This window comes from Protopterus annectens, chromosome 6.part0, assembly GCF_019279795.1.
Source record: "Protopterus annectens isolate FY-2018-M chromosome 6.part0, PAN1.0, whole genome shotgun sequence".
NCBI lineage: Eukaryota > Metazoa > Chordata > Ceratodontiformes > Protopteridae > Protopterus > Protopterus annectens.
Genome location: NC_056737.1, coordinates 1665523226 through 1665595314, shown reverse-complemented (window position 1 = coordinate 1665595314; position 72089 = coordinate 1665523226).

Below are 72089 nucleotides of genomic sequence, written 5' to 3'. Positions count from 1 at the left end.
AGAGGCGAAATAGATTTATTTACCGGACACCCCTGACATTGCTTTAGAGCTCATCTAAAATGGAAAGTGGATACAGACAGTGGCCTGCCCATCTACAGGGCACATCCACATATCAACGATGTTAGCAGTCCAGTTTGCAAGCTTGCATCAGGGAGAGTTACTTCCTTCCTTCTTTCATGTTGACTGCTCACAACACACAACTGTCATGTGCAGTGTGGTACATCAACAAACAAGGGTCACATTCCTCTATGCAGGCAGCAAATGATTTTATGGGAGATTGGCACAGCAAACCAACTAACTCCTTCAGGCAAGGTTTCTGCCGAGCGGGATGGCCTTAGCAGATGTATTAAGCAGACAAATCATGGATCCCCACATCCACTGAAACTTCATCATGTAAAGCAGAAAACAGAAGTAAGCCATGGGGAACTCAGATCATAGATCTGTCTGCTAAACCACTAAACCACCAGCTGCCAAAGTTTTGCACAAATCAGTTTCATCACACAGCTTGGAAAGTGGATGCTCTGTTAAAACCTTGGAAAAAACACCTTTATGCCTCTGCCCTTCCACCTGCCTCTTCTTAAAAAGCAAAGCACAAAGGGTCCCAAAGACAAGCTTGATGATGTTTTATTATTTCCAGATTGGCCCTCCTCGCGCCACTGGTAGTCCACTACTAAGGAGTCTGGTAAGGAAGCCCTCATGGCCTCTTTACCTTTTATCCTGTAAGGTTATCTCAGGCAATGTCAGCTTCTGCCTCTTTCCTCTACAGCCTCTCTTCATCCAACAGCAAAGCACAGCCTGTGTTGAAACAACAGCCAAGTCAAAAAATGAAATTAGTTTTAAAAGACTATTGGAAGCAGTAAAAAATAGTACAAGGAAAGGTAATGAGAATTTTTTTTTACAGCTATTTTGCAGCAAGCAGAAGATTGAGATTTCTGATTTAATTTGCAATGAATATCAATATCTTACTGGATATTGGACAAAGGTTTGTCCTCTTCCATTAAGATTCATGCTGACCAGCTCATATAGCCTTACTCATGATTGTGGACCCATTGTTGTTTTCAGAATTGTTGTTCAAGCAGTTTCTAGGAGGGGCAAAGAAGATAAGAAACCCCCAATGTGAGCCCTACTCCTGCTTTGGATCTACTTTTTGTAAGATACAATTACTCTACAGCTTTTGAGTACTGCTAAATTGAAATTGAAATACTTGTCATGGTTTTGGCTGTGGCTCACTTCTATTACTCTAGTGATTGGGTCTGAGTTGCAGGCCCTATGGCAGTAGGTTTGATTTATCTATATGATGGGGTTAAGCATTACGCACTCCTCCCCTTATTACCTGGTAAGGTTTGTTCTAGTGGTTTAAACCAAACTATTCATTTGCCTTTTTTAGATCCATCCCCCAAAATAAAGGAAAAAATTTTTGCACTTTAGATGTCCACAGGCACCATGCTGTTATTAGCAGGAGCAGGAGTTTTTTAGGCAGTAGCAGTTGTTTGTTTGTTTTTTTCTTGAGCTTTGCAAGCCGCGAGGGCAAGCCTGTGAGTCTAGTTGGATTTGGTTTTGGATTGCCTTTGTATTGCATTTTTCATCCCATCATTGCATTAGGAGATTCCAGGGGGAGGCCTCTCATTCCCACTAGGCTACTGCCTTTCAACAGCATTTCTAGGGGGTGCAAACCAAGGATTTGCAGCTACTTGGAGTTTGGAGTTCAGTGCATAATTCTAGGCATTATCACCTTCCTATTTTTACTCCAGTCTAGGGTGGTTTGGTACAGCTGTTTTTTGCAAGGCATGTTGTCAGTTATTTGAGTTGGTTGCAAATTTGGTGATCTTGTGGTAGCAGGATTCGAGTTTGGATCTTAGGCCGAGATGGAGACTGGTGAACAGAGAAGCACCATACATAAGGGCGGGGGGAGTAGGAAGGTGGATGCAAGAGTTTGGAGGGTAAAGGGGCTGAGGAAGCAATTGTGCCTATAGAGGAGACCTATCTTCTCATGGGTTTTCTTGATTGTGGATTGGATGTGGGTATCAAATTTTAGTTCTTCATCAATGATGATGCCGAGAAGCTTGGTGTTGGGAACAATTTCAAAAGGGGTGTTGTTTTGGCTCTGTATGGAGAATGAAGTTTTATCAATACTGGAGTTTTTGGTGGGGGAGAAAATCATTAGTTTGGTTTTATTTGCATTTAGAGCTAGATGGTTGGACTGCATCCAAGTTTCTGTTTTGGAGAAAGCTAGTTGGGTTTTTGTTAGGAACTCGGAGGGGGAGAAGGCTGAGCAGATGATAGTCGAGTCATTTGCATATTGAATGACAGATGATTCTGGGATGGAGTGGTGAAAGTTGTTAATAGATAGGTTAAAGAGTAGAGGGCCATGAACTGAACCTTGTGGGACACCTATGGGTGTACAAAGGAAGGGGGAGGTTGAAGTTTTCCACTGGACAGCTTGTTGGCGCTTAGACAAGTAGCTGAAAAACCAGGCTATTGTGCTGGGAGAGAGTTGTAGGGTGGAGAGTTGGTATATAAGTAGGGTGTGGGAGAGGGTGTCAATGGCCTTAGACAGATCTAGGAATAGTGTGGATATGAATTTGCCTTGGTCACATTCAAGGTTGATGGTTTCAAGAAAGGAAAGAAGGGTAGTCATGGTGCTGTGGCCAGGCCAGAAGCCATGTTGGGTAGGGGAAAAGAGATTGTTTCGGGTTTGGTATGGCATGAGTTGTGCTTGGATGGATTTCTCATGTATTTTAGAAAGAGGGGAAAGGATGTCAATAGGCCTAAAGTTGGTGGTATCAGTATTTTTGCCTCCTTTGTGTAGGGGGATGATGTAAGCATGTTGCCAGATAGAAGAGATGTATGATTCTTGTATGTATCTATTTATAAGAATAGAGATGGGACAGGCTATGCTGCCTGCAGATTGAGGAAGGTGGGTGGAAGGTTGTCGGGTGCATTGCGACAGGGTTTGAGTTTTAGGAGAAGTCTTTTTATAGTAGTTGTGGGAATGGGAGTAAGGCAGAAGGATGTGGAGGAGGATAGTTGATTGGGGTGGTGGTAGGGGCAGGAGGGGGTGGAGCTGGAGGAGGCGGTGGGAAGGAGGTTGATAGTTTAGCTATGCATTCTATGAAGAATGAATTGAACTGCCTGGCAGTTTCAAGGTTGGAGAGGTTGGAGTTTGGGCAAGGATTTTCCATGTTGGTAGGGTGCAGCATTGATGAGATGGAGTCCCAGAATTTCTTTGGATTTGTTGAGTGCAAGAACTGGGATTAGAGTGGTGGGCTTTGGGGTCTTTTGTTATTAGCTTTTTTTGTGGAGTTTCTTAGCTGCTTAAAGTCTAGGAGGGTGTTGGGTTTTTTATGTTTTTGATATTATTTCCATTTTTTGTCTCTTTGTTGCATGGCTAGTTTAGTTTCTTTTGATAACCATGGGCAAGGATTGGTTTTGATGGATTTGGTTCTTGGGGAGGCTTGCTGGTTGAGGCGGGTTAGGAATGAGTGGTTAAAATAGGATATGGCATCATCTAGAGGAAGGGTTTTTAGAGGGGACCAATCAGAATGTTTTAGGCATTCTGAGAAGGTTTGAGGGTTGAAAGAGGAGAGGTTGCAGGTTTGGATGTAATGATGTTGTTTTTGAAGGAGAGATGGGAGATGGTTGGCGGAGGCTGGTAGGTGATTGCTGAGAGGATCAGGTAATGTTGCGGCTTTGGAGATAAGGTTTGGGTGAGTTGTTAGGATCCAGTCAATGATGGATCCAGAGGTACCATCTTTATTTAGTCTAGTTGGAGAATGTATTAGTTGGGAGAAGTTGTAAAGGTTGATTGTTTGGGAAGGGGCTTCAGAGTTAATAGTGGTCCAGTTGATGTTGGTATCACCAAGTATATAGGTTTCATTTTTTATGTTGGAGGAGAACCAGGATAGTATATTTTCAAGTGTTTTGATGTTATCACCAGGTGGAATATATAGGGCAGCAATACATATGGACTTGTGGTTGTTAATTTTTAATAAACCTATTATAATTTCAGTATTGGCAAAGGTTGGTATATTATTGGAGTAGGGAGTTATGGTAAGGTAGGAGGGGAAGATTATAACTACTCCACCTCCTTTTTTGTGGGGTCTGTCACTGTGAATGATTTAGAAATCTGGTGGAAGGATTTTGCTATCTTTTATATAGGATTTGAGCCAGGTTTCAGAAATGGCAGTTATGTCAGAGTGGTGTGTGAGAGCCAGGCATAGAGGTTAGGGATTTTGTTTTTAAGGCTCTGTGCATTAAGTGTGATGAGGTGAATGGTCTTTGATTTTGCGGGTTGTGTGGAGGGTTTGGTGAGATTAATGCTTGAGATAGGTCTGGGGTTGGGGTGGATTTCGCCGGCAAGTGAAAGAGATATGGTGTAGTAGAAGGGTGAGGTAGTGTGTTGGGTAAGAGTAGCTAGGGTTGTGTGAGACTGGTGATTTTCTGGAATGAAATTTAAGAGAGGTGTACGGGGGTGGGTTGGGATGAGTTTAGGTTTGAATAGATAGGTTGGGTTAGAGGCAAAGAGTTCATGAGAGATGGATGAGTAGGATGAGAAGTGAGGTTGATGGAATGATGCATTGGAGTCTGTGTGAGAGTTATGGCAAGGGTGGGAAAAAGTGTGAGCTAGGTCAGACTGGAGAGAGAGATTAGAAGGGCAAATGGGGCTATAGAGAGAAAGAGAAAAATTTTAGAACAGTGCAGGAGCTGTGGATGTTTGGGGTGATATAGATTTACTGGTGGGTGGGGTTTGGTATGTGTAATTTGACTGGAGTGGACTTGGGTGGGGAGGAGTCAGGGGATGTATAAAAGTACAGATAGTGGGGGTGGGTAGGATTGGGGGCAGGGTAGGCGGAGTGTAGTGAGCCCAAAGGGCGAACAGAGTGGGTAGACACTGCAGCAGAGGACAGTGCCAAAAACGTATCAGTGAGTGCAGGTGAGTGCAGGACACTGCTTGATTATGAAGGCTGCAGTTTGTCAGTAATTTAAGTAAATAGAATAGCCAAAAAAGTGGGATAGAAGCCACTGAAATTATAATGTTTTTGTATGTGTACTTAAATGGAGGGAATGCTAGATATGGGAAAGGGCAATGGAAGGATAGTGGGCAGCAGGATACCTTGAGTAGGCTTAGGATCTGGATAAGGATGTGATTTATGGGGCTTTCCTGCCACCTACTGGGGACGTTATGGAATTACAGCAGATCGGGAGATAGAGGTTATCCCTGTGAGTGTGCACACTGTTGGGGGGATCTATTATATAAAAAAACAGAAAGCTATGAATTTGTGATTAAGTTGGACATATATAAGTTTCAGAATCCCACAGACAGGAGCTTACATGCACTTTTAATGGTAGAGACACACTTTTCTCCTGGGGAGAGTAGGTCCTCCCGATTATAGGTTTTACTCCAGGTCAGTTGGTTTACTGGGCAGGAGGGAGATTAGAATGTGCAGGATGCACTTTTAATAGTAGAGACACACTTTTCTCCTGAGGAGAGTAGGTCCACCCGATTGCAGGTTTTACTCCAGATCAGTTGTTTTCTTGGGTAGGAGAGAAATTAGAACTTGCGGGATGGACTTTTAGTGGTAGGGACACATTTTTCTCCTAGGGAGAGTAGGTGCACCCGATTGCAGGTCTTACTCCGGGTCAGTTGGTTTCCTGGGCAGGAGGGAGATTAGAATGTGTGGACAGCATGCACACAATGTGTTGATTGAAAGTCTGATTCCACAGGGAGAATTGCCTATTAATGCTGTAGAATGAGAGTAGAGCTTAACAGTGTTGAAAGGTGCGTTATAAAACTTTTTAGTGCATGGGATGCCATGAGTACACTAGGAAACTGGAAAAATAGATCGACTTGTTAAGCATGCTCCTAGTGTGAGACCCATTATTAACAGTGGTTAGGGGTGCTTAACTAAAGCTTTCTGTTATTGGAGAAAGTGTTATAGAGAGGCCTAAGCAGTTTGTCTCTCCTCATTTAGGAACTATGTGTATTTATCATAGCCCGAGTACCCCATGCAGAAGTATCACAGGCAAGTGTAAATGGCAAGTCTTGTCCTCATGTACCAGTACTTTTGTATGTTGTGTTTGAATGTGTACTTATTCTTTATGCCTTCTAAATGCATTATGTTCCTGGCATTTCCACTGTCAGAGAGTCTGTACAAAGGTGCCAGTCATGTGTTCTCATTGGCTACAAATTTCTTTAATAGCTTACCACACCAAAGAATAGTTGCAATTCATAAGTTGAAGTTTGGGAGGGAAACATTATAAATTGCTATAGGGTCATAGGTTCATAGATTAGTACTAAGCTAACTGCCCTTGCGAGCCATTTTAAGCCTAGCCAATTATCCCTTGTGAGACTCAAACCCTGCACTTTGTGTTTGGAAGGCAAACACCTTAACCATTAGGCCACCCTCCCAACCGCTTTGTGGAATGACAGAATCCCTTTTTTATGAAATACATACCAAATTATTCAGTTTTTGATTTATTAAACTCATTTACTTTTCATGAGTTTTCAGACTACACCACTGCAGTCTGTGTAGTACTGTTTACAATCTATTGATGTGCTCAGTCTCTAACACACTGCTGAGAAACACCATCATGTTTACATCTTCTCACAAAGTCTCTATAATTTGGAACATGGAAGGTGCAGGACCTATTCAAAACAGCAAAAGCTTGTGTGAATTTTTGGCTATGTATTTCTTATAATTATTATCAAACAATACTGTTGATAAGCAGATGGAAAATCAGTTTCTGAGAACACAATTCAACTATTCATTGTAGCCACTAACTTTTTCATTACTCCCAATGGGTATATTTGTATAGTAACAACTTGGTTTACAGTTAACTTATACTCACCAAACATACCAGTTGAAGTGTCACTGTTTACTACTGGAACAGCAAGCACAGCCTATTCACTGGGGGCATTCATAAAGGCATGGTGCTCTAACATGAAGACATGCAGCACTGTGTAGGGCTGTCTCCTCCTTTGTGCAGTATGCTAATGAGGCAGTCTGCGGGAGGGGCATATGCTAATTAGACACATTCTCTCTCTCTCTCTCTCTCTCTCTCTCTCTCTCTCTCTCTTAGAACTGCCTCCAGAAAGACATCTGCACACTCAGCAATTCAGAAAATCGCTCAGATGTATGGATCAGGATGGCTGGCCCCACCATACCTCAGCTAAAAGGCCATGTTTATCTGCCAACAATTAAAGTGGCATGGGAATCAGTGGGTGCAGGCAAACATTAGCAACCAAGGATGCTACACTTGTGCCATTATGGCACTTATACTACATTGACTCTTGTGCCTTAATGGTATTTACACTAGTACAGGGGATCAGAGATGGGGGAAGCACTAGCCACCAGGGAGTACAGTAAACTACTGTACCTTAACAGCATTTACATTTATACTAGGGTACTGGGACGGGGGGGGGGGGGGCAACTCAGGAACAGGTGTAAGGACTGTGGTTTGTGTGTGTGTGTGTGTGTGTGTGTGTGTGTGTGTACGTTCGTGTGTATGTATATTTGTGTTTGAATGTGTGCTTGTTTGAGTGGGAGAGTGACTGATGGGAGAATGCCTAAGGCTATACAATGCATCTGCAGCAGACACCTATCATGATATACAGATCAGCAATGATCTGCACTTTGCAGTAGTAAGTGTGATTCAGAGACATGTAAATTAGCCAATAATGAGGCCTTTCCTCATCACAGTTACTGTATCACTAAATAGCAAAGTACTGCACTGAGGAAGAAGAGCCTTTTTAGAGCAAGCCATATGGCTCACATTAGGCCCTTTCATGAATCCCAAGGACTAAGTTCCATATGAATGATAATCACCGGGATTCATGAAGCTCGGCACAAGGCCAGTGTTAGGCTTGCACCGACCGTGCGGCATGAAGATGGTGCAGTAGTGCCAAATGCATATTAATGAAGGCACGCTGCCGCCACAACCACGTGCATAGGAAAGGAGCGCGAGTGCATAGGGCGTGTCGAAGTGCCGCAAGGAGGCGTGGAAATGTCAGCTGTCAATGTGCAACCTAAAATGCTTGCATATAACAATTTGCAAGCAATAGTAATCACATCTGTCAGTGTCCGTGGATACTGAAACGTATGCAAAGCATGCAAGACAGTTCCTGCGAACACAAAATGAAGAAGCAAACACAAATGCACGGTAGGGAATAAAGGGTCCCTATCCCGTGAACAAATGACATTGAAAACCGTGTGCCATTAGTCCAACGCAGTGTAGATAGTTATACCAAGTGGAAGTGAAATGCATCATATGTTAGCGCGCCGCCAATAGGTACGTCCAGCCCAATGGTCAGGGTCACCAGCTGACCCATATTGTGAGGGAGGGGACACAGCTGGGCAGATGTGTCCATAACAAAAAACACAATAAATGTGCATATCTAGCGACTGTATGACCGAATTATATCCCACAATGCATGTAATAGTCACATACAATAGGTATGTCCGTATTTCACATACCAAATGTGACAGGAAATAGAATAAGCATGTAAACGAAACAGAAGGAGCATATAAATTGCTACAACAATAAGGCAACATGTAGGCTGAAAGGAACAGTATTATCTGTACCATTGACCGTGGGTATGTGTTGTCCAGTACATTCAGATATGTGTCCGGAATATATCCCATCCTGGACATAGGAAAAGGTGGCATCTTACCAATGATTAGAACAGTCGGCCAAATTCCGCACATCAGCGGTCCAAGCCAAACTTGTCAGGATGTGTCACAGTTGAACGGGTATTACCTGGGTATACCAACCATGTCATGAAAGTTAAGTATGGGCGTGTACCTATGTGCGGGAGGTATAGCATGTGGAAAGTCAAACATGGCACGGTAGTCCACACAACCATACAGGTACCTGACATATGTAGGGTATGCAATGTGTTACCTTGACCGTGTCATGGGCCATCAACCAAAGCAGTGATGATGGAGTGTCAGGAATATGTGTGTGTGTGGGGGATGGGTAATGGTATAATCCTCCAAGGCGACACTGTGTCGTATGCAGAATAGGTGAACCGGAGGTGTATGAGGGAGCACCAGGTGAAGCAGAAAGAAACACAAAAACATGTATACACATCTGCAATACAACCAGACAGGCCATACTGTAGAACACAATCCCACAAACATATGAATATTAAAATGTGCGATACAAATGTATAGACATGTCACCTGCACATACCCACAGATTGGTCCTGATGGAACTGGCCATATCAAATGCAACACACCTGGATGCATAATGGACTACCCAGCATCCCCTCCACAGCACACAACCCGCTCCCATACCTGAAGGTCCACCAAATCCAGCCATACTTGGCCTACTGATTTGGTGCAGCCACATCTACACATAGTGACCACTACGCATATGTAGTAGTTAGTGTCACCCTAGGCAGTCTCTGGATTGCAAACTATGTATCCCTTGCATGTAAAACCCCCAGCACATTTTTGTAACGCCAGAAGAATGTTCGGTATTTGTCTTGTTTTGGTCTTGTTCAATTTTTGGGATATTCCTCATGGGATAAGTAACCTGTGTAAACATTAGAATGGGTATGAAGACACGAAGTCCAGTCCTGTAGATATCTGGACACAAGTTGGAATGTGCAGTAGTGGTGCACGAGACTGTCCAGCCCTAGATGGTCATGCAGAACCTACTACCCAGGATCAAACACCTGCCCATGACGCACGTGTCCCGACACGAATAAGCGAGAGAATATATTGCACACATTCGCATAGTGGCACATGGTATAAGGGTGATGAAGGCACTGACGTAAACAGGATACCCCCTGATCCACTGTGTGAGGGACAATTACTGTGTGTGTAGGCGTGACCTGACCAACAATGATACAATGCCAAATGTCCTGTGATTGTAGGAAATAACTATGTACCATACTGCATGTAACAGTTGCCTAAAACGGTCATGTCACGATAGAATAAATGTATTCGTAGAAGAAACAGGCAAACAACAAAAGTGCCAAAGGTATAAGGCTCACAGCTAGGAAACAAATGAATGTTTTAAACCTGCACTGACCGTGGCTATATGTTGGCCCAAACAATCTGGTATCCGCAGTAGGGTTACCATCTGTCCCGCTTTGCGAGGGACAGTCCCTCTTTGGACAGTTGTGTCCTGACAAAATACATTACAAATGGCAAATGTCCTGGGATTATAGGACATAGTTATGCCCCATATGTTATGTAATAGTTGCAGAAAATAATTATTTCAGTATCTAAAATACCTAAATGTTACAAGAAACAGAATAAGCAACTAAACCGCTACAAGAATAGGCTTTTATGTAGGCAAATAAGTAAAGTTCTACCCTTTGTACTGACCATGGGTATGTGTCGGCTTGTAAAATCTGATGTGTGTTCCGAAAATGTCCTATCTTGGCCATTTGAAAAGGTGGCAACCCTAGTCCCCAGAATACATCCCAACCTGTACATATGACAATGTCAATGCTACCAATGGTCAGAGCATTTGCAAAATAACTGGCCAGCCTCTTAACCACTCATAAAGCCAGTGACCTTTGGGGGAAAGGTGTTGAATGAGAATGACTACTTACAACAATTAAGAGTAATAGATGCATTTAACTGCAGAAAATTAGTAGTATTACGAATCTGTCAACACGTTCCAAGTTAATAGTACTAATATGGTAGAAGTGTCCGTGATTGTCCCTGAGTTGTCATAGCCTTGTCCCTGTCACTGTAGAAATGAGTCCCCAAGTATCACAGAGGTCTGTACACATAAGTACACCAACCAGCTGTCACATCTGTTGACAGGACTATTGCATACCTGTAGTGAATTTATAACAGATGTCCAGAATAATATTCATTTTATCTATAAATGAATGAAATAGTCAAATGAGAAGGGAAACATGTGGAAACCACCCCCCCAACCTGCATTATGTAGTGGAACCACTTCCTGCCCTAAATTATGTAGCGCCAACCCAATAATGTGGTCAGAGGTGCCCAAACACCTGCGTCTGTAAACACAGGTAGAAATTTAAAATCTGGACTAACTCTGGCCATGTGCTATGTCTGATCTTTGAACAGTATCAGGGCAGTTTTAATCACCAGTCAGCCGAGCCTATACCCAGACCAGCACATGAACACCCTGACAATCAAACACGCGTATGTGCGAGGACTATAAGCGTAGGAGTTCTGAATATCCTTGGAGGGAGTAGACTTGCAGCATGGGTCCAGAGCAGTAGGAAACAGGGAATGTCCTAATTGTAGTACTGCGGTTTTCCCAGCAGGAGAATGGATGCCTGCTGTGTAAGGGAAGCGGTGAGGCGTATGTCAGAGTAGCTATGAACCATGGGTATACATATAAATGAGCCAGAACACCAATAGTGTAGTGGTTACAGCATCCGCCCAACGTAAAGGCATTCCCAGTTCAAGTACAACTATAGCACATATTAATTGTGTAATGAATGCCTCTGATATGTAAGGAACGCCGAAAGATGAAAGCAAACATAAGGGTTTTGAAGGGAATCCAGAGCAAATAAGGAATTATGAAGTTCTCGCAGCGTATGCCACATAAAGCTACACAAGTGTGAGTAGAGCACCGCTCTTCACACCAGAGGCAGGGTTATACCAGTGGCCATAACATCGTTGAAGTGCTATGTCAACATTGCAAGCAGATGGAATGTAGTACATGTTGCGACCACCTACATTTGTAATCCGCAAATCGTTCGTAATCCATAACACCAGGAAAGGCATGTATGTGCAAATATGAATGGATGGTGAGCCTGTGAATACACGAGGTGGTACAAAATGTGTGTAGGGCCTCAACGCTCATGAGAGGGCAATGTGTAAAGGTGTGTCATGGCTGCGATATCATGTGTATAATGGCTGTTATGTGTGGAAACTCAACACGGGTGTGCAGGAGAAACTATGGATATGCGATTATGGACACAGGAGTGCTAGGGTATGTTGCACCGGGTGCAATGGAGTGGCCCGTGGAGGTCAGCTAGTACGTAGGTGCGATTCCCAGATAGAGCGTCATTTGCATGGAGACATGCGTGAATGGGCGTATCATTGTCGGATGTTGTGCATCAGGGCTGGCAGCCCGGCACGTAAAACCTATACACCACCCATGAGCGGAACGGAGTTCTGCTGTGACAACCCCAAACCGGGAAAAGCAGAAAGACACAACTACATGAAGACAACAATATGTTGACGTACAGTCACAGTAACACAAACAGACATCCTATCAACAGTAATAATATGAATGTGCACAGAAACAAACACAGTAGCAGAAATAATAGGCTGCGCATACGAGTAATAGGTCAAATGACACTGTATCACATCTCAGTTAGCAGCAGCACCCCAGACATGAAAACGTGCGACATCTGTCCGCTGTATAACGTGAAATATACTGAGCACAAGTTCACCGGAGTGAAGTGTTGGTGTCATAATGACTAAGGCAATAGTATGCTGTTGAAGCAGAGATAAAACCCAATACACATGTGTAAGTGTCCATGTTCAGGAAATGTATAGGTTAATGAACACACAGATGTATATATAGATAAAAACGTATATATACATATATCAATATTAATTTACATACACATATATATATTCATACGGATATATATATATATATATATATATATATATATATATATATATATATATATATATATATACACACACACACACACACACACACACACAAGGATATACTACGGATATATATAGATAGCTATATATACACAAACAACAGGTACTGATATATACACATACACACAAAACAAAATATATATGTCAGTGTAGATATACACATGTACATAAATAGATTATTTCACAGCAATTAGGGGTAACATATTTACAGCCCGGGCATATGTGACTCGGAGGTCCAATAAATAAACGTTGTACCCCCCCCCCCACATCACCCAGCTAGGCCGGACAGACATACAGACAGGAAATACAGATCAATACACTGTCGCTGTCCAAAACACCAGTAGGAAAGTACCAGTGGGAGAGTTCTGCAAGGTCTACACTTTAAGCATGGATAACGGTGTCCCTTGCGGGACCCCAAAAATTCAGGGTACGTGTGAATCTGCTGACATTAATACGAGCAGGATGTAGGTGTACATGGAACAGTAGGTTGTGCAAGTGTGATAATACATGGGTTGACAAAACGTACAACATGTGTCCCGAGATGGGGAGAGTGGGCTGCACTCGCAGTAAGTATTTGTCACGACTGCTGTAGAGGGGTGCCAGGTAGGTGGACCATGGGTATGCATTAATGGGCTTAAGTGTGCAGGTGCTGGTTTGCAGAGATGTAGTAGGCCCACCCAGTGGAAGTCATTAATATTCCTATGTGGGCATAGCATAGGCCGACACCTCCCAAACCTGAAGAGCACATCTACCGGATAGTCTGTAAACCATCGGGAGAATACATAGAGACCAAATCAGTGCCATGTACCCGATTAGCATGGACGTCCATAGTTATGTATCTGAATGTAACAAAGTCCAACTAAACACTTCCAAAACTAGTGATATTAGGTGAACAGGTGGTGGAATACAGGTAATGACAGATGACAACATGTATGAGTCATAAACAGCATGTACCTCGACAAACGTGAATGAATACATATGCTCTGTGACTGTGAATGTGTCTGGTTAATAGCACCAATTGTCTAAATGTGTCCCACAAGGTGTTATGCATTGTCCCTGATACAGTGTTCATTCACACCCATTGGTATGTGAGTTCTGCTAGTGACAGAAAGTGCATAATTTGCTGACCACCTTAGGTAGATGATAGCATAATAGAAGAGGTTCAACACCCATAAGCCTGCGAGGGACACACCCGTCTGGGCAGTTGTGTCCTGCAAAATGACAGTTATGGCACATGGCCTGTGAGTTTGGGAATGGAGGCTATATAGTATGTGTAGTGGTGTCAGACATCAATTTGTTGTATCAGTAACAGCTACATGTAATAGGAAACAGTATTATCAATTATAATGCTACATGAATAACCTTAATGTATGCAAACCATGAAAGTCGTCCGTTTACTACTGGCTGTGGGTATGTGTTGCTTTGACACATGTGATAGCTCTACATATAGGGTCTATAGGGCTGCCACCATTCTGAATGGCCAAAGTGGAACTTGCTCTATAGAAATGTCAGACGTACCAGGGCAGAACATACCTACAGCCATGCATAGTACAGAAATATACATATGGGAACAAATCAAAGCGTAGTCTAGCAGCAGTAAAGTTGCTTATGCTACTACATATGACATATCGACGTGTCAGGTATACAAGACCTGTAACAAGCAACCAGTACAGACACGTACAACATGAGAATGTCCCCTAATCAGGACAGTTGCAATGGCTAGAGTATTGTCCATACCACTCAACCGTCCCTGAATGTCAGGTACGTCCCTGAGTTTGACTGAAAGTTTAACTCTGTCCCTCTTAATCCCTCCTAAAATTAGTGGCTATTGAAGGAAAAGTGGTGAATTACACTTACTGACTAATGACAATAAGTGAGAGTTATAAACAACTGTTACCTCAGAATATGTGTATTAAGTCATATGCTCTGATTCTGTCAATGTTTCAAGTTAATAGCAATACTTTTGTAAAAGTGTCCCTGATTTTTCTTGACCTGTCCCTGATTCTGTAGAAATGTGTCCCCGATTGGTGGAGAGTTCTGGTATTGTCACATGAGATATGCATGATGAGGGACTGTCCCATGCAAAGTGGGAAAGGTGTCACTCCTACAGTCTCCCGTTGTGCAATCTGAAAGGTGGACAACGTGCAGTAGGTATGCGGTAGCATGACTCGGCGGGCAGCTGCGTTAACAAACTCAAGTCACATGTCAGCATTGCAGAGTATCAGTTCCCATGTATCAGGCAGATGGGAGCAGATTGTATGAGGAACACGCATATAATATGATTACGTCACTGGACAGGCCGCCGAGTCCGTACAGACGAACGCCTGCCGTCGCAAAATGGTTACATATACCCGATACTGTAGTCATGTAGTCCGATGTAATACGCATCACAAGGGATTGCACACACCCAGCGTGAGTGACAAATGTAAGCGGAAATGTCGGTGAGTGAGCGCCTGTAAGCGTGTTTGTCTACCAGTATGCCAGTAGTGCACTGTCAAAGAAATGTGGAGTCTAAACATGTATAAGGTGCTGTGACCAGAGGTCAGCAGTGTTTAACACTGTGCACACCCACGCACAACTGCTCCCACCTGCTGGAATGTGCCTTACCCAGTCTGTATCCAAAGGCTTCAGCCTGTCCGCAAACAAAGAACCGCCCTATACATGTGATGGTAGAAGTACCCTGCGCACATAGCTCATGTGAATTAACAATAGACCATGGCATATGTACAGACAATAGACCACACACACACCATACAGCCCAGACTTCCAACAGTATAGCAATGTACTGGCAGATATGTCCGGCCAACTGGTGTATGCATGCCTGGCCGTCCTGTGTTTCAGTGTGTGAGCATGCCCAGTATGACTGTTACGCATGTTGTCAACCAACATTACCGTCATACCATCATGTGTGTGAGCATGCCAAGTATGGTCAACTGTATTGCATGTGTCACATGTCCAGATAGTTAGTACTGTGTTGCTGACCCCTCCGTTCTACACAGACAGGTGTCATGCTGTGTCTGCAGGGTAGCTAATGGTCATGTGGCATTGACAGTTGCTACATGTCTGCATAGTGTGGGGGGACATCCAACCACAACCACAGTCCTACACAGCACCATGGGTGGCACACATGACTCTCACATGTGTAGGTTTGACGGGGGCACAGCCAACAGTTGTACACATCTGCCGCTACTGTACTGGTATGCCGGGTACTCAATGTCAGTGTGTGGACCTACCTAAATTGCTGGTTGGAGGGATACCAGGGTACATCAGTTCCCAGCTTTAATTACCAGCACAGTGGTGTTGGACATCCTAGCTTACACAACCTACATCAAACTGCCTGTTCTGCTTTTGTCTGTGTGTGTCTTAGGGGGTTGGGGTCATTCATTGGGCATATCCATAGGCCATTGTATATCATTTGTCTGTATTGGTCCACATCTGTCCAGCTGCATGGAACATGTGTGGGCTGTACGGACACATATGATGGTCAGCCCATAATCTGCAGTGGGTTAGGACACCCTGTGTACTACAGGCTACCATTGTGAATTGTGTGTATGTGCTACAGAGGTCATGGTGCCACTATGGATGTGTACTGTCTGCTGCCCTAACATTTGGCCACCACAGTCACTTGTATGCTCACATACATACCATAGCAATGGGTAACTACACATTCTAATACAACTGCCACTTGTTAGGTCAATAGACATACCCTGGGTGTGTTCCGGACTTGTGGATGGTGCTGGAGTGCTGCCTATGTCGGATGCACACAGTGCACCTCCTATACATGGCCGAGCACAGGTACTGTCATGTTTGGCATCCATTGTACTGTGTGCGGGTCAGAGAGGGGAAATCTGTGGGTACCTACTGTGTCAGTGCATATGCCTTGTGTTGCCTCTTTGCCAAGGGCAGGTCATACTATGCACGGGCTTTCGCTGACTGTGCCCTGCTCAGGTAGTTCCTTCACCAAGTACAGGCCTTGGCAGTGGTGTTGGGCTGTGTGGCCCTGCCCCATGCTGTTCCTGCTGCAACTGTTACTGCAGGATAAGATTGTGTAGCATAGCAAATACCACAACAACTTGTATGCATGTAGCTTGTGAATACTGCAGAGCTCCAACAGATGTGTCCGGATACCAGAACTGTGAACTGAGTATCTCAAACACATGCACAAGTATATGTCTTGCCTGTGCATCCACCTCAGTATGGTGTAAGTGTTCAGGTGTGTGTGCATTGCTGATGGGTGTCATCAGCCATGACACCAGTGTTTACCCAGCATCCCCCACTAGGAGACTGTAGGGGATGTCCATATTGGATAAACACATCACTCCCCACACCAAAAATATACATCCTGTGACAGGGAAGAGTTTTAAGTTTCATACTTCAGCAACTTGTAGCACAACGCATATAGCATATTTGGCTACTTGTATGTCATGTAAATCTTTCTATGTGGGGAAGACCACCCGTAGGTTAAAAGAGAGAATTACAGAGCATAAGTCTGAAATTAGAAGATGTGTTGATAGTAATGCTTTATATAAACACATGTTAGACTATGGACAAGAGCATGTTTTTAAGTTTAGAGTTATAGATTCTGTACATCCTTCTCCGAGAGGTGGAGATTTAAATAATTTTTAGAAATCAAAGAATATGAGTGGATTTTAAGGTTTGCTAGTGATAGCCCACCTGGTTTGAACAGTATGTTAAGTCTTAAACCAATTTTGGTTAAGCTTAGTAGACTGAAGTTGTAGTATTTATAACTATGTACATAACTGTTATTTTTACTCATGCTTTTTGCTATATGTTGTCATATGTTTTTAACAGTTTTATTTTATTTTGGTCATGTGATTTTTTGGCTGCTGATCATATGACTGTTTTGGACCTATATATAAGCTTGAAGAAGTTTGTGATTTTAGTATTGATGAAGGATTGTATCCGAAAGCTCTGCTGTGTTTGGTATTAAAGTGGTTTTCCTTTTGTGGATACCCATGATATCCCCAGTTGTGCTGTGTGAGGTACCTGTGGCTAGTACACCTAGGCCAACACATACCATGGTATCCAGTGTGATGTGTTTTCCTCGGCCTGTTTGATGTGTCAGGTGTGGCAGGCACAGGTCAACAAGCTGCTGTAGGAGGTCTCTGTCCACCCCATAGTGCTCCAACATCCCTAGCCCATGTAGCCCCTGGTAAGTCACCCTCGGTCTATAAAGTCTTATGTCACCCCAGTAAGGGCTGTTCAGCAGCATACACATCCTCACTGCCCCAGCCTCCTGCACATGTTGGTATATGTTGCCTGCTGCAACCCGTGTCATTTGGTTGGACAGTGTCGTGAAATGTCCCTGCAGGTATACACCGGTGGTGTAGAGTGCGGACAAAACCTATGTGTATGCTCTTGCTCGCATTAACGTACTGTTCATGTGTGGGCTGGCCATGTCATCTGCTGATTGTGCTGATCAACACCTGTTTGTGCAGCCTGTACACCCTGACTATCCCACCACTGCTGTCATCCCCCCCCTAGCTTAGGTGTGCTAAGGCAGGAGCACTCCCGAGGCACAGTACTACAATGTACGTACAGTATGCCTGACCCCCCTCCCATGCTGTCAACTATATTCGAGACCTGCACCTGGCTGACTACACACATACACTCCAGGGACCAGCAGCACACCCTGGTGATAAATGTGATACACTATAGTCAACCTCATCTGCATAGTATAGTCTTCTAATGAATAGTTATATGACCCATACCGAACCTTCAAATTAATAACCACTGCTCAGTGTCGCTCAGATCCATACACAACTGGCATCAGGTGCCTTACTATCACCATATTCGATGTCCCATGGTCTTCCCAGCAACAAAATAACCAGTGTCTACATGACTACAACCCGTGGCCCTGCACACTACAGATGATGTGCATTACCACCACACCATGGCAGATATACATAGATCCCAGGGTATCACGTACAGATCATCCGGCACAAACATTCAATAGTGCTGATGTCTCCAGACATATATGTTCACATCTATGTCCACCTCTACATCTACATATATCATATATATTATTTGTATACATATATACATGGACATATATATATATATATATATATATATATATATATATATATATATACACATATACATGTACACACATATGTAGATATGGTATTTATATCACAACAGCGGACCACATGACAGCAATGCATTAGACAGGAATGAAAAGGAAACTACATGTGCCACCTGCATCATGTAGTGTTGTTACTATCAAGACACGTGTGTTATGTTGCGTCACAAGGGTCAGACTGTATCAAGGGTAAGAGTAGGGCTGCTGACAGTTACTCACCAGACCTATTGGCGAATGTATGTGTTGACAACCCAGTGTCTTGGCAGAATATGCGGGCTGTGGACACTATATAGGTCAGCAACAAAACACACTGAACACATCCCGCAGCTAGCCACCCACAGATACCAACACACATGGCATAACTGCCAAACACACACACCTGCCATGCCTTGGAATCGAGCACCTACCTGTCTAGTCTACCACACTACAACATTATGCAGTAACAGAACGCACTACAGAGTTCCAGCATCACGGCACTCCAACAGACATACATCTAGGTGGATGACATCATCCGCAAAGGCAAAGACGCCGATAGGGAATGTATGTGGAGTGAGCCGACTAAAAGCATTACTCTGTCCCCAGGCAGCTGGAAACACACACACACACACACACACACACACACACACACACACACACACACACACACACGTGGCAGGGCTGGGAGTCGAACATACACCTAACTACCTTATCACACTACAGCATTACGCAGTTACAGAACACGCTACTGAGATTACTTGAACACAGCACTCCCAGAGGCATACTTCTAGGTGGATAACATCATCCACAAAGGCAAAGACACCGATAGGGAATGTATAGAGAGTGAGCAGTCTAAAAGCATATTACTGTCCCAAGGTAGACGTAGACAAACACACAGCAGTGGTGTGAGCGGGACAACTGCTTATCTACGGAGCATTATTACAACACTACATAGATACGAGACGCGCCACAGACAGTACACCCTTCAAGACAGTCAACCAGTGTGTTCAATGTAGGCATCCATCCTGACGTGGGGTATGGACATCTGTTGCCTGGATGACCACCATCGCTATACAGGATGTCAATGGCCATGCCCATACACAGAGGCACATCACCGACACAAGGTTTCACTGGGTATGCTCACACACATAGTATCACACATCCATTTGGAATGTACTGAGTGTCCATCTACGGCGTACTGGGCATGCCCACACACTTAGTAGAAACGAAGGGCTATCTTGCATGCACACGGATTCTAAACACGGAAGGGCACAGTTTGGAATATACTGTGTGTCCATCTACACAACGGCGTACTGGGCATGCTCACGCAGTTGCAAAGGGCTGTCTTGCATGCACATGGATTCTAAACATGGAAGGGCACAGTTTGGAATGTACTGTGTGTCCATCTACACAATGGTGTACTGGGCATGCTCACACACTTAGCAGTAGCAAAGGGCTGTCTTATATGCACATGGATTCTAAACACGGAAGGGCACAGTATGGTGTTACTGTCCCCACGTACACGAAGGGCTGTCTTGCATGCACACGGATTCTAAACACGGAAGGGCACAGTATGGTGTTACTGTCCCCACGTACATGAAGGCCACTCACATGTACTGACCAGTACACACTCAAGAGCCATCACAGATGTCTCAGGTGCAGATCACAGAGGTAAATGCTGCATTCTACTATGTAGCCCTCAGACATCACCATGTCCTTGGACCAGCAACACACATCCATACATTACCACAACACCATGTGACTTATGACCAATGGACTGTACATAGGTCTACAGCAACTGTGCAGGCTACACATGTACTGACAGGGTTCCATCATGTGTTATGCAATGCAATGATACCACTGTACATAACCAGGTTGGCTCTACACATAACAGGGGCCCTGGGTCTTACACAGCTGTGACAGATGACTGTCACTGTACACCAAAGAACACACATGTTTGAATATGACATACATGTAATCGCAGTGGATATGTGCATGGACCACACACACACACACACAACACATATGTACATAGCATAGCTTTTGCTGTCCTCCGTGCAGACAAGTGGCTACAGCAATCACACGCATGCACATGGAAGGTAGGTCCATGGCTGTTGAATGCTAACAGTACATGAGGTAGCAATGTTGACCGAGGAAACATTCCCTCTGTACTAGTTACCCATGACACCCATCATATCATACAACAGTCCATGTGTTATGTATGTCATCACACATGTCCACCAATTGCAATGCATACAAACATGGCTACATGACAGGCATGTAGGACCAACACACATGTACATGTAGTGGTGTGCATGCAGCTACCATGCATGTGCAGTAGCTGATGTATGTAACTCATCTGTGCCTAACTACAACATGCAGTTGCAATGCAGCCCCATCATTGACACCTGTATATGGTGAAATGCTGGCAGTACGGTAGGATGTACATCAGATATGGATGGATGTGTGTACATAAAGTGGTGATGGATGTTTGCCGGGGACGGCTCACAGGTGTGTCACAAGCCATCCTACCATTACAAGTGCAAACAGTACGCTATGTTACTGTTACTTGACAGTGAAGACATAAAACCTACACAGTGGTTGGGTGCTACTGACTGTAAGTCACGTGACACCTGTAACACTTACATCCTCCTGTGTACATATAGCAGCACAATTGCCGAAGGTAGCGTTGGTACACATAATGCGGCCAATACTGCTGCATGTCTGTCAGATGTATCATCATATAGCAGGTGTATCATTCGCAGTACTGCCATGTGTGTTTGCTTGTATGACCATATATGCCACATATGGTGGGGAATACATCTCAATTGCTACACACCCCTCTACACTGTTGTAGAGATCTGTACATACTGCAGTGTGGAAAGCATGACATAGGCAGGGGTGGTGTGTATATCACACACATGTCAGCTATCCGTATGTGAATGACATTTGTGGACTCCACAGTGTGTGTGTGTGTGTGTGTGTGTGTGTGTGTGTGTGTGTGTGTGTGTGTGTGTGTGTATGTATGGCTGTCTGGTGCATGGAGTGAGGGTGTATGCTACCATACAGAACAGACAGGATCCCCAACCCCTCATGGTGATGCAGTCTACTACCCTGTTGATGCCATTGGTCTCAGCCTTACTGGCTACCTGTACATGTTCATTCTCTGTGTCACATCGTGTGGGTGCACAGTACTGTGAGGGTGATTATCACATAGGCAGGGGTCCTCACCTCAACACTATCGAGTGTGCATTATAGTGTTGTTGACCCCGTGAGTGTGGGCATGTTACTGTGTGTTTCTGTGTATGTCTGTGTGTGTTCTCATCCTGTAATGTGACAGGGTATTACTGCTACACAGTGAGGCCTCATGCTATCAAGTGGCCTCTAACGTTATCATTGGCCAGACCGCTGTATAAACCCCCTGCACTATGTCAACATACCTGTGATGTGACCTGGTATGGATGTCATGTCTCTAGCCACTGTAGCCTATTAAACAGCCCACATGCTTCTGGATCAGTAGATGTGTGGACATCTGTGGTATGGTAGCCTTTCTAACAGTCAGGTTGAGGCTACGCATTGCATGCCTGTGAGTACTCCACATTTACACATGGGAAACTGCAAACACTGCTACTTGTTGGCACATGCAAGTAGACCATAAGGCGGGAACCAGGGCATCATTACCAAGATGCTGTTACTGTTGTTACCAAGACACATACTGTGAACATATAACAATGCATTATAAACATGTACTACATGGTATGTCTGGTGCGTGTCAACAGTACACAACTAATGTAATATACACTTCTCTCACTGTTCTGTTCACCTTATGCATCAGACCATTTGAGCATGTCCCTGCACCAATGGCGTGGATGACAGGGATGCGGCACAGGCATCATCATATGCACAGGGTGATAATGTTTGCCAGGGGCATAGGCTGCACCAGTGGATGACATCATGTGTGTGGGTAAGGGCCGGTGATCTGATTGGACATGTGTGGTCATTATACATATGGGTGTTGCGGTGCCCTACAGATGTTTTTGCTGTGTGTGTGTATGATTGCACACAGTTCTGCCTTTTGCCAGGCCTACACAGGGGTATTATTGACAGATCCAGATTGTACAGACCAGGATGTACAGCTCACTGTGTCCGGCCACGTGACCTGTGCCTGCCAGGGATTGCACGGGCACTACCAGGTGGAGGTACAGATTGGCTACTGTCTGATGACACATGTCCACTGGAACCGTGTCCCCATTGGGAATGTCCAGGGCCACGTCCACGTGGCCTGCTGTGTCTTGGTGTGGACAGCGCAGCACCAGCTGCACTGCTACTGCTACCAGCACTATGGGAGCGGGCATGTGAGGTGGCTCATTCACGTTGACCTGCACTAGGTGGTGTAGCTGGCCTATGTCCACGTGGCCTATGCCTCACTCCTACCAGATGTTCCAGCACAGACAGCTCACGCTCGCGGATTGCCATGCCATGGTCAAGGATTCCGACCATGTCACCCAATCGCCTGTCCAGAACATCAGCAATCTGCTGTTGAGCATTTGCCAGTGCCTGGATGTTGTCATTTAGAGTACAGATAGCAGCCCTCTGAAGCCTCTGCCCTTCTCTGTTCTGCCTTTCAGCATGTGCCTTTGCCACCATTACAATTTGGAACATGCGTCTGGTGACACCAGCTGCTGCGCTCTGTCCTGCAGGTGCATGTCTGCCAGAGGTCCTCCTACAAGCAGCACTGGCCACATGCCTGTGTGGCATATCTGCAGTCATTACACTGACACCATGGTGTGGAGACACACCTTCTGTAGCCACCACACATTCCTGTTCCAAGCTAACACATGCTGACTGCCCTTCCTCTATGGCCACTGGTGATGGGGTATGTGTTGGCATGAGAAGTGTGTGCGGGGAAGAAGGGGACATAGCTGGGATGGCAACCATTGGCACAGATTCAGCCCCTGACAACCCTGCCCATACCTCATGCATATGTTCATCACTGCTAGTATCTGTGGGGACACTAACATCAGATGGACTGCAGGAGGGTAACGCACCTACATCACCTGTGAATGCAAAGAAAGACTCTACATTACAATACACACACATAGACACACACACACAGACACAGACACACAGACACAGACACACACAGACACACACACACAGACACACACACACACAGACACACACACAGGCACACACTCAGACACATCATGCATGTGATTTGACAGATGGCATGCAGCATGCATGTGATACAGCAGACGGCATGCAGCTCAGACATTAATAGTGGTAGTTAGCATACCTCCCTGGGTTGCACACAACAGCAAGTAGGTGTCATATCAGTAGCCATGCAGTTCACACAATCATGGTAATAAGCATGCATCCCTGTGATACACCATGTGGACCAGCACAGGTTAACAGTACACATGGCTGAAGTGACCTTGACATGTAATCTGCTGATGTGTGCATTGACATGCATACATGTCGGACACAATGGGGTCCTGACACATGTACATCATTGTAATGGGTATCACATTGCAGTGTTGTCTGTATGCCCTACAGATAGAATGCACGTTTAGCAAATGTGCATGAGCATGGAAGGGGAGTGTGAGGCATCTACATTGCTATACAGTGTGAAGTACAGACACTGTGCCATTGCATGACATCATAAGGCGTCTATATTGCTATACAGTGTGTAATATGTACACATTGCATAGCCATAACTGCATGCATACACATGACATAACTGTGGATTGTGACCCACGTTGCTGAGATGTATGCACACCAAACCATGCTGTGTCATGTGACAGGTCACTGGAAGACCTACGGATGACACCCCTGCACAACTACTACAGAGTCTTAGTTGCCTGGCAGCCATGTCCACACATGGCAGACTTGTCAATACACCATGTCCCACATGACATTGATGTACCACACACACGAGGTGCACGGCTGACGGTGATGTCCTACAGCAGCAAGGGAAATGTACGGTATCTGTGGCCTGATGTGGTGTCAATGTCTGTGGATATCATCACCATATATGTGTGTCACCTCATTACATTGTTCATACTCCATGTGAATGCTGTCTTGATGTGGGCATGTTTGTTTGCCTGTACTGGTGTTCTTACCTATCTGCACATGCCTGGATGTGTCCACAGTGATGCTGTTGACCTTGATGCTGTGTATGTGTCACATATCAACACATACACTGCCTTAATGGACATGAACAGTGACAATGCACACATACACATGGAACCTTTACATGCATGTGTTTTGTCATATACATCTACACGGCACTGTACAGCAGTTCAACATCCTGCCACGGATTGCCTGTGTTGCACATGTGATAGACATGGGACAATGGCTAGCCGGACATCATTCGCAGGGATGGTTATCAACTATAGCATGTACGGACAAGGTTTCCTAGCTGTATCTGACAGCCATTTTGCCACCGCGAGGTGCATCAGTGCCACATTACTGATCCAGACAGTTAATAATACATCTACCATGCGGTCATCACACCATGTATGACAGAGATGACATGTGCAGCTTTGATGGACATGGTTGCATGGTATGGTGAGAGTATATAACATGTATGGCACAGGGATCTGTCCAGCATGTGGCGATCCTTGTAGTAGGACGGTGGCTGTCCATGATGTATGTCTTTCAGATCAGGATATGTAAGTGTAGCATGTCCAACATTACAGTGTAGCACATGTCTTTATGCAAGGTAGCCAGCATGCTGTATAGTGGAGGTGAGGATTGTGAAGGCTGGTATTGCCCATCCACGCATGGCCAATACCCCTTAAAGGTGATATGTGATCCGATATTGGTCACCCGAGTGCTGAGTATGCCTGTCCAATGATCTCCATGCTCACGGATGGAACCCTGTCATGACATGGGTGCCTCGTATGACTACCTAATAGGCATGGAGATGTCACCAACTCAGGGAGGTGAACTGCACAGCACCATCCCTTACACAGTGTCCAGAATGTTGACCGCTGCCTAGGTGGTAATTAATGGGTACAGGGTTATTCACCTAGCGGTGACAATGCTATTATCAGCTGTCAGATTGTACACATGTCACACACCTCACCCACAAAGCCCATTCTGTATGTTGTCCACAACACTGAGACAGCTATTGCTCCTAGGTCATGGCCATTCACATCCTTACATACACAGATGCCTCCCATTTGTCTGTGTGGTATGGGCTACAATGAGGGCGGAGTACAGAACATTAACCCTGTTTTACTGTAGCTGCCACTGGTGTGATATGCACATGTCACTCTGACACCTTTTGTAGTGTTGATTCTGTCAACAGGCCACTGGTAGAACACTCCTGTGACATACGAAGGTACATCTAGTATACTCAGTGTAGCTGGAACACAGTATGGGTGATGATGTCTTATGACCTGTCACAGGTATGCTATGCAGTGTGAAATCATCTGTACTGTCATCTACTTCTGTACTGCTAACATCTACGTTGATAAAGGTTCATAGACTTGCAGATCATACTCAGCAGGGTAATAGTGCAGTGCCTCCAATTATGACTGTCGTCTCCACTTGTGGGTTGCAGTGGGTTGATAATATCCAACACCCTATCTGTATTGCATATTCATGCTCAGCACTTGTTCAGAACTTGTGAGCACTTCATGAGCTACTAATTACTATAGCACCCATTCCAACTCATTTCTTACAAGTACATTGTCCGTCCTTCCATTTCCAGCTTGCTTACAGTACAACAGCTGTTGTACACACGTAACTCACATATCTCGTGAGACATGGTTGAATATACAGGCATGTCCAACTGTCATGTACCAGTACTATTGCCTGTTTATATGATGAATATGGCGAACATGTGGCAATAGAGCAATTGTCTCATGTACACAGTCAATACTCACCTCCCAACATATGACACTACAGCCTGTGGGAGATGCACATATGTAGCCTTGCTGGGGGTAATGCTCTCACCAACCCAGACTGTACCTGACATTCATGTGGGGATGTGTAACATTTGCAACACACCCCACTCATCACATAGTCTCACAACATCTCCACCACCACAGGCCACACATAGTATGAGTATGACATTTGCAGAACCTCTCCATACTCTGTGTAGGCACCAGAGGCAGCCCCCATCACCAAACACAACAACAATTACTTATAGCCCACAGACTCATGTGTGCCCATCAACTACAGCCAATAGGGTGTTATAACATGCCCAACACACCAGTCATAGGTGACTCTGTAGGTGGTCACACTGATGTCCCACTCAGCAGGCTACACAAGGCGATAGTCGCTTACATCTAGCTGTCGGGTAACTGGTTCTGCAACATAACCTATGCACCCATGCCACACCTCACCAGGTACAATTTGACTGCCATTCTCCATGTTAGTGTGACTGCCCTGAGATGTAACTTCCCAGACTACATGTGCAGGGACATGCAATAGCTCTCCAGTCTTGTAGCCCAGAAGGTGTCAGCCAAGCCCTGGGGAGCATTCTACATTCATCCAGACTAGATACCACTGTACAACAACTGACTGTTTCACTTCAACAGTTGCCTATGCTTCTGCTGTCATTCCACAGGCATCCGGTATCTGTCCACTTTGAATGACATGGTCTACAAAACACAATGCTTTGGCACAGATGACCTGCACCTGTCAGCCCTGGGAGTACAGATAACATGTAAGGCTTTTGCTGCGCCTATACTGCCTGTCTTGCACAGTTTCCAATAACATTCACCACCAGAACGGGAACAGGCAAGCATAACATGGGGTCATGTGACTCAATGCGTGGCATAATCTCTGAAGCACGCAGGCACGGCACTCCTTATAATGGACCACTTCAATATCTCTGCAGTGACTGAGACCTGCCTCTAGGCTCCGCAGAGCACACCTGCACTGACAGGTTATACGCAGACCACATCTTTCAGTCATGTAACCTGGACCAGAACACCCATGGCTGAGGTGTGTCCATATTTCACTATGTTGTACACACCTCCTGGCTGGTTACTTAGCACAATGCATCAGAGGTGACCCACGTGCAACTAACTGTGGCCAGAACTGCTATACACATTGTAACATGCTACGGATTCAACAACATACCCCACAGTTACCGGCCCTCATTTCTTGGTGTACTGGACAGTAGGGTTCAGACAGGTACTACTGATGTGTGACTGACACTACCCTGCACTTAACTGGGATAGCTACTCATGTACCAACACATTAGGCCAACGCTGTCCAGGATTCATAACCTCCACTCGGCTGGATCAACCCATACACACCACCACCAAGACCAAAAATATCCTAGACATGGACATTACCAACATGTCACTGGTGTTCCACACCAGTGGTTATCCCCTTGTTGGTAGTTTCCAAACATATGCTAATCACCCTTGTTATCCACATCCTGGCACCACACCCTTCACGGCATACACAGTACAAGATTAGTACAATGCCTACTACAGACATCTTATGACAGCAGTAGTAAATGTCATGACACCTGTGCAGATGGACAATGCACATACAAATGCTGAAACATACCCCAGTGCACTTTATTAGCACTTACACGACTGCATGGATCATGCTATTCCAAACAGAGCCATGGTGGTACCCACCAGATAATGGACGCCACTCTGGGGGTCCAGTTCCATGGACATAATGTACAACAAGAGGTGGAGGCTGTTGCAAAGTGGAGTACAATCCCATGGGTGGGGTAGCTCACTGGTCAGCCTCAGTAGGGCTCCGGGATCCCTTATCACATCTTCCAAACCTAGCTATGTAAACATTACTGCAACACATTCCAGGGTGTACCACAAAGCATTATGGAGGTATGTCAGTAGTCAATGGCAATACCCACATCTGCTCTGACATACGATGGTTACTCAGGAACATTACAGAACCGAGTGATGTTGGCAACATCCTGGTGGATGGGTTCAATGCTAACTTTACACCTTCTCACTCCCTACAGGGCCATAATCCATGCAGGAACATTGCGGGGTCCCTGCGGTCACAACTACACAGTTCCAACCTGCACTCTCTAAGGCCTGGAACACAGACCCCATGTGACCATACAACATCCCAGGCTGTGATTTACACAAACCTCAGAACGACATGTCTCCCCATTTGGCCACCAGATTCACTAATAGCCTTGTATCCAACATTGTGGCCCCTGAATGGTGTACAGCAACAGTTATCACGCTCCACACAGGTGGCGCCACAATGAACCAGAGGGACTATTGCCCTATACGCCTGACTGGACTGTTCTGCAAGGCTATGGGGCACATCATCATGGAAGTCATTCACAGAGACATTGGTGGGCTCCAGACCTTTGATGCCACCCAGGTTGGACTTGTTAGGGCCAGACCATGACTCTTACGCCTGGTGGACTCCTTTGATACAGTTACCAGGGTAGTTGATGATGGTAAGGAGGTCCATACAGCCTACATTGTCCTCTCTTTGGCTTTCAGCACCATTCTCCATTCTGGAATTGACAACATACACATCCACCTGCACATCGACCCCTAAGTCTCAGGATGTTATGCAAAGTGGCTCACGGACAGGACCCACACAATGAGGGTAGGATACTGTAGTACCTACTGTATTTCAGTTACACTTGGCATACCACAGTCCTCAGTCATAGGGCCCCTCATGTTCAGTATATGCTTCCCTGAGGTACAGGCTAGCACAGAGGGACTTTCCCTGACTAGGTTTCCAGACAACTGCATACAAGGCGCCATGATCGATCCACCAGCTGATACAGACTCCCTCCATAAGGGTGTCACTGTGACGGATACCTGATGTCGATAACATGGCCTCAAGCTGCATGACACATGGTGCATGAACATCCCCCTTGGATTACACCAGTCACCCACTGACTATCACATAAGTGGTAGTCCCCTACATACATGTGACATTATACGGGATTTTAGTACACACATATGTAGCACCCACTCCTTTGATAACCATATTGCCAATGTGGCGTGGATATCCTTCTACATGGCCATCCTTATCTGTACTGAGTTTGTAGCTGGAACAAGGGCACCCATTGTACCTCTAAACTCCTGACTTATACACACATTCAAGGGTACAACACCCCATTTAGGGTGTACCTTACAGAACAGCAACGGGTTTACATACCACAACATTAACACACCATGAGGATTAGTGAGCTCTGAAGGTTGACTTATGCGACAGTACTACGGACACCACGACTGTACACATTTGCATACTGCATACTCAGGGGTGACCTCTGCTGAACATACAGGGCCCAAGTCCACAACAATATTCATAGATATACTCCACATAAGCAAAAGCCACTGAGAGCAACATGGCTCATGGATATGTGCACAAACACAACGATGAGTGGGATGTTCTTGAGGGTTACATTCCCAAACCAGACACTCACCATGCTTTGGAACATGATTCCTATGTACATCACACAGGGACACTCAGTAGCACTGTTTATGAGATACCTCACTTGGTGGATGGGAAACACACATGTATGCCAGGGATCACTGCAGTGGCTGTACTGTGCAGAGGTGCAGGTAGCACATGGCTCTGCTGTTCACAGACAGGACACTACCCTAGAGAGGTGCCGCCGGTATAAACACTGTAGTTGGGCTTACACATAGACTTGCCAGACAGCATAGTACCTCACTATGAACCTGTGAAGCTATTACATGTCCTTTGTGCATGGTTAATTGAGTAGCTCTTCCATTTTGATTAGCTATCATGCTGTTACAGTGTCCCATGACTACAAGCCATATGTATCCTGTTATTGTGTATTGTACATGCCAATAGACGATACCTTTTGTTTGCATGATATAACTGTTATGCTGTGTAGAATATCTGAAATATCTACCTACAATACTGTACATTACACATATTTTACGTATTATCCCATAATGCAAAGCATACTTGCACAGCAGGACCACCTTAGGCATGTTATTGTCATTATATGCCCATACACATGCCTACTGTGACAGTATATCAACATATACTACCCCCTGCTATGGCACGTACTTGTTGGACATACCCTACCACTGACGGCGAGTGACGTAGAATTGTTCTGTTTAAAGCCCTCATGTAGCATCCCTTGTGGTGTCTGTGATGTTTACCTTGTGGCCCACAGCAGGACACACAATTTCTACAAGCGTTATTATGCTCAGCAAGACATCACTACATAATACCTTTTCCCACTTTATGCATTGCGTACACTTTATTTAATACAAAACAGGCTCTACATACACTAACATACTGAGTGTTCTACATACCTTGTTAGCGTTCCGAGTCTTTGTAAATATCTCTCTTACACCTTTACTGTTTAAATGGTTCTATGGTATGAGCATACGGTTTGAATGTCTGGCAAGTCATCCTTATATACGTCGATACCTGTAACATATGGTTTCCTGCCGCCAATTGGTGTTCCTGAATAAATTATTACATGCACATCAGCTGTGCAGCTACTCCATTCGCCAATTACACGGCAACAGTGGGGTATAATTGAATTCTCCACTTGGGCGTTGCCCTCTTGCCCTACCTTCGGGGAGACTGCCTGTATGTGTTTTGTTGTGTGAAATTGCAACTGCTATTTGTAGAGACACGGATATTTTGGATTCATGTCCCCCATGGATTGTGTGTGATGGCTAGAGTATGTGGTTCTACATGTGAGTGTACCTGTCATCTCAACCGTCTGATAAGGGACTATTGCAAACAAAACCTGTAACACCATCATCTGTTCCATTATACAACAGCTATGATTTCACATGGCTCCTTTACAAATGTGTCTCTCACAAGGTATGTTAACGCTTCTGCAGATGTAATTGAGAGAGTGGATGTTTGTGATGTTATTACAGTCTGTATTGCTATTGTGTCATGTGTGGGAGATGTAGGTGGGTGTACATAGCATATACAGGTTTGTGGGGACTGAATTTCTACTTATTCCATATATGTGTGTGGGCTCCTTCTCCAATTGAAGACCTATCAGTTAGTAGACTGAAACTATGGTTGTCACGGGCTTATACATTGGGCCGTTGTTAATTGGTTTCTATATAGTATGCAGGTGAGGTTGATACTTCCTTACCTCCAGAAATACAGCGATATGTAAAGGAATGTTACTAAATGACAGCTGTCCCGTGTATTTCTGTCACAGATATTTGCACTCATTGCAGTTGTGTTGGTGACTGAACCTCTTTGGCATGGGTTGCCACCTTTTCAAATGGCCATACTGGGATATTTGCAGGACAGACATCAGTGTTTACAGGCTGACACATACCCACGGTCAGTACACAGGATAGCACATACTTTTATCCTGAATACATACTTATTCTTGTAGCACTTTAGCTACTTATCATGTTTCATGTAACGTTTACGTTTTTTAGATACAGGCATAACTATTTAATGCAACTATTACATAATATATGGGACATAATTATGTCCTACAATCTCAGACATTTGCCCTTTTTAATATTTTTTGTCAGGACACAACTGCCCAGGGAGGGGCTGTCCCTCTTAAAGTGGGACAGGTGGTAACCGTATGCCTATGGCCAGCTATAACCACACCTACCGTAATGATCTACCTCCGAGTTAGCACTAACAGGCACACGATGCAAACAAACACACACACATTACAGTCCCACGGAAACGCACACATACTCAGACTACGGCAATCACAAACACAGTTGAACACAGTACCTACGTGGACCGCAACACCGGCAGCGATAACTAAATGTCCCTTAATATCGTGATAATATTACATGCAGTTCTAGTGTTCCGGTACTGTGTTCTTTCGGTCTTTCAGCCTCGTGATTACGCGTGTCGGTATGTGACACATTCCATAGTTGGCAGTATCCTATTTATTTATACCTCCATGCTTGTGTACATGTCGTTGACCTATCTACATATTTGCAGATATAGGTGAATCCGTATATATCAACATATATCTCTCTATCACCCTTTCTATCTCTATTATGTATATGTGTATATATATATATATATATATATATATATATATATATATATATAAAACAGAGAGTGACAGGCAGAATACACCTTTCATTGTGTACATGTCAGTGTATACTGTTACCTGGACTCCGCACGTTTGTGTTTGAACCTGTCACATTACACACCTGCCATTGGTACATCTTGGGTAGCTTAGTGTTAGGTGATTGTGTACATGATTGCGTGTTCTACTCCTGGCAGTGGTCATTTTACCCTTCAGAGCAGGCAATATTAGTACAGGGGTGAATAATGCTGGTTTCACCTGTTCTGGACATCACTGACCGTGATCTGCGCGATATTCAGAGAAGCTTAGCCCTGTTTTGTGCATATCCGTATAGTCATATTTAAATGATGCTTACCAGCACTGGACAACGTATATTCCCACTAACATGTGCTAAACATGATCTGATGACCTGCATCCAACATGCATTATTTGTGCCTTCGGGATTACGTTACATCCCTTGCAGGACGTGGGACCGGGAACATGCACGACAGTCACTGCATTTACCACTTGGTCATCTGGATTTGTACACATGTTATGGCGTTTTGTATGTGGACTATACTATGGCTGTTACTCCATACTACAATCAAATGGGTAACTCAGTTAGTTTACATATGGATGAAACCTATTAATGGTATGTCCAAGTGATGTTTAATGGATGTGCTCCAGCACTGGGTATGTATGTCACAGTGAGCCACACACTATAATGTGCTACACCTTCACACAACCATAGGTGGAGCATGCTGGGGTGACAGATACCTGTCATGGGTACACCCCATGCTTCGCCACTACATCCATGATTACATTATATGGAGCCCCTCATTAACGCACCAGGGAATCCATGCAGAGTGTGTGGGGAACAGTGATTACACACATGGATCCCGCAATTGGCTCTGCTCCACTGAGCGACAGATGGTTACCCGATGTGGTGACGACAGCAGACACTGTTTGCCTTGATTGATGAATAGCCTCTGACAATCGGGCGTGTACCTACCGATGTACCTAGGAACCTATACACACAGTACCGACATATGCTGATAGGTGCGTGTACTGTTCAGGTGCTGACATTCCTTGTTCCAATAGCTGTTGTGTGTACAATGGTTGAGGGCTGCCTATGTAGGATTCACACAGTAGGCCACCTATACATTACAATTTACAGGTGGTCATGTGTGTGTGTGTGCGTGCCATCCATTTTACTGTGTGTGCAGGTGGAGAGGTGTGTCAGTCCGTAGGGGCCTACACTGTCAGAGTATGTGCTATACGTTCCCTCTTTGCCAAGGTATAGGCATATTGGGCACGCCTCTGTCTGCCTACTGGGGCTGGCACAGGGTGTTCATGGTCTGAATCCCTCTGTGCCTGTGATGGCCTTGGCAATTGCAGTGGGCTGTGAGGGCCTTCACCATTTTGTCCCTGCTGCAGCTGTTTCTGCAGGATCATATTATGTAGCATGGCACATACTATGAGGATGTGGGCACACGTGCCTGGAGAGTACTGCAAGGCTCCACCAGATATGTCCAAGCAACGGAACCATGATTTCAGCATCCCGAACACACACTCTATGATGATTCTGGTTTGTGCATGTGCCTCATTATGGCGTTCTTGCATTGGTGTGTGTGCATTTCTGATGGGAGTCATCATCCACGGCTCCAGTGTATAGCCAGCATCCCCCACAAGGTGGCCATGTGGGATGTCCCCCCTGACAAATACCTGATACAGCTGTGAGGCATGCCAGATGTGGGAGTCATGGTAGCTTCCAGGGCTGCCAGCACACACATCCATGATAATGCCCTGGGCATTGCATATGACCTGGCAGTTGATGGAGTGGTATTCCTTGTAGTTTATGTAGCGCCTACCGTGCTCACCGGGTGGTGACTTGATATGTATGTGCATGCAGTCTATCGCACCCAGTACCTCCGGGTAGTGTGCCACATGGTGGAAGAGACGCATATTGCTGGCCAACTCCTCCTGAGTTCGGGGGAAGTATATATGCTCATTGGCATGTGGTAACATGGCATCCAGGAACTGGTGTAGTACCCTGGATGCTGATGCCTGTGAGATCCCCATTATATCTCCAGTTGGCCTTTGAAAGGTACCTGTGGCTAGTATTCGCAAGCTTACACATACCTTCATGTCCACTGGGATGGGTTCCCCTCTGTTGTTTCTGGATCTCAGGTGTGGCTGGCACAGCTCAACTATTTGCTGTAAGATGTCCCTGTCCACCCTGTAATGCTCTACTATCTCCAGATCATGTAGCCCCTGGTAGGTTACCCTTGGTCTGAACACTCTTCTCCTCCTCTGGGGCCTGCGGTGGTTGTCAGCATCATCCTCCACAACACCGTCAGTCTCTAACACATGGTGATGAATCACAGCTATGGCAGCTCCCAACATGTACATTGTAAAAGTTCCCCGTATGTTTACACCTATGGTGCAGTGTTTGGGAATACACAGGTGTGTGTGGGGTGCTTTCACGCTTTATACTATTGTGCTGTGAGCACCGATGATGTCATAGGGTGTGTATGTATGATCGTAGCTACAGGGTATCTTATGTGTTTTACGACAGGAACTACTATTCTGGTGCCTTTGGTGTTGAATTACATTTGGCTGCCTTGGATTACCTCTTGCCCTTCCCCTTACATTTCTTAACATTTCACCTTCCATTTTCTGGCATGCATCCAGCAGCCTGCTTTTATTTGTACTTTCCTACACCTGGCTTATCTTGCGTAATGTGTTCTATGGCCAGTCTATTGCAGGTTTGCTTTGCTCTGCTATGACAGTTCTCTTTTCTTTGCAATCTGACACCTCCCCTATCCTGTTTTGCAGGTTTCTGCGAGCAGATGTGTCAGCTGCTGTCGATTGCCCGCTGTGAGTTAAAAGGTGTTAATTGCTCAGTTGTACTCCAATTACTCTACTGCGGCATTTCCTTATTTTCTTCCAATGTCCTTCCTGTTTGAGCTATGGTGCACAGCGCGTGCGTCTGCTTACCGGGTTTCGTGCACGTTTTCCTCCCCGTACACATGCGCTTTCAGGCACCATATGTGCTCTCAGCTAAACGATGCTATACCTACCTCCCCACCCCTGTCCTGCGGCTTGCTTAGCAACGGCCAGGCCGGATTTGCATTGCTCCAATGTGCTTACAGCTACAGTGGCACACCCCACTGCTGATGTCATGTATACCTCTAAATCAAACAAACTCCAATGACCGGCAAAATGCGATACACAACACCAGCCTTAAATCAAGATGATAATTTTATTACATAATCTTGTATATTCCTATATCCAGACCGGTTTCGGCTACCAAGCCTTCCTCAATGGATAGAAAAAGGTTTTTTAAAACATAAAATAATCACAGGTATTTATACTGTTTCCTAATCAATGGAAACAGTGGTATAGCCCAACCTAGTGGTTGGAGTGTTTTAACACACATAATGAACTCACTATGATAAATTGAAAAACACAACAATTCTTGTATATATTTATAAAACTATTTACATTGAGAGGCCCAACAAAAACAATTAAATCTTTCAATACATAATAAGTAAAGAAAATAAGGGAAATAACCCTTAGGTTTAATAGAAACCTAAATAACATATCCTATTTCTTGACCCATATATTTCCACCTTCATAATCTGTTTACTATGGGTCTGTAACTAGTTTGATATATCATGCTAACAGATGCATAATACATAACTTGAATGTATATATATGTATATAAAAAATTATACATATAATGAAATATCTAAGCATCAACAGACAAAACTGTTCAATCTCTCTATAATCCAATAAACCTAGAGTTCATAACATATCCTATTGGAATATCCTGATATGTTAAGTATCAACATTTACATCTGCTCCACGATATTCAAACCTATATGTGTTTATAATAAACTAGTTATAACCCATAAAAATCTCTTGTTATACATTATCAACTACTTAGTAAATATACAATATTGGGAAATGAGATATAGGACATAATATTATATGCACATACGTAAGTAAATATTGCAGGATTAAAAGTAATCCCCTATCAAATCTTATAAAAATAATGAAATGAACATGTCACACTATATCTGACCTGTACAATCTACATGGGAGTGTAACTCACTGTTAATGCCAAGCAACATATAGGTCGTCATGTTAATGATCTCATGTATAACTTAATGAAAGCCACCAATATAGACTGGCTCACACCAGCCTTGAGTTCACAACACAAAGGATCAGCATACATCTTAAGGTTGTCTATAAATGGTCATTGAGACCCAGCGGAAATAATCCCCCAAGATTGGTAATCCAATATTTTTCCTTATGATTTAGAATAGTATGCCAACCTTGTTGGTTACTTCTGTCCCCTGTAAGTTTATCTATAACCATGAAAATAAAGTGAGCGTTACCATGTTTGATGGTATGTTTATATAACGAATTGGTTTCTTTTCTATTCCTGATGTCGCTTTTGTGTTCTGTCATTCGTATTCTAAGTGACCGTGATGTTTGGCCCACGTAAAATGCCTTACATTGGCAAGTTGCTAGATAAATGATCCAGGTGCTACTACAATTAGCGAACACCCTAGATTGATATACTCTGTTCGTATTAACACTAGTAAATTCTTTAAGTTTGCTAACATGTGAACAAGAGCTACAATGACCACATGGGAAGGCACCCAGAAGTTTGTCTCCAGTTATAGTTGTTTGTTGATATATAGCACCTCCACTTTCCTTATGTTTATAATGAGAAAAGAAACCACCTAGGGTTTTACCCCACCTGAATGAGATTTGGCATTTGGGGCCCAAAAGTGCTCTTAGTTCCTCATTCGCCAGAAGTATATTCCAGTTAGAATCTAGTATGTTTCTTACCATGTGGTGGTTCCTGCCATATGTGGTCACAAACCTAAGGATAGAATCCTTCTGAATGTTAGTTGATTTTTTTATATTGTAACAAAGTGTTCCTATCTTGAGTGTTGCAACATTCACTTGCTTTATGTATATCTGAATCTCTATATCCCCTGTCCCTAAATCTGTGGTACAGATCTTTTCTGGCATGTTCAAAATTTTGCTCAGATGAACTTATGCGTTTAATATGCATAAACTGAGATTTCGGTATGTTCTTGATGCATGAAGCAGTGTATTGTACTGTGGGTATTTACGATATGTTTTGGTGGTTAATGTATGATCTGCATTTCTGTACACTGTGACATCCAAAAAACCAATGGTATCATGATGAAATGTAACAGTAAACTCGATGCCCCATATATTTTCATTTAAATATTCAACAAACTCTTGTAAATATGCCTGATCCGCCTGCCACACCATCCAACAGTCATCCAAGTATTGACACCAGATGTCAATCTCCACCATGTATAAATTATGTGATGTATCATAAATCATGCATTCTTCAAAATAGGCCATAAATAAATCTGCATATATGGGAGCAAAAATGCTCCCATAGCCGTACCCTGTAGTTACCAAAAACATTCCCCATGAAAATAGAAAACATTTTTGTTCAGCACATGTTCTGCCATGCAGACTAATAAGGTATTGAATCCAGGTGGATATGAAGCTGATCGTTCAAGCCAATACTGTAAGGCTTGTAGTCCAGCCTAGTGCGGTATACTAGTGTATAATGATTTCACATCCAGCGTACACATTAACCACCCTTGTTCCAATTGTGTGTCTTGTATAATTTGAAGGAAGTGGGTAGTGTCCTGTAATCAGGCTCTGACTGAAGTTAATAAGGGTTTCAGGTAATGTGTCAAGAAGGCCGATAGAGGTTCTGTTAATGAGCCCATGCCCGATACAATAGGTCTACCTGGGGGTTTGGAAATAGACTTGTGTATTTTTGGAAGGAGATAGAGAATTTGTTTCTCCGGGTCCTTAACCATAAGATGTTTCACAATGTTCTTGGTAATAATACCCTCTTCTTCAGCTTGATTCAAGAACGTGTCAATTTCCTTCTTAAAAACAAAGGCAGGGTCAATAGACATGTGCATGTAGCATCGGGCATTAGCCAATTGTCCCGTACCCTCGTTTAGGTAGTATCCCATGTTCATTACTACTACCGCACCCCCCTTGTCTGCAGGCAGAATGGCAATGTTATGATTATGTTTCAGTTCTTCAAGGGCAACTTTTTCAGATGCAGATATGTTTTGGCCCAAAATGCATGATTCCCTGTGAGGAAAATGTAAATCTCTTAGGACTGATTGTTGAAATATAGAGATGTATTTATTCATCGGGAGTTGGAATTCAGATTTCAGAAATCTGAATTCCTGTGATCTTTGAGAAGTGTTGTCTGAAAAAAACAACTTAAGGTTAAGATTACGGTAAAAAGATAATACATCATTGACAATATTATATTCACCAGGAATGAAACCAGGGATAAAATCAAGGCCTTTACTGAGTAATGTTTCTTGTGCATTGGTGAGTTGTACATCAGATAAATTCAACACATTGTGATAATTTTGTTCAGTTAGTTCAGCAGTGTTTGTATCAACCCATCCACAGAGTTTGATCTTATGCCCATGTCTGTGTTTGCGGCCTCCCCGCTGCATTTTCCTATTTCTAAAGGGTGCATGGCATTTGACTTTTTGCGATTGGGTGATTCGCGATAACTACTACTATCATTGTCCGTATAGGAGGACTCCTCCCCTGAAGTACTGACAAAGGATATGTCATTGGCCTTTAAAATAGATCTGGGTCTTTTCCTGGGCCTAGTGCTTGTTGTCCCTCGACTGGTGTCAGTAAATCTGACAGATCTGAGTGTATCAAATGGGTGACCCCTTTGATAATCAGTGCAGTCCCTATTGAATTTTTCTTTCTTTAGTCTGTTTATCAAAAATGGCCAATTCTTTTGAAACCTTGTTTACTGAAGTGGCATAAATAGGTTAAGACTCATATTGCTTGCATTCCTCAGAGACGGCTTTCACCTCAGTCACGTTAATGTCCACCATTCTTTCATAATAAGAGGCAAGAATCTTTACAAACATCATAGATGACTGCTGTAGAGCTAGGTTCCATTCTCTAGTTAGTCTGTCCTCCGACCTGCTAACTAGAGGTTGCAACCGAACTCTTAGGCCTCTTGGAGTAATTTCTTTATTAATGTATGCCCTAAATAATTTTAGGTGCCAGATATTCGCTCTCAAATTCTTTAAACCTTTATTGAGTATGCGCATGCGCAGTTAGACCACTTCAGGTCGCGGACTCGCGGTAAATTTAAAACAAGACTTTTTTTCTTTTTCCTATCTGCTGCAGTCCGGAGAGCAAATTGCCGCATCAGTATGATGCCTAGCAGTCTATGCGGTTCCAAACCGCATAGAATTAAAGGGGTTTGGACTGCGAAGTCCGCAGGCATGTACATGACGTGCTTGGGCTAAATGGCTGCTGATTGGTTGTCGCTCTCTTCCCGGGTTTTATGGGCTGGGAAAAGAGCGAGAAGCAAACAGTTACAGCCAGTTTTGGTCAGGACTTGTCTTGGGTGGAACAGGACAGGCGGATTATTTTGTGTTTTTAACTTTTTGCTTGCCTTGGAGTTGGCGGTCTAACTTTGTTTGCTGGAGCCTGGACGTGACACAGACACACAGCAGCTGAATCATACAGATACTTGAACAAGAAGATGTTACCAGGAGGAGCTGATATTTCCTTCTCAGAGAGAATGGTAAACTTTGCTGCCATGTCCTCATGTAGTTTCTTCTTATACGTGTATGAACTTTCAGTTTGCTTGACTGAAAAGGGTAAGGCATTCGACTGCTTATTTACCCTTTGAGAAAACCAAGATTTTTTTTTCTCAGTCCTAGAAAATGTAACTTTCTGATTTTATGCACCTGTGTCTCAGATTCCTGCATGCTTATCTTTTCTGGACACAAGCACTCCCAGTCTCGAAAGGAACTTCTCTTCTGTGGCTTCATATGCTAATATTAGATTCCGTCTGCATACTCGTACAGTGAAAGAAATACAGCCCTAAGTATTTCAACTGTTCTGCGTAATACAGGTTATTCATAGCTGTAATCCTTTTTTTATGATCTATCTTTTGATACAACCTACCCTGCTACATTCATCATTTGTTATCATATTCAATACTGGATCACTGTAATCAGATAGATGCCCTGTACAGAACATGAATAAGCACATATTGCTTTCTTGGTTGGGATGAGGGGGCTTAGGGTCACTCCACTTGGCCTCATAGAAAACCAATGTCCCTAGTCCTAATTATGAGTGGCTACAAGGCTCTGCCCTCTGAGAAGCTGGGAAATCCTCCTTGCTAAAAGTTTGAGAACCAATAAAAAAAGTTGATGCCACAAGGTGAGTGTTTGGAAATTAGGAAGTATGCTGGAAGGGAAACATTAAAAAAAAATAATTTATTATAAAAGACTTGATTTAGATTTTATACAAGAAAATTACTCTGCCTCTCTAATATCTGCCATTGGTTTCTTCTACTTTTTCCACGTAGAGTTAAAAGCATGCATCAGAAACATGCTTGCTGAGCTTTACATGAATTCATTCAGTGTAAAGTTGATGTGCAGATCTAGAAATATGTGAACTTGTGTGATAAAGCCATCTTTCTCCTTCAGTGTGTCTGTTGCTAATTCATTCCTCTGCCAGCACATTCTTTGTTAGCCATTAGTGAAAGTTGTCTTTGCTGCACACTTATAACTTATCTGATATGAATTCTCAAACTGCACACAGTATTCCATTTGGGTTTTATTGTTCTATACAAAAGCAAAACCCAAGCCTTTTGTAATGGGCTTTAACGTTATGATATCTTTAGATACAAGTCACGTGACACAGACACACAGCAGCTGCAGAAGTAGAGTACAGACTGAAGGGAGAGTTTATCTTTTCTTCTTGGTGGTGGTACGTATGGTATATTGTATGTTCATATAGGCTCTGTAAACCAACTCCTACTAGAGACTTGTACTTGATATAAAATCATTATTTTATTTATTGTGATACCAAATGATTATGGAATATTGTCCATTAAGTAATTTTTATGTAACTATGGCCATATTTCAGGTAAACAGGTTGAGACATTATGTGAACTGCTTGAAATTGTATTGGAGAAAAATATTTTTTACCTTTGATAATAAGTATTACTACCTTAGTTCTAAATGGATGGAAGCATGAAAATATTTATAATGGTCATGAGTGTCATGTAGGTAAAGTGCGTTTTTTTTTTAAAGCTTTGTGGACAATGTATTCCTGATTTGGGAATGGGAGAGTGGTGAGTTGATACAGTTCATTGATTATTTGAATAATAGTATTAATTTTCTGAAATTTTCCATGCATAATTCCTCGAGTAGCATAGAAGTTTTAGATGTTGCCATTAATTATGATCTGGCCTGTGCAGATTGTCGTTGGGAACAACGTTACGGGTTTTTTTGCCTTGAATTTTTATCGTCATCTCTTTGGGCATATTTTGCCTTTACATTCAACTGTATTTGATGCACAAGGGCTATAAGGTACTGTGATAATAACTTTTTTCAATTCTATATTCCAAACGGACTATATGAGACTTTGGGAGACTTTGGGATAATTACTACAAACTGTCCTTGTGCTTTGTTGGACTATAAGTCTAAAAATTCACATACGAAGAAAGAATCTATTGGTAGAGGGACATATGTATGGTCTAACAAATTTAAATGTGCAATGCTTGTATATATTAAAATTGTCTGTGATTTGTCTGAATATTCACAAATTGACTGTTACGTTTGAATATACTTGTGGCATACAATATATATTCAAAATACAGGCTTACTTGTAACATATGGGAAGTGTTTAGTTATGCAAGTATAGGAATGATATGTTGATATATACAGGATAAGAATACTGTGATTGGATACCAAGGCATAGTGTTGGCTTGTACATAGAGATAGGTAAGATACGAACTAAGAACCATTTCGGGTTACCAAGGATTATGTACAGGCTCATTGCCTTATAATATAGTGGTTTTAAAGATAAAGTAAAGTAAGGCATAGTCTTTGATATCAAACCAGTATTAATATTCCTTTTTCTATGATTTAATATATAAGCCAAACGTACAGTCGAGACATTTGTATCTAAAATACTTGTGGATAGCGAATATCTTACCAGCTTTGCACATATAAACCACTATATTTAGGTTATCGTATAGTGGAATGATCTCACATTGGTTATTGTGTTTTTTTTGCACATAACACATATGTATCAACATATATAAAGGTTACTAAACAGCATATGGTTATATGTATATAGAAGTGTTGAACTTCTTATCACCAAAAAGCATATGGTGATGTGCATAAATGCAATAAGTGTTCTACTTTTAATTACAGCTCAAAAATTTGTTGGGACCATCTCATATATTGGATTGTTGCTAATAGAATTGTTTAAAAAGTGGCCCTTTCTAACAGTTGTTATATGTGAATTTTAACTATACTAGGGATTGGTATAATTAGGTGTTATAATTCAGAATATTAGTACAATTTTCCATGGTGAATCAATATATCAGTCTCATTTTGCATTTTGAATTCATAATACAACATGCTGTTGATTTTCCAGGAACTAGTATTATAATTACATAGCTCAAACAATTTTGGGAGCTGTATGGATATTGCATATTGCTTATGATTTTGGGGCTGAGGACTGACAAGTTTATGATCTGTAGAGTTTTGGATCCATATATATTTGGTCTATTTTTGAAACTTTAGGGATCTAGATACATCTGGATCCCATAGTTGGTATTTCTTATACGGATAATCTGGGCTCTTCCAGTTACTTTATTCTGGGAGGTTGCTGTCCTTCTACTAATGTATATACGCAATGGGTATATATTGATAATAGTTTATAATACTATCCAACCCCTTTGATTTCAGTGTTGGCCTTATTGATTTATGATATTTTGGTTGGGACCCATCATCATATAGTTGTTTGGTATTCCGCTCACAATATTTTCAATTGTTTACTATTGTTTCCGTATACTCCATACAATATGGACCTGGAGCAGATTCTACATGGATTATGTGCTGATCGGAATGACATAGGAATTTTTGGAATAGATGACATACCAAGCAATAATCAGAATGGCTCCAATATGGGTCTTTCTAATGGATGTGACTCAGCCTTTAGTAAACTCAATAAAGGTTTAAAGAATTTGAGAGCTAATATCTGCCACCTAAAATTATTTAGGGCATACATTAATAAAGAAATTACTCCAAGAGGCCTAAGAGTTCAGTTACAACCTCTAGTTAGCAGGTCGGAGGACAGACTAACTAGAGAATGGAACCTAGCTCTACAGCAGTCATCTATGATGTTTGTAAAGATTCTTGCCTCTTATTATGAAAGAATGGTGGACATTAACATGACTGAGGTGAAAGCCTTCTGTGAGGAATGCAAGCAATATGAGTCTCAAGTTCTCAACCTATTTATGCCACTTCAGTAAACAAGGTTTCAAATGAATTGGCCATTTTTGATAGACTAACGAAAGAAAAATTTGTAAATTCAATACGGACTGCACTGATTATCAAAGGGGTCACCCATTTGATACACTCAGATCTGTCAGATTTACTGACACCAGTCGAGGGACAGCAAGCACTAGGCCCAGGAAAAGACTCAGATCTATTTTAAAGTCCAATGACAGATCCTTTGTCAGTACTTCAGGGGAGGAGTCCTCCTATACGAACAATGATAGTAGTAGTTATCGCGAATCACCCAATCACAAAAAGTCAAATGCCATGCTCCCTTTAGAAATAGGAAAAGGCGGCGGGAAGGCCGCAAACACAGACATGGGCATAAGATCAATCTCTGTGGAGGGGTTGATACAAACACTGCTGAACTAAGTGAACAAAATTATCACAATGTGTTGAATTTATCTGATGTACAACTCACCATTGCACAAGAAACATTACTCAATAAAGGCCTTGATTTTATCCATGGTTTCATTCCTGGTGAATATAATATTGTCAATGATGTATTATCTTTTTGCCGTAATCTTAATCTTAAGTTGTTTTTTTCAGACAACACTTCTCAAAGATGACAGGAATTCAGATTTCTAAAATCTGAATTCCAACCCCCGATGAATAAATATGTCTCTATATTTCAACAATCAGTCCTAAGAGATTTACATTTTCCTCACAGGGAATCATGCATTTTGGGCCAAAACATATCTGCATCTGAAAAAGTTGCCCTTGAAGAACTAAAACATAATCATAACATTGCCATTCTGCCTGCAGACAAGGGAGGTGCAGTAGTAGTAATGAACATGGGATACTACCTAAACGAGGGTACGGGACAATTGGCTAATACCCGATGCTACATGCACATGTCTATTGACCCCACCTTTGTTTTTAAGAAGGAAATTGACACGTTCTTGAATCAAGCTGAAGAAGAGGGTATTATTACCAAGAACATTGTGAAACATCGTACGGTTAAGGACCCACAGAAACAAATTCTCTATCTCCTTCCAAAAATACACACGTCTATTTCCAAACCCCCAGGTAGACCTATTGTATCGGGCATGGGCTCATTAACAGAACCTCTATCGGCCTTCTTGACACATTACCTGAAACCCTTATTAACTTCAGTCAGAGCCTGATTACAGGACACTACCCACTTCCTTCAAATTATACAAGACACACAATTGGAACAAGGGTGGTTAATGTGTACGCTGGATGTGAAATCATTATACACTAGTATACCGCACTGGGCTGGACTACAAGCCTTACAGTATTGGCTTGAATGATCAGCTTCATATCCACCTGGATTCAATACCTTATTAGTCTGCATGGCAGAACATGTGCTGAACAAAAATGTTTTCTATTTTCATGGGGAATGTTTTTGGCAACTACAAGGTACGGCTATGGGTGCATCTTTTGCTCCCATATATGTAGATTTATTTATGGCCTATTTTGAAGAATGCATGATTTATGATACATCACATAATTTATACATGGTGGAGATTGATATCTGGTGTCGATACTTGGATGACTGTTGGATGGTGTGGCGGGCGGATCAGGCTTATTTACAAGAGTTTGTTGAATATTTAAATGAAAATATATGGGGCATCGAGTTTGCTGTTACATTTCATCATGATACCATTGATTTTTTTGGATGTCACAGTGTACAGAAATGCAGATCATACATTAAGCACCAAAACATATCGTAAATACCCACAGTACAATACACTGCTTCATGCATCAAGCATGCATCCGAACCACACCATCCGGAACATACCAAAATCTCAATTTATGAGTATTAAACGCTTAAGTTCATCTGAGCAAGATTTTGAACATGCCAGAAAAGATCTGTACCACAGATTTAGGGACAGGGGATATAGAGATTCGGATATACATAATGCAAGTGAATGGTGCAACACTCAAGATAGGAAAACTTTATTACAATATAAGAAATCAACTAACATTCAGAAGGATTCAATCCTTAGGTTTGTGACCACATATGGCAGGAACCACCACATGGTAAGAAACATACTAGATTCTAACTGGAATATACTTCTGGCGAATGAGGAACTAAGAACACTTTTGGGCCCCAAATGCCAAATTTCATTCAGGCGGGGTAAAACCCTAGGTGATTTCTTTTCTCATTATAAACATAAGGAAAGTGGAGGTGCTATATATAAACTTAAAGAATTTACTAGTGTTAATACGAACAGAGTATATCAATCTAGGGTGTTCGCTAATTGTAGTAGCACCTGGATCATTTATCTAGCAACTTGCCAATGTAAGGCATTTTATGTGGGCCAAACATCACGGTCACTTAGAATACGAATGACAGAACACAAAAGCGACATCAGGAATATAAATAAACTAATGCCTTATATAGACATACCATCAAACATGGTAACGCTCACTTTATGTTCATGGTTATAGATAAAATTACAGGGGACAGAAGTAACCAACAAGGTTGGCATACTATTCTAAATCATAAGGAAAAATATTGGATTGCCAATCTTGGGGGATTATTTCCGCTGGGTCTCAATGACCATTTATAGACAACCTTAAGATGTATGCTGATCCTTTGTGTTGTGAACTCAAGGCTGGTGTGAGCCAGTCTATATTGGTGGCTTTCATTAAGTTATACATGAGATCATTAACATGACAACCTATATGTTGCTTGGCATTAACAGTGAGTTACACTCCCATGTAGATTGTACAGGTCAGATATAGTGTGACATGTTCATTTCATTATTTTTATAAGATTTGATAGGGGATTACTTTTAATCCTGCAATATTTACTTACATATGTATATATAATATTATGTCCTATATCTCATTTCCCAATATTGTATATTTAATAAGTAGTTGATAATGTATAACAAGAGATTTTTATGGGTTATAACTAGTTTATTATAAACACATATAGGTTTGAATATCGTGGAGCAGATGTAAATGTTGATACTTAACATATCAGGATATTCCAATAGGATATGTTATGAACTCTAGGTTTATTGGATTCTAGAGAGATTGAACAGTTTTGTCTGTTGATGCTTAGATATTTCATTATATGTATAATTTTTTATATACATATATATACATTCAAGTTATGTATTATGCATCTGTTAGCATGATATATCAAACTAGTTACAGACCCATAGTAAACAGATTATGAAGGTGGAAATATATGGGTCAAGAAATAGGATATGTTATTTAGGTTGCTATTAAACCTAAGGATTATTTCCCTTATTTTCTTGACTTATTATGTATTGAAAGATTTAATTGTTTTTGTTGGGCCTCTCAATGTAAATAGTTTTATAAATATATACAAGAATTGTGTTTTTCAATTTATCATAGTGCAGTTCATTATGTGTGTTAAAACACTCCAACCACTAGGTTGGGCTATACCACTGTTTCCATTGATTAAGAAACAGTATAAATACTTGTGATTATTTTATGTTTTAAAAAACCTTTTTCTATCCATTGAGGAAGGCTTGGTAGCTGAAACCGGTCTGGATATAGGAATATACAAGATTATGTAATAAAATTATCATCTTGATTTAAGGCTGGTGTCGTGTATCGCATTTTGCTGGTCGTTGGAGTTTGTTTGATTAGGGTTTGACCGAGCACACCATACGTGCGAGGCATTTGGTTTGGATGTATATCTCTAAGCCACTCCTCAGTGTTGTAGCGCTGCGCCATATGGTACATCCTTAGTCAGGCGGGACGTTTGCGATTCACTATTACCTGCCTCAATTGCATGGCACTGACGACTAATTCCTAGTTACCGCGCCGAACACTGTCACAGACCCTTAGCAACCCTTGCAGCTTGGTTGTTGTGTACTATGCATACCAGTATTATGGTGAAATCATGATTTGTATTACATTGCGATTTTATGACATTTGTATATATTTTCTTTGTGTTCCCGTTTGCGCACACATGCACTGCGGTTTTATTTTGCGTTACTGTGGACATGACATTAAATGTTGTTTTTTAGGTGTTGTGCATCTTTTCTTATGCCATTGGCTGTATATTTAGCCATTGGCATATGTTAACTTTGTAATACATGAGTCTGGTCCACTTTCATAGCTCCGATGTTCTGTTTGGAAAAATGTAAACCGTGTTTTTTGGTTTACATTTCTGTGGGCTTATGCTACGCCTGCACCACTTCATGAATCACTATGTACCTTCATTTGCATGGTGCGGCACTGCGCATGGGGTGATTAGCATACCTAAGCCGAGGGCTGCGCAGATCTGGCCTACGCCGGTAGTGCACGTGGAATTGGATCGTACCTGAATTGCTCGACGGCCATGTTTGGCGTTATACCGCCTACACTACGCCTGTGCCTGGCGCAAGCTTCATGAATCCTGGGGAATATTTTCTTTCTGTCCCTTCCAATTCTGTAACATCTCCCTTTCTTTGTAAATAGTAGGAAATGACCTTTGCAGAACTCTGAAGAAAGATCTGGATACACTGAAATGGGAGCTTTTGTATCACACACTTAATTACTCATAGCATTTGTCTAGCACTTTTTTTGTAGACTTTAACTCCCACGCTTTGACTTGTAAACATTTATGTTCTAATTGTATTACAAGTTTCTGTAATCAGTGTATCCAACATAAAACAGGTTCTGCTCCTTTTGCAATAGCTAACAACAACTATTGCTTTTCCTTTTCATAGTATATTGTTAGCCATATTCTGACCCATTACTGATAAAGTATCTCTCTGATATACATTTAACCTTAACTGCTGTGGTTTGTAATGCCTTCTTTTGAAATACTGACTAAAACATTTGTCATCTGTAATCAACACTGCTGCCCTTGCATCACTCTGTGTCAGTTTTTTCATAATTTACCAGAAATTCTGAAATAGCTTACTCTTTCCTTTATTGTGTCACACAGAAAACTTTGGTAATTCCATTTCATTTTTAGAAACACATACCCCATCCTTTTCAGAAAACTTTTATTTCTGTTCTTTGCTTAGGACAGCATTCTAAGATGACATGTGTTCATACGTTCAGCTTTTATTCTCAACTGCCCTTCAAAAAGCTTGATTGCATTGTTTACTTTTACTTCATGTATTGTACTCCATATTAATGTGTGTGTGTGTTGCATAAATAAATAAAGGGTTATGGTGTTAAAATGTATTAAAAAGTCAGTGAGCTTCAACACGTGTATGATCCTGAGATAATTTGTATATTTCCCACAATGTCTTCATCAAGGGAGGTTTCTGTGTGTGTGTGTGTGTGTGTGTGTGTGTGTGTGTGTGTGTGTGTGTGTGGGTTTAGAGCAACTAACTGGTTGAATGATCATTTCATTGAAAAAAAAAACAGTCAGTCAAAGTGGTTGACTTTCTATTTTATTGAAACACCATTTATTTGATATCCAGATAACTGAAACATCATATAGTCAAAATCAACCAAGGGAACATTTTCTAAAAAGAGAATATTTGCATGGAGCAAGCCCCCAGCTCACCACATGTGGGGGACGTTGCCCCCCACCCCCATTACTTAAATATAGTAACTCCATAGTTGCACAAGTGTGTAGAAAAGTTAAAATACCACACACATAAAATCATGGACAGAGCACAAATAGAATCACATCAGTAGTGATTATGTATACATAATTTCAAGCATCAGATAAAGCTTTTTCATGCAGTTCTATACATTAACTTGTATATTACAGAACTACATGTAGCTATGCCACATAGACAATCAACCAGATTGTCATTCATCAGGGATCCATATATATGTGTGTGTGTGTGTGTGTGTGTGTGTGTGTGTGTGTGTGTGTGTGTGTGTGTGTGTATATATATATATATATATATATATATATATATATATATATATATATATATATATATATGGATTCACTTCAGAATCTTGAAATTCCGAAATATCGAATTTCATAGGTTCATAGGTAGGTGCTAGGCTATCGGCCCAAGGGCCTAAGTAAGCCTAGCCAACAAAGTTCCCTGGCTTACGCCAACCCAAGAAAGTTAATTTCCTGTGTCACTGTCGAGCAGAGCCACAGAAGTGATCCCTGGGATGTATTTCCTATTTCCCATCCACTCATCAAGATTTTTCTTGAAGAGTGTTAATGAAGAACTTTGCTTGACATAGATGGGTAGCCTGTTCCAGAGTATGGGAAGTCTCTGGGACAGGAATCTATCCCTCCAGCAAGTCCTGTTTAATGTTGTGATAAGGTTTAGGTCCCTAGAGCGTGTAGCTCGGAGGGACTGGGATTTCTTTAGGTGTAGCATGTCCAACAGTTCTGGGTTTGACATAGCTTTATATGTTAGGCAGAGATCACCTCGGAGTAGGTGATATGCTACAGAGTAAAGCTGGAGTTTTTTGAGATGATCAGTGTAGGGCATCTGTTTGAGGCCAGTAATTCTCTTTGTGAGTTACTTCTGTGGCCTTTCCAGGTGCTTTAGATGTCTTGTGAGGTACATTCCAAAAGGGGCATTGTACTCTATAATAGGTCTGAGTGTCGAGTAGAGGGGAACAATGACCTCTTTTTCCTGTATGAGAACCCTTTTGTGATGAGGTGTGCCATGTAGAAGGATTTCCTGACTACTATGGCAATGTGATTATCAAAGGAGAGACTACTGTCCACCTGGGTCTCAAGGTCTCTTATCACACATTCAGTGTTAAGAAGACTGCTGCCTATGTGGTAGTTCATGGGTACAGAGGGGATAACAATGCACTTTTTGGCATTGAGCTTGAGGCCATGGCTCTGACACCAGGTATCTGTCTCAGTGAGGCCCCTCTGTAGGATGTCCACATCATTTGGGGATTCGAATATAGCTCCTAGTTTGCAGTCATCTGTGACCTTCATTAGACAGAGGCCTTCTGTGTTAGCCTGTACTTCAGAGATGTAGATACCAAACAGGAGAGGTCCCAGCACTGAACCCTGTGGTACTCCACTTGTCACTGGTTTGAAGTCAGATTTGGAGTCTGCAACTTTTACAGTGTGGGTTCTGTCAGTGAGCCAGTTGGCATCCCATCTTGTGACATAGGGATTTATACCTAGTTTAGTGACTTTAGCTATAATTCCAGAATGGGGGATGGTGTTGAAAGCCTTGACGAGGTCAAGATAGGCTGTGTAAACCACCTTACCCTTGTCTACGGCTTTGGTGACTACCTCAAAGAAGTCGACCAGGTTCAGGAGGCAAGATCTGCCTTTCGCAAACCCGAACTGGGTGGGTTCCAGAGTTTGGAGATTACCAATGTCTTTGTTTATGAATTCCATGATGATACGTTCTATGGCCTTGCAGACCAGGCTCGTCAGGCTAATAGGGCAATAGTTCCCAGGATCAGTGGTGGCTCCCCCTTTGTGGAGTGGGATAACTGTTGCTGTGCACCATTCAGTGGGCACAAAGCCTGACATGAAGCTATGATTGAACATGGTGCTTAGGTGGGGCGACAGTTCATTCTGAAGTTCATGCAAAACACAGCCTGAGATGTTGTCCAGTCCCATGGATGCTGTGTTTTTGGCTTTAGAGAGTGCTGCTTTTATCTGTCTAACATGGAAGTGTTTCAGCTCACTGGCTTTTAAATGTATCATGATCCTTTACTTATGTCCTACTTAGCTGCTTTTTCATACGATCGATGTTTCGGAATATCAAAATTCTGAATCAAATCCAAAAAAACCCCAACAATTCAAATGTTTCTGCAGGTGAACAAGCCCCCCTGCACCTCCCACACCCCTGCTACTTAAATATTCCAACTCCACGATCGCACTACAGCAAGTAAAAGGGAAATCTCCCATTCTGCTCTGTATGCAGATCTCCGTTCACAATGTCAGGACTCCAAAAGTTCGATCATATGGTCTTGGCCATATGAAATTCAATCACAAAACATCGAACACACATACACCAAAGTGCTTAACATCGAAAAGCGCTTCTGTGTATGTGTAGTTCAAAAAAAAAAATCTACGTTTCTGCAGGGGGGGTACTACTATAGTGCTGGGCAAGATTTTAGCAGCTTAGGGAGTGCTTAACAAATGTTAAGCACAGTGGCGGCTGGTGACTTCAAATCACAGGGGGGCTGCAGGAGACGCTGAATGGGTGGGGTCAAAGGGAAGGGGTGTGGTCAACCATAAAGGGGAGGAGCTATGCACAAAGCCACAAAAAACTAACTTTAATTAAATACGCTGCCCTGGGTGGCAAACCATCATTATGAAAGTCCAATCAAGACAAAAATAAGTGTAGAAGAATAAAAATATTTCAATGCATTGGCTGCATGACAGCTTACTTAATATCTAGATGGAAACAAAAGGTTGTGAGGCATGAAAAAATAAATTACTTTTTAAATACATTACTGGAATGCCAGTCAAAATCAAATATAAGAAAAACCAGAAGCACTCAACTCAAACCACTTCTCCTTGCACTGCAGTTCTAATTATAATATATTCAGCTTTATTAAAGTACCAAGCAACATGCTGAAAGTAGAAATCTATGTGATGCCCCCACTTATATTCAGCTTTATTAAAGTACCAAGCAACATGCTGAAAGTAGAAATCTATGTGATGCCCCCACTTGTAAAAATGTTTCTTATCCAAAAAAGACCTGCTGCCTGACAACTTGTTTCATGGGGAAAACATGATAAAAGTAAAAAATGAAAAGCAAACAAGAAACAAGCTCAAGATACATTGCTTAAAGGATTACTGTACAGGTTATGGACCACACATGATTGGCATTCTGTTTAGTTTACGGGTAAAGTCTGTAGAGATGACTGGAAGTCTCCAACAAGTGTCATGAGCTTTTTAAAATAATGGAATCCTGTCCTTTAATACCCAAGGCTTATACATTATTTAGTCAAGTATTCTCTGCATGGCAACAACAGAAAGGCTTTCAATGTTGGCAATTCTTTAACAGTATGCTTATTAAAGCTTACTTGCATCTTACGATGTCAGACAAGCTTACCTTATGGTCATTAAAGCATTGCTACTTAAACACAGAGCAACAGGCACTTTGAGTAATAAGCATAAATCTGAGTAATAAGCATAAATCAACAGTACAAAAATATGACAGAAACCAGACCATTCTGCAAAATCAAGGACAGATGAAAAGCCACTGTAGTACTTATGCAGTGTGTCCTCCCCATCCAAGGTAGATACAACTACTCCTTGCCTTGCTTGGACACATCCAGAGTCACTACATGGGAGAGTGGGGTGCAACAAGCATGTCACAATTTGAAGTCTCTCTGGCTGACTGTGATGGCCCTGACACATTTGTCATACCTCTCAACCTCAAGAGCAAGAAATCTGGACAAAGCCATACACAGAAGTGGGACAAAGGCACAACAATAAGGACAATTTTTAAATATTGCTCTAATAAACTTAGAAAGATAATAGAATAGGTCTTACATTAGTATGAATTTTCTGAAGGGTATAAAATCTGAAACTCAAATGTCTGTCATTTTCTAACTTCAGTCTTTAGTGATTTGTCACTAATTTGCCACAAAACACAATTTTATGAAAAATGGACCAAAAATGTGATGCAAAAATATAAAATAGACACACAATACAGCTGCTACCTGTCAAAGAAGGGACACTTTAATATTAGTACTGCTACCTTGAGCAGCTGACAAAATAAAAGAATCTACATGCATTTCAAGTAATCTATAACTTTGATTATTACAGTTATTTCTTAATTGTAAACCCTCCATGTTTTCTTCCAAAATTGCTATTTTATGGAGGGATTATTAGGGGAAGAGCAACATTTTGAGCCAAAAATTGGGGACAGTTGAGAGGTTGGCTATGCCTAATTCTATAAAGCAATTTATTTGCATGTACCTCTCAACCTGTTAATGCAGTAAATCTGAACAAGGCCAAATATATTGGGGCACATATAAACAGTACTAAAAATTGCTCTTGTATAAATTGAGACAGTTGATAGAACGGCTCTTACTTTAACATGCATTTTTATGAAGGTTATGAAGTCTGAAACTTATTATTTAGTGACTTCTGGCAAATCATTTAGGAATTAAAACTACAAATTTTATGAACAATAAACCAAAAATAAGAAGCAAAAATCTATTCATTCTTTGAAAATCTGGACAGTTGGGAGGTATAGTTTAGCTGGGCCTGTCTGAGTTTGCTGACCCCCCCCTGACAAAATAATGGTTGAATGGAGCCTCTGCAGCCATTCCAATGAGCCATTACTTGGCTATTTCACTCCATTTACCATAAACACTAATGTGCATACTGCTTTACTTCAATGATGAGTTGGACTTCATTTGAAAGTTTTATTTTGTATTTTACAGCACAAACATTAAGTCATCTGTTAAACAAAGCAATGCAGTCTCACAATGAAAACTTAGCATTAAAACTTCTCTGCCCTTGAAACTCACATTCATTGAAACAGCATTGAAACCCACATTCAAAGAAAATACATTTTGCCAGTGGCAGATAAAGATTAATTTTGGGCTGTTTTGAATCATAGGCCCCTTGCATATGAAACATACATGTGCTCTTTGATACACCTTCCTCATTGTACTAAAATTATATTCCTTGTACAATACAGTACACTTGTTAGAGGGTGTTTTAAATTTGTTTTGAACATTTTTCCAGTAAGCAATGAAACAAAACATATGCACCCATAATGGCAAAACTGCCCAGTTGAGAACATTTATCATAAAAAAGTCTACTCGGACTTCCACAGTCCACCATTATTAGTAAATATACACAATTCTACAGTCCACCATTATTAGTAAATATGCACAATTCCACAGTCCACCATTATTAGTAAATATGCACAATTCTACAGTGTACCATTATCAGTAAATATGCACAATTCTACAGTGCACCTTTATCAGTAAATATGCACAATTCTACAGTCCATATTCAGTGAATTCAGTTCTTGCCATAGCTGTCAACCTTAGCACAAAAACCTGAACAAAGCCAATAATGGGGGAATACAGTCCCAAAAATAGGGACAAATTTAAAATATTCATCTTATAAACTTAGAAAATTGCTAGAAAAAAAGGTTGTGCTACTATGTATTCTGAAGAACATGAAGTTTGAAATTCAAATGCCGGTCAATTTTACTGCGGACAGAACAAAAACAATTTTCAGCAGAGGCAGGATTAATACTGCAGACACATCTTTGTAAAATGGCAGGGCACCAGAGCAAATCCACACAAACACAGGGAGGAGATGCAGACTCCACACAGAAGCCACCCCAACCAAGAATTAAACCAGAAAACCTATAGCTGTGAGGCAACAATATTACCACTGCACCATCAAATCTGCAAGGAATTAACTATTCAGAAACCTGAAGTCTGAAATTCAAATGCCGGTCAATTTTACTGCGGACAGAACAAAAACAATTTTCAGCAGAGGCATGGGATTAATACTGCAGACACGTCTTTGTAAAATGGCAGGGCACCAGAGCAAATCCACACAAACACAGGGAGGAGATGCAGACTCCACACAGAAGCCACCCCAACCAAGAATCAAACCAGAAAACCTATAGCTGTGAGGCAACAATACTACCACTGCACCATCAAATCTGCAAGGAATTAAACATTCAGAAACCTGAAGTCTGAAATTCAAATGCCGGTCAATTTTACTGCGGACAGAACAAAAACAGTTTTCAGCAGAGGCATGGGGACAGGGATTAATACTGCAGACACATCTTTGTAAAATGGCAGGGCACCAGAGCAAATCCACACAAACACAGGGAGAAGATGCAGACTCCACACAGAAGTCACCCCAACCAAGAATCAAACCAGAAAACCTATAGCTGTGACACAACAATACTACCACTGCACCATCAAATCTGCAAGGAACTAAACATTCAGAAACCTGAAGTCTAAAATTCAAATGCCGTTCAATTTTACTGCGGACAGAACAAAAACAATTTTCAGCAGAGACGCAGGGATTAATACTGCAGACACGTCTTTGTAAAATGGCAGGGCACCAGAGCAAATCCACACAAACACAGGGAGGAGATGCAGACTCCACCCCAACCAAGAATCAAACCAGAAAGCCTATAGCTGTGAGGCAACAATACTACTACTGCACCATCAAATCTGCGAGGAATTAAGCATTCAGAAACCTGAAGTCTGAAATTCAAATGCCGGTCAATTTTACTGCGGACAGAACAAAAACAGTTTTCAGCAGAGACGCAGGGATTAATACTGCAGACACGTCTTTGTAAAATGGCAGGGCACCAGAGCAAATCCACACAAACACAGGGAGAAGATGCAGACTCCACACAGAAGCCACCCCAACCAAGAATCAAACCAGAAAACCTATAGCTGTGAGGCAACAATACTACCACTGCACCATCAAATCTGCAAGGAATTAAACATTCAGAAACCTGAAGTCTGAAATTCAAATGCCGGTCAATTTTACTGCGGACAGAACAAAAGTGATTTTCAGCAGAGGCGCGGGGATTAATACTGCAGACACGTCTTTGTAAAATGGCAGGGCACCAGAGCAAATCCACACAAATACAGGAAGGAGATGCAGACAGAAGCCACCCCAACCAAGAATCAAACCAGAAAACCTATAGCTGTGAGGCAACAATACTATCACTGCACCATCAATTATGCAAGGAATTAAACATTCAGAAACCTGCAGTCTGAAATTCAAATGCCTGTCAATTTTACTGCGGACAGAACAAAACAATTTTCAGCAGACGCAGGGATTAATACTGCAGACACATCTTTGTAAAATGGCAGGACACCAGAGCAAATCCACACAAACACAGGCAGGAGATGCAGACTCCACACAGAAGCCACCCCAACCAAGAATCAAACCAGAAAACCTATAGCTGTGAGGCAACAATACTACCACCGCACCATCAATTATGCAAGGAATTAAACATTCAGAAACCTGAAGTCTGAAATTCAAATGCCTGTCAATTTTACTGCGGACAGAACAAAACCAATTTTCAGCAGGGATTAAAACTGCAGACACGTCTTTGTAAAATGGCAGGGCACCAGAGCAAATCCACACAAACACATGGAGGAGATGCAGACTCCACACAGAAGCCACCCCAACCAAGAATCAAACCAGAAAACCTATAGCTGTGAGGCAACAATACTACCACTGCACCATCAAATATGCAAGGAATTAAGCATTCAGAAACCCTTAAGTCTGAAATTCAAATGCCTGTCAATTTTATTTAACATTTTTTAATCAGGACAGTCTGACTTGGAACAAATAAACAATTTTCAGCAGAGGCCCAGGAAGAAATAATGCAGACATGTCTTTGTAACATGGGAGGACACAAAAGCAAACCCACACAAACACAGGGAGAAGATACAGACCCCACAAAGAAGGAACCCCAGCCAAGAATCAAACCCAAGAACCTGCAGCTGTCAGGCAACAATGCTACTACTACACCATCAAATATCAAGCATCGTAACATTTACAAACCACATATATTATGAGTAACAGATCAGATCGAATATGAGGCAAAAATCTGAAATATTTTTACAAATGGTGGTGGGTAGGGAACTCAAGTCTTTAACACCTGCATACAGGGTACAGGGTTCAAGCCTGAGGCATTCCCTACCACACCACCATTAGCACCCGGGGCATTTTCACACACACACACTCCAGTAAAGCACAAGCACCATACACAAACTCCAGTAAAGCACAAGCACCATACACAAACTCCAGTAAAGCACAAGCACCATACACAAACTCCATTAAAGCACAAGCACCATACACAAACTCCAGTAAAGCACAAGCACCATACACACACAAATAAACATGCACCACAAACTCCAGTAAAAGCATAAGCACCATACACAAATAAACATTGTAAATAAAGCAAAAGCATACACAAATAAACATTGTAAATTAAAAGGCACCTTACCTGAATATATCCAGCTAACGTACATCCTTCCCGCGCAATACTGAAAGACCCGCGAGATCCTAATGCTCCTGCCCGACGAGATCCTAATGCTCCTTCCTGATGAGATCCCTAATGCTCTGTCCCGAGTCCCTGCTGCTGCTCTTGCAGTCCGGACGCAACCCATAATCCTGGCGAGTATGTGCACTGTAAAAGTGCACAGACGTCCTGTCCCCTATGGGAAGGCCGGACTGCCTTGAGCATGCGATAGACCGACAGTAGTCGGGACTACTGTGCATCTTGTGAAGTCCGCGAATTTTGAAAAATAAAATTTTTTTTTATTTTTCATTTTTCTTTCTCTTTTTTATTTTTGAGGGGGCTGCAGTCCGGCAGCCCTATGCCACGAGCCGCCCCTGGTTAAGCATCTTTCTAAGCACTGTTAAGGTTGGGTCTCATGCTATAGTAGAGCTGAACCAGGATGTCATTTAACTGATATTTGAGCATAACGGCACTCTATGTACTACAAAATTATCAAAGCCACCCCTCTTTATAATGAAGTGTAACAAAAGGAGACACTGCCAGCCCAGCTATCTGGAATTTTGTAAATACTTATATGTCATTTGTGAATATTAATATGATTTATATAGAAGTGTGACAGAAGGAAATACTACCATCCCAGCTATCAGGAATTTTGTAAGTGATTGTGTATCATTTGTGAATAACATGATTCATATACCTGTGTTACAAATGTATTAGAACTGTATGTCATATTGTACAGACGTGTGCTCAAGAGATATTTTGTAAAGTACTGAGCAGAAATGTATATACACTATTGCAACTGTTTAGATGTATATATTTTACCAATGGGAACTGAAATACAAAAAGTTAACTTCAGAAGAATAGTTGAAAATTTAAATTACTTTATAATCAAGTAATAAAATGATGCTATCTTTCAATTTCAGTCAACAGGAGACAGAATGTTTGTACTAGAGAAGATTTTTGTATTGTCTTTAAATGTGGACGAATGTAAATTATTTTACGACTTCCACCATTTGCCAAAAGATCTATGGTCTATGTATGTTTGCAAGTAGATGCTAAAATCAGTGGTTGTGAGCCTGGGAACTGAAGTCAGATGACAAGAAATAATGTCATTCTGTATGTATCCCAGGAGTAATATTTGGAATATTAATTTAAGCACTCTGAGAGAGAGAGAGAGAGAGACTGAGCATTTTGTATTTTGTCTTTGACCTGACAGCATCAGCTTGAAGACCCACTCACCACATCTGTCTTGCCTTGCTCTCTAAGTAAGTTAACTAGGGTACAGTAATTTCTCTTAGATACAATCAGGAATATAGTGAAGTATAGCTTAGATGTTTTCTTTATTTATTTGAGACTGCCTTGCAATGTTCTTTGAAATATTTTCTGTGATTTTGAACTCTGATGTAACTGTGATCATTTACTGAGTATTTTCTTGTTTGTTTATTATTGATTATTACATTTATTTAAACCTTTCATTGTGGCTGATAGCTGTGAGACGTGTTTAAGTTCTGAGAGCACTTGCATACTTATTTGGTGACACTGTGAGCCACTCCTAATAGCCTTGCTCTTGATTAAACTACCATTTAGATTAATAGTAACATTACACAGTAAGATTGGACACCCTTTGTTAAGGGCCTTAAAGTAGCTAATAAGGACATGGCTGGTAGCAGTAATAACTACCTTATAGTCTGGGCAAAAGGGGGCATAGCTAGTAAACCTGTGCCAGACTTTCCTAGGTGTGTGTGTGTGTGTGTGTGTGTGTGTGTGTATGTTTGTATATAAGTCAAACCTCAAAGGGTATGTGTGCCAGCTATATGGGCAGGGGCACAAAGCACTGGTTTGACAGAGAGGATGCTGGAGGTCTTGGCTTGGCCACTCAGCTGGGATCTTAACTCTATAGCTGTGCCAGTGGGGAGTCTTACTGGGGATCTGGAGAGAAAGGGAGAAACCAGCCCCAGACTGACTGTGGTGTCTGTGTGCTCTTAATGGAAATTGCACTTGATGCAGAGAGCTGCATCTGGAAATACTGTGTGTGTAACTTGTCATCCTCCCAATGTACGCCCCCCCACTGGTGCTAATGGTGAGGATTGAGGCTCCTTGATTACTGAGCCAATGTTGGGGCATCACATTATTATACTGTTTGGCATTGGTGGGATAGCCACATATTAGGATTCAGTGGTGTGGATATCAAATTACTTAGCGTGTAAACAGTGGTCACTAAAGGTGTTTGTACTTTCAATCAGCTACACAGTGAACACTCAGAGTTTCATATCACAATAGTTTTTTTTTTTTTGTTAGCTTAGATAGTCAGGGAGAGCAGGCAAGGATGCCAGCAGAGGAGTATGGCAAGCTGACAAGGAGCCAGTTGCCAAGCCAATGGACTGGGGCATGCCAACCTGACTAAAGTAGAAATGGTTGCAGCCTTACTCACAGCTACATCACAGACTAGCAACCGGATGTACAACTGTCAGAAAAAGGACAGTTCAAACTTTCCACAGAGGACTTAAAATCCATCTGGAGTTAAAGAGACTTAAACTGTAGGCCAAACATTTGGAAACAGAATCAGCAGAGAGACTGAGATGCCTTGAGGCCAAAGAGAATGAGAAGCTGAGACATCTGGAGGCTGAGGAAAATGAGAAACTGCGATGTCTGGAAGCTGAGGAGAATGAGAGGCAGTGGCAACATGTAAAGGAGATACTGACTCTTTGCCAGGGTCATAGAGGTAATGGGGAAGGGAGTAACCGAACCCCAGAAGGAACAAAGGTCAGTAAATTTCTTCCACAATTTACAGAGGGTGATAATTTTGACAGTTTTATTCATATGTTTGAAAGAGTTTGTAAACAGTATAATGTTGACCAGCGGCTCTGGGTACGGTTGCTGTCCTCCTTACTCCATGGTAAAGTTGTAACTGCTATTTCTACATTGTCTGATACTGATTGCTTAGATTATAATACTGTTAAAATTGTCTTTTAGAGTGTTTTAAGTTAACACCTGAAGCTTATAGGAATACGTTTTGTGAGCATAGACGCAAGGCAGATGAAAGTGTGTGTGAATATGTTACTGAGTTAAGCACTTATTTTCATAGGTGGGTGAGTGGGTGTCAGCTCTCCACTTTTGAAGGGCTGGCAGACCTTTTGGTGAGGGGACAAGCCCTTAACACTTTGCCTGAGGACATGAGAATCTGGTTGGCAGATAGGGAATGCAGGACTACAGATGAGTTGGACCTATAGCTAGCAAGCAGAGCATCACTGTACAGGAAAGGGATACCCAGTGCTGCTTCTGGGTCTAAACGAACCCATGGTGTGCAGTCTAAACCACCCCAACAGAGTCCTCCAGTAGCAGGGGAAGCCACTAGTCCAGGTACACATCCAGGACCAAGGGTTAAATGTTTTAAATGTAACCAGCGGGGCCATGTAGCATATAGATGTCTATGGAGGCAAGGTGGGGAACAAAAGGTGGGAGAGACAGTAAGTGGGGATGACAAAGAATGCCAGCAATAAGTTGTCTGGAGACAACAAGGGTACCAAACTGCCACAAGAGGTTACATCTTATCTTAGTAAATGGAAAAGAGGCCATTGCTAAGAAAGACACAGCCTCTGACCTAACTATTGTGAAGCCTGCAATGGTTAAAGAGGAGGACTACTTGCTTGGGCAGTCTACTCCAGTCAGATCTTTAGGATGGACCCCATTCCAAATACCTTTGGCTAGGGTTTACCTTGACTGGGAGGGTGGAAAGGGAAGCAAGCAAGTAGGTGTGTTTGAGGATACCCTTGCAGATATCCTGGTCGGGAATGATTGTGAAAATGTAGTACCTTGTGTGCATGCAGTTACACACAATCAGGCTTGAAGTCAAGCATGTGGGTTTGGTAGCCTGGGGGGACTCAGACAGATTTGAAGCTAAGACTGATGTGGTGGTTACTTCAGGGAGCGAGCTACCCTGTAGCAGTAAGACTGAAGGTGATTCACAGCTGTTTATGGATACTGATGTTCCCTTGGACAGAGTGATTGCAAGGGCAGAGGTGAGTAGTAGTACCCAGGCTGGCAGTGAGGCACAGCTGTCAGAGAATACCAGACTTCCTGTGGAAGTCGATCTGTGATGTACAAAGAGAGAGCTGAGACAGGCTCAGCTCTCAGACCCTACATTACAAGACCTGAGGGAGTTAGCTAGTGAGGCACCTGATTTTCAAGGGAAGGTGGAATCTGTATACTGGGACAAAGGGTTACTGTATAGAGAGTGGACCCCTGAGGGAGGGCTAGAGGGTGCGAGAATACAGGAGATGGTAGTGCCCAGAGCTTACCAACTCACACTTCTAACCATAGCCCATGATATTCCCTTTGCAGGTCATATGGGCATAAAGCATACCAAGTGGCATATTATGCAGAACTTTTATTGGCCTGGGCTTTCCAGAGATGTAACAGGGTACTGCAGGACCTGTGAGCAGTGCCAAAAGGTAGGCAAAGCAGGAGACAAGGTCAGGACTCCTTTAATGCATTTGCCTATGATTGAGGAGCCATTTCAGAGGGTAGCTATGGATATTGTGTGGCCTCTGAGTACCCCAAATTCCACAGGGAAAGATTATGCTACCAGATACCCTGAGGTGGTGGTCCTGCCCTCCATTGAAGCAGTAAAGGTAGCAAATGCTTTGTTAGAGATTTTCAGCAGGATAGGTTTCCCAAAAGAAATATTGACTGACAGAGGTGCCAGTTTCATGTCAGACCTGCTGGCTTGTCTGTGGAAGTACTGTGGGGTGAAGCACCTAAAGACCACCCCCTACCATCCCCAGACTAATGGTCTGGTTGAGAGGTTAAACTCTGTACTAAAGACCATGCTATGGGCATTTGCAGACCAGTTTAAGATGGAGTGAGACAAATATTTGCTCCATCTGTTGTTTGTTACAGAGAGGTGCCCCAGGAATCCACAGGTTTTTCACCCTTTGAGTTACTGTATGAGCGTAGGTTGAAGGGACCCCTCGAGTTGATTTGTGATGAGTGGGAGGGTGAGTGTAAATCCCACAAGGAGTCTGTTGTGGAATATGTACTAAACCTAAGGACACGGCTCAGGGAACTCATGGGCTTGACCCAGGAGAATCTGGCAGAAGCCCAACAGCAGAAAAAAGTCTGGTATGAGAGCAATGCCCGAGCTAGAGCGTATGCTGTAGGGCAGCAGATCATGGTTCTCATTCCTGTCAGTCACAACAAGCTGCAGGCAGCTTGAGAGGGACCCTTCAAGGTGGTAAGGAAGGTCAGTGATGCTAACTACATGGTAGAACTGCTAGGCAGGAGGCAGGGACACAAAGTGTACCATGTGAACATGATGAAATCTTACCACAATAGGGAGGCCCAAGTTTATACAGTAAGAGGCAGGAAGAGTCTGAGGGGGATCTATGGCTACAGGGAACAAGCCAGCAAAGTTCCAAATTACTATGGGGGAGCCTAGGATTGTAGGCATATGATAGGACAGTGCAGCACTGTACTGGGGACAGCAATGCCAAGGCAGCTGGAATCTCAAGACAGGGTATGAGGTAGTGTAGTCCCAGATAAGCTCAACCCTCTCAAGCAGTGTTTCTCAAGGGTCATTTGAATCTTCGGTGGGGGGGGATGTAACAAAGGGAGATACTGCCAGCCCAGCTATATGGAATTTTGTAAATAATTATATGTCGTTTGTGAATATTAATATGATTTATATAGAAGTGTGACAGAAGGCGATACTGCCATCCCAGCTATCTGGAATTTTGTAAGTCGTTGTGTGTCATTTGTGAATACCAACATGATTTATATGCTTGTGTTACAAATGTATTAGAACTGTATGTCATATTGTACAGACATGTGCTGAAGAGATATTTTGTAAAGTACTGAGCAGAAATGTATATTAACTATTGTAACTGTTTAGATTCATATGTTCATAGGTAGGTACTAGGCTATCGGCCCTGGGGCTTATATAAGCCTAGCCAAAAAGGTTCCCTGGCTTTCGCCACCCAAGAAAATAATTTTCCTGTGCCCCTGTCAAGCAGTGCCACAGAAGTGATCCCCGGGGTGAATTTTCTATTTCCCATCCAGTCATCAAGATTTTTCTCAAAGAGGGCCAATGAGGAGCTTTGGTTGACATGAATGGGTAGTTAGTTCTAGAGTATGGAAAGTCTCTGGGACAGAAATCTATCCTTCCAGCATGTTCTGCTTATTGTGGTGATAAGGTTTAGGTCCCTAGAGAGTGTGGTTCAGAGAGATTGGGATTTGTTTATGTGTAGCATGTCTAACAGTTCAGGGTTTGACATAGCTTTGTATGTTAGGCAGAGATTGCCTCTGAGTATTCGATATGCGATGGAGTAGAGCTGGAGTTGTTTGAGATGGTTTGCGTATGGCATCTGTTTTAGTCTGGTAATTCTCTTAGTGAGGTATTTCTGTGGCCTTTCTAATTGTAGTAGGTGTCTTGTGAGATACATGCCAAATGGAGCATTGTACTCTATAATGAGTCTGAAGAGAGATGAGTAGAGAGGGACAATGACCTAATTTTTTTCTAGAGGAGAATCCTGTTGTGATGAGGTGTGCCACGCAGAAGGATTTCCTGACTATTGTGGTGATGTGGTTATCTAAGCAGAGACTACTGTCCACCTGTGTCCCGAGGTCTCTTATCACACTTTCAATGTTTAGTGAGCTACCACCTATGTCGTAGTTCATGGGTACCGAGATTTTCCCCAAAGGGGATGACACTGAGCTTGAGGCCATGACTTTGACACCAAGCATCTGTCTTTGTGAAGCCCTTTTGTAGAATGTCTACATCATTAGGTGATTCTGTTATGGCTCCCAGTTTGCAGTCATCTGCAAACTTTGTTAGCCAAAGACCTTCTGTGATAGCCTGCAGTTCAGAGAATTAGATGCCAAACAGGAGAGGACCCAGGACCGAACCCTGTGGTACTCCACTCATCACTGGTCTGAAGTCAGACTTGGAGTTGACTACTTTTACTGTGTGGGTTCTGTCAGTGAGCCAGTTGGCCACCCATCTTGTGACATAGGGATTTATCCCTAGTTTAGTGAGTTTATCTATAATTCTAGAGTGGGGGATGGTATCAAAAGTCTTGGCAAGGTCAAGATAGGCTGTGTGCACTACCTTTCCCTTGTCTACAGCTCTAGTGACTGCATCAAAGAAGTCAGTCAGGATTAGTAGATATGATCTACCTATTACAAACCCAAACTGAGTGGGGTCCAGGGTTTGGAGGTTACCTATGTCTTTGTTTATAAGCTCCAAGATGATATATTCTCTGGCTTTACAGACCAGGCTCGTCAGGCTAATGGGGTCATAGTTTCCGGGGTCTGTGGTGGCACCCCTTTGTGAAGTGGGATAACCATCATTGTGCACCATTCAGTAGGTACATAGCCTGAGGTGAGGCTATGTTGGAACATGGTACTTAGGTGGGGTGCCAGTTCGTTCTGCAGTTCATGCAGTACGCAGCCTGGAATGTTGTCTCGTCCCATGGATGCTGTGTTCTTGGCTTTGGAGAGTGCGGTCTTTACTTGTTCATCCATGATTACAGGGGCTTTGCATTCTTCCAGTATTAAGATGAGCCCTTTGGAGGGTAAGAGGGGGGTAAAGTTAGTATTGAACCTATCTGCCAGGATGTTGGCAATATCGGTTGGTTCTGTATATTTAGTGCCATTGTGCTGTAGCTCAGAGCAGATCATGAGTGTTGCCATTGAGATTCTTGACATAGCTATAGAATGCTTTGTGGTTGTCTTTGGAATCAGTGACAATTTTATTTTCATAACTGGCTTTGGAGGATTTTATGAAGGATCTCAGCTTCTTGCTGAGGCTGACCAGGGAGTTCCTCCAATCTTGGGATTTTACTCTTTTTTGCAACAGCTTCTTCCTTCTGTTGCAGTTTGTTTATGGCAGGGGACCACCAGATTGGCTTCCTTTTTTTTGGAGGATAGCATCTTGCTTCTGTTTGGGTATGTGCTTAAACAGTGCATTTGTGTAAGATTCGGCAGTCGTACATCTATTTTCTGTCTGCATGGGTGTTGTGAAGTTTGCCACTTCTGTCTTAAGAAACGTGAAGTCGGCTTTGGAGTAGTTTTTGATGGTGGTTTCCTTAATGGGGGTGGGGGTGGGATATGGATGTCTAGGGTGATTAGCTTGTGGTCAGATCTGACCAGTGAGGAGTTGACCCCTGGTGTGGAACACCGGTTAACCATATTGGTAATGACCAGGTCCAGGATATTGCTACCCCTGGTGGTGGTGTGGACAAGCTGATCCAAGGCTTTGGAATTTATGAATTCCAGAAAACGTTGAGCAAATGAGTTGGTACATGAGTAGTTTTCCCAGTTGATGGTGGGGTAGTTGAAATCGTCCATAATTAAGGTAGCCTGGAGTTGTGGATTTCCTTAATGAATATGGACATGCCTCTGCCTTTAGTATTTCGGCCCAGATAAGGTGGCCGAAAGGTGTGGTATGCATTATAGCCTGGTAATGCAGGGGTGCTCTCTGGAGCCTTGAACCAGGTCTCTGCCACTGCACAGATGTCGATATTCTCCATTTTAAGGAGTGCCTCGAGTGAGTGCATTTTGAGGTTTAGAGTTCTAGCATTGAGTAGGATTACCCTGAGAGTTTGCTTGCTTGTACCTGTTACAGTGGTGAATTTAGCATTTGAGACTTGCCTAAAAAAAGGCACTATAGGGGTGGCAAGAGCCTTAGCCAGTATCTGGAATCCCAGAGGTGACAGGTGCAAGCTATCACTGGTAAAGCATCGTGGTCTGTCAACCATGTCTTCCCAGGCAGACAGATACTGGATCCCTTTAGAATGACACCAGAAGCTTAACCAGTTGTTGAAGTCAATCATTTTGTCCTTGTAGTGTGGTATCATTCTGGGTGATGGTAGGATGCTACTCAGGGCGAGGGTCATACCTGCCTGGGCTACAAGATCCAAGAGCTCCTCTATGTCTCTTTCCATGTAGTCCAGGGAGGTACGTCTCAGGTCATTAACACCAACATGGACAATGGCAGAGTTATATTTGTACTTGTTGTGGAGTGACCTGAGTGCATGCATTATGTGGTGGATCTTAGCACCTGACAGGCAGCTGATAGTAACTTTCTCCTTGTTTAGCCTGGTGAGTGGGACATCAGTGTGCCTGACTATTGAGTCACCTATGACTAGTGTGTTGGGTACATTGTTTTGCCTTATGGGCTAAGGTTGAGTGGCGCACTAATTTTGTGGGTTATGTGTCATTTGGATAGTGTTAGGGGGGTGGTGGTTGTCTGCGTTTCAGCTTGGGAAGTCTCTGTTGCTTGGGCAGATTTTTATTGAGAGCCTCCATGAATGTGGGTGTATGCTTTGTGTTTCTATGTGTGGGTTATGGTAGTGTGGGTTTTGAAGGACTATGTGTTGAGTGTGGTGTGGTGCAGGTGTTAACCTTCTCCTTTTGACTGTCTAGTCCAGTCTTGGCTGGTGAGAGCTTGGCTTCCAGTTTGGCTATATAAGTGCATCTCTCACAGGTTCTAGTGTTGGGTGGTAGGAGGAGAGGGTTGTCAGTGTACACGAGGCAATTGCTACATTGCCCCAAGATGCCCAGATTCATCAGGTGGACAGGAGAAAACACCGGGAGCTGACCCATAGACATGCCTGGATAGGTGCTTATTAATTTAAGTACTAAGAACTGTTTTCCTCTTGACAAGTGAGGAAAGTCGAGTGCTGTAGTAATTTGTAGTTTATTTAGTGCTTACAATGAGTTCTGAGCAAGTGCTAAGCACAAGGAAACAGTTTTGAGTGCTGAAACTAAAAAAACTGGCTAGTTCTAGATAAAGCTAGATAATTTTAGCACCAATCCCAAGAAGAGAAGCAGGCCGCGGCCTGTTTGGTGATCCACAGTCTTGTCCCAGATGATGCAAGGGTCTTCGGGCTTGTAGCCTTTTTCTGGTAGATGCCTCGAATAGCAACCAGACCAATCAGGTATGTTAAACACAGACACTCACTCTCTGACCAGAAAGAGTCAGGGATCAATGCACTCTTCTTCTACTCTCACTAGTATCAGAATATAAGCACAGATTCTAAGCTGTCACCTATAAAGCAGTTATTAAGCTTTCTGGTGATCAGCAGTCTCCATAAAATAATGTAACTGCACTCCTTCTCTCACCAGGAGAAAACAGAAGCACTAATTCCAAGATAATGACTGACAGGCAGAATGTGGGCTCTACAATAACTGGTGGTCTTGCAATAGATGCTTAAAGGTAAGATGAAAAAATGTTTTATCTTAGAGTGTGTCCTAGAGGAGTTAGATGTGAAAGTAGGTAACTTATGTTTTACCTGTCTAAAAGTTAAGTTTTAGTGGAGAGTCACTATTTTGAAAACAGAAAGATAGATTGAAAGGGGTTGGTCACTTTTGTATTCTGGTACTATGGAATACAGTAGGAAGGCCAATACATTTAAATAGTTGAAGGGGAGTGATTTCACAAAATGATAATTTTGTGCTTACTTACACCAGCCAGTAAAAGCAGAGAGGAAATGAGATATATGGTCAAATTAACATAAGGGGCAGGCAACTAGAAAGACAGTGGTGTTTAAGAACACAACAGTAACCAGGTGGGAGAGTGAGAAAAATTTATGTCTGACTCACAAGAGACAGGCTATGGTCTATTTTCAAGTTTTAGTATGCAGTTAAAAGCAGAATGCAAGTAAAACACAGTGTAAAGAAAACAAATCACAGTATACAAAATAGAAAAAGGCAATAAAGTAATACAAAACACAACAAATAAAAAGCAAACTAACCTTTCCCTCACAGCAAACTGTAGCAGAATCTGGGTGAGCCTTTCCAGATGTACATATTTTAACAATGGGAACTGAAATACAAGAAGTTAACTTCAGAACAGATGAAAACTTAAATTACTTTATAACCATGCAATAAATAGATGTTATCTTTCACTTTCAGTCAACATAAGACAGAATGTCTGTATTAGAGAAGCTTTTTGTATTGTATTTAAATGTGGAGGAATGTAATTTATTTTATGACTTCTACCATTCGCCAAAAGATTTAAGGTCTCGTATGTTCACAGGTAGATGCTAAAATCAGTGGTTGTGAGCCTGGGAACTAAAGTCAGATGACAAGAAATTATGTCATTCTGCAGGTATCACAGCAATAATATTTGGAATATTGATTTAAGCACTCTCTGAGAGAGAAGACTGAGCATTTTGTATTTTGTCTTTGACCTGACAGCATCAGCTGGAAGACCCACTCACCACATCTGTCTTGCCTTGCTCTGTAAGTAAGTTAACTAAGATACAGTAATTTCTCTTAGATACAGTCAGGAATATAATGAAGTATAGCTTAGATATTTTGTTTATTTATTTGAGACTGTCCCTCAATACTCTTTTAAATATTTCCTGTGATTTTTAACTCTGATGCAACTGTGATTATTTACTGAGTATTTTCTTGTTCTTTTATTACTGATTATTAAATATGTTTAAACCTTTCATTGTGGCTGATATTTGTGAGACATATTTAAGTTCTGAGAGTACTTGCATGCTTATTTGGTGACACTGTGGGCCACTCTGAATAGCATTACTCTTGGTGAAAATACCATTTGGATTAATAGTAACATTACACAGTAAGATTCAACACCCTTTGTTAAGGGCATTAAAGTAGCTGATAAGGATGTGGCTGGTGACGGTAATAACTACCTTGTAGTCTGGACAAAAGGGGGCATAGCTAGTAAATCTGGGCCAGCATTTTGCAGGTGTGTGTGTGTGTTTGTATATAAATCAAACCTCAAAGTGTGTGTGTGTGTGTGTGTGTGTGTGTGTGTGTGTGTGTGTGCGTGTGTGCGTGTGTGCGTGTGTGTGTGTGTGTGTGTGTGTGTGTGTGTGTGTGTGTGTGTGTGTGTGTGTGTGTGTGTGTGTGTATCACCTACTTGGGCAGGGACACGAAGCACCGGTTCGACAGGGAGGGTGCTGGAGGTTTTGGCTTAGCCCACTGTTGAGATCTTAACCCTATAGCTGTGCCACGGGGAGTCTTATTGGGGATCTGGAGAAAGACGGAGAAACCAGCACCAGACTGACTGTGGTGTCTGTGTACTCTTAAGGGAAATTGCACTTGATGCCAAGAGCTGCATCTGGAAATACTGTGTGAGTGCCTATCATCTTCCCAATGTACATCCCTCACTGGTGCTACTGGTGAGGATTGAGGCTCCTTGATTACTGGGTCAGTGCTGGGGCATCACATGAAGGAAAATTAAGTACTAACCTTGCTATCTAGGGTGGGGTTTTCAACCCTCTTACTCATATTTATCTTTGTCATACTGGCACTGATTTCTTTTTCTTTTTTTTTTATCTCAACATGCTCCATGAACAGTTCACAGTGCCACTTTCTCTCCCCCCTCCCAACACTGGCCTCTCTCTCTGTGTTCTCACTCATTTTGCACCTCAACCTGTTTCATTCTGTCAGGTATTGCATTATGTTTTGTGTCATCTCCAGCTCTAGTTTCTCCAGTATTCATAGAATCACAGAGCGTACAGGGCAACTGGGCTATGTGGTCATTTATGCTTTGCTAGTACCCACCATCAGACCTTACCTCACTTTTCAAGGAGAGATAGGCCAGTCATGCCTGGGGTGAATTTGCAAATACAAATCCAATTGTCTAACTCATTTTAAAGGACAACCATGTATCACATTGCTTGTTCCAGAGAAGAGGTAGTCGTTGAGTGATGAATCTGTCTCTCTGCTGTAATTTATTTGTTGAAGCTCATTCAGATCTTTTCCTAGTGTTTACTGGACAGTTTGATTAGCAGAGATATAAAAGGCATTGTACTGATAGATCCCTAATAACCCAGAAACAAGACACAGATCACCCATAGGAGTCCACATGACTCCTAATTTAGGATCAGAACCTCCAGACTCTTCTAATTCCTCGTGTCTTTTACGCCCATGATCTTTTTTGCTAGGAATCTCTGGGGCCTTTCCAACTACATAATGTAGTTAATAAGACACATCCCAAAGGGGGCACTGCAGTCTGTAAGGGGACTGATCAATGCAGAATATAGAGGGGTAAAATTTCTTTGGCTGTGGAAGAGACACACTTTACAATCAACTGCATCAGACAGAAGGATTTTCGAAACACTGTTGCAACATGATGATCAAAAGAGAGGGGATTATCTATCACAATATTTTTTTAAAGTTAGGTGTTGTGTATGCCATTAAAATGGTTGCGGGATTGTTTACCAAATGCAACAATATTGCACTTTTTTTGCACTTAGTTTTAGCCCATTTTCTCTGTCTTTTGCTGCAATTTCATCACCAGTAATATTTTGGCAAAAACTACTTTGCATTCACATACACACATGGGCACTTGAGTGTGTGTACATGCGCACAGAAAATACTTATAGATCTAGTTTAGTCTATTGTATTACAGATAAAATATTAAGCACTGTATGTTTAGACAGAAAGTTTCTCAAGGAGCAGCAAGATAGCCAAAAATCAGAACTGCAGTATTTAGTCTTACAGTGCAGAGTATTTAAGTAAATAGGCAAAAAAACACCTGTGCAAATTTCATTTTCTCTTATTTTAACAAGATCTGAATTACCGCTTCCTATTAATTTCAGTATAGTAAAGTAGTGAGGGGTTAGATTATTTTCCCAGTCTTTCTGTTATTGTAGTCTTAATTTAGTTAGAATTTGGTCTGTTTTGTCATGCATGACATTTTCTAATTTGCTGCTTGTGGTCAACTTAAATGCTTGGTAAAATGTTTTATATGTAAAAGCTTGAATCTGGATGTTTTAATAAACACACAACTGAAGTTTTTGGAATGATTATGTTTTTCAATTTATATTTTTGGAGTGTCTGAATTTACCCATTGTATCTGGAGTTTTGTACTTAGGACTAGTTGCGGTAAAGTCATTATATTATTTTTGATTCTTTTATTTTTATTTTTTCTGCATTCTTATAATACTGATTTTCACTTCAGTTGATTTAGACAGACAGTATTGTTTTTAAGGGCATTAGGTATGTATATTTTGTGGGTGCATTGTGTGAACTTACTTTTATTTCATTTCAGAACCATTAAAAGGTTATCTGGCACCCTATGTACTTCCCCAACCAGGTGCCACCCCAGGAACCCCAAAAAAGATGTCAGGGTCTCAAATT